Source organism: Erinaceus europaeus, chromosome 1, assembly GCF_950295315.1.
Source record: "Erinaceus europaeus chromosome 1, mEriEur2.1, whole genome shotgun sequence".
NCBI lineage: Eukaryota > Metazoa > Chordata > Mammalia > Eulipotyphla > Erinaceidae > Erinaceus > Erinaceus europaeus.
Genome location: NC_080162.1, coordinates 119754829 through 119821122, shown reverse-complemented (window position 1 = coordinate 119821122; position 66294 = coordinate 119754829). Strand labels below are relative to the sequence as shown.

Genomic DNA, 66294 nt, shown 5'->3' with positions numbered 1-66294 from the left:
ACTCTCTACAGTGAAATCTAATATGTGTCTTTCCTATGATTTTCTTTTCATTGTGAAAAGTAATTCCTGAGGTTGAGGAGGTAGCTCAGCAGTAAAGCCTATGCCTTACATGCTTTAAGTGCTGGGTTCAATCCCTGGCACCCCCAGAAAGTAACAAAGACAAAACACCTGGACCACTGTGGATGGGGGAGATGTTGTTGTTTTTCTTTCTCATAAGGAAAACAAACAAACAAAAAAACAAAGAAACAAACCTGAACCAGGGAGGCAACTCAGTGCTAGTGGAGAAGCTTGGGGGAAAAAAAAAAGATCATTTGAGGGCTGGGCGGTAGTGTACTGTGTTAAGAGCACACAGTACAACATGCAAGGATCTGCGCAAGGATCCTGGCTCCCCACCTGCAGGAGGTTACTTTCACAAGTGGTGAAGTAGGTTTGCAGGTGTCTCTCTTTCTCTCTCCCTCTCTCCCTCTGTATCTTCCCCTCCCCTCTCAATTTCTCTCTGTTCTATCCAATAAAATGGAAAAATGGCTACTAGGAGCAGTGGATTTTTAGTGCTGGCACAGAGCCCCAGCGATAACGCTGGAGGCCAAAACAAACAAACAAACACTTAGTTAAAAAAAAAAATCCATTGATTCATCATGACCTGCTGGTCCACAGATGACTGGGTGCAGGCTTGCTGATGGAGTATGGGCAAGTGGTCACCTGCAGAGCTCATAGAGCTCTGGTTTTCTGTGTCAAGAGAGCTGTGGGAAGATTTTTTGCTACTCTAAAGCTGCAAGGTGGCAAGGGACTGTGTTTTAAGAACGTGGCTAGAGCAGAACCCAGGAATTTCATGATTATCCTCCCAGAAACTGCAGAATGTTTCTTCCTCCAGCATGCTTTTTGAAGAAGGCTGGGCATCCACCCCACTCAGGTAAGAGGAGAAATGCTTAAAGGAATTCTGATATTTAAATACAGCCTATATTGAAAGTGTGTGTGGGACTAAGACAATAACTTGATAATTTATGCTATATATATACATATACACACATATATATACATACATACATACATACACACACACACACACAAACACACACACACACACATACATATTAGTAAAGAGAACCATAGCATCACACTGGCACATGCAATGCCAGGGACTGAACTCAGGTTCCCCCCTGAATGTCTATTATGTGAATGTCTATTACTCTAGCCACTGCACAACCTCTCTGCACTTATGGTTCCCCTTCCTTCCTCCCTCCCTCCCTTTCTTCTTTCCTTCCTTCCTCTCTTTTTCTTTTTTGTTAAGGCTAATAAAGGAGTTTTTTTTTTTTTTTTCCTTTTTCTTCTCTCTAGGGTTATTGCTGAGGCTCAGTGTCTGCACTACGAATCCACTTGTTGTTAAATTTCGGAAGGCTCTTGCCGGGCGGGCTAGCTTCATGGGCGGGTAACAGAGACGCAGAGACAACGGCTGGGCAGGGAAGCTGTATTTCTTTATTCAGGAACAACGATTCATTAACTAAGACAAACTAATCACCAAACAGAACTCTGCTGTCTCTTTGTGGCGGCACAAGCACTCTCTCTTATTCTCGAACTCAGGAACCCTCCAACTCTGGCACTCTGGAACTCTGGCGGGTTTCCTAGGGGCGGGGCCAAGCGGCCGCGAAAACTAACTGGACTGATCTAATTCTCTTGGTGGGGGAGGGCTAGAACAAACCAATGTAAAGCATACAACATCCACTGCTCTGGGAGACTATTTTTTCCCTTTTATTGCCCTTGTTGTTTATCATTGTTGTTGTTGTTATTATTGTTATTGCTGTCATTGTTGTTGGATAGACAGAGAGAAATTGAGGATGGGAAGACAGGGGCTAAGAAAGATAGTCACCTGCAGACCTGCTTCACTGCTTGTAAAGCGACCCCCCTGTGGGTGGGGAGCTGGGGGCTGGAACCGGGATCCTTAAGCCAGTCTTTGTGCTTTGCACCATGTGCACTTAACCTGGTGCATTACTGCCTAGTCCCCCCATAAAGGAGTTTCATTTATTGTCACCAGGGTTGTCACTGGGAGTTGGTGCTTGCATGAAGGAATATCTGCTCCTGGTAGTCATTTTTCTTTCTTCTTTTTAAAATTTTCCTTTCTTTTTTCATCTGATAAAACAGAGGAATTGAGAAGAAAAGAGGATATAGAGAGGGACAGAAAAAGACACCTGCAGCATCATTTTACAGCTTGTGAAGTTTCCCCCTCTGCAGGTGGGGTAAAGAGGGCTTGAATCCATGAATTTTAAAATTTCTTTATTGGGGAATTAATGATTTACAGTCTACAGTAAAATAAAATACAACAGTTTGTACATGTATAACATTTCTGTTTTCCACATAATAATTCAAACCCCATTAGGTCCTTCTGTGTTTTCCAAGACCTGAGGAGGGTTTTTTTAAGAGTCAAGATTGAGTGCTTAGGGGCCAGGTGGTGGCACACCTAGTTGAGTGCACATTGTAATGCACAAGGACCCAGGTTTGAACCCCCCAGTCCTCACTTGCAGGGGGAAAGTTTTGCAAATGATGAAGCAGTGTTGCTAGTATCTCTCTTTCTCTCTCCCTCTCTATCACTCCCTTCCCTCTCGATTTCTGACTGTCTCTATCCAATAAATAAAAAAAAGATAATTAAAAAAAAAAGACTGAGGACTATCTTAAAAAGCTGTGCCAGGAAATTCTAATCAGCTGTGTTCTGCATGTTTTCACATGTATGAGACTGGGAGAATCTTTGTGGATTAGTACCCCAATTTTTGCCCATAGAAAATATAGACAAATCATAAAGTGTAAAGTGAAAGTCCTCTGTATCACTCATTTTATTTTATTATTTATCATAGCACTGCTCATCTCTGGTTTATGGTGGTGTGGGGACTTTGGAGCCTCAGGCATGAGTCTCTTTATGCTATCTACCCCCCCCCCCGAAAGTTCCTATATCACTGCTTTATCCATAAACATTGTTTTAACAATTTGGTGTCTTTCTTTCTTCCTTTCTTTTTTTAAATTGCCACCAGGATTATTGCTAGAGTTAGGTGCTACACTACCAATCCATTGCTCTTGGTGGCTATTTTTTCCCTTTTCTTTTCTATTTTATTGGATAAGACAGAGAGAAACTAAGAGGGGATGGGAAAATAGGGGGAGAGAAAGACACTTGCAGACCTGCTTCATGGTTTGCAAACATCCCCCTGCAGGTGGGGAGAGGGACTCAAAGCCAGGTCCTTGCACATGGTAATGAGCTTGCTTAACAGGGTATGTCACCACCTGGTCCCATCAATTTGGTATCTTTCAGTGCAGACTGGTGTCAAACACATAAATATATGATTAAAGAAAAAGAATACTATAATGGATACCTTTTAAGACTTTTTAAAAACTGACTGAATGAGGAAATCAACATATATCCAATTGGCCAGTATATACAATTTTAATAAAAAATATTACAATAAGGTGAGATTTTGAATGATAACCTCTCTAAAACTACCTCCTGACAGGATCATACTTAGAATTAATCTCCTTCCTCCCTCTTCAAAGACTCTGGTATTTTGATGGAGGTTCTTATCTAGACTGTTGCCCTGATTTCATAGGTGAATAAGGCTGGCTGTATTCTGACCTGCAAAGCCAGGAAAAATGTAGCCACAGATTTAAAGACAAAGTCCAAAAGTTGAACACATTTCTTATGCTTGCATTCCTTTGACTGAAGGACTATCACCTGACCACACCCATGTGTCATGGACAGACCTTAGTCTGGGCACCCAACTAATATTTGAGTATCTCAAGTAAAAGAAGGAGAATAAACACTGAGAAAGAATCATCTTTCTGCCATAATGTGCTTTCTTTATACTTTTTTATTGGGGGATTAATGTTTTACAGTTGACAGTAAATACAATAGTTTGTACATACAACCCCCACTAAATCCTCTGCCATGTTGCAGGACCTGAACCTCCCCTCCCCCCAGGCTTTTTTTTTTAAAACACTTTATTTATTTATGAGAAAGATAGGAAGAGAGAGAAAGAACCAGACATCACTCTGGTACGTGTGCTGCCGGGGATCGAACTCAGGACCTCATGCTTGGGAGTCCAAAGCTTTATCACTGCGCCAACTCCCGGACCACCCCCCTGTAAAAGGCAGTAGCCTTGAAATTCCCTTTTTATGCAGTTGTTTGTTAAGTGCTTTTAGTATGAGTTGCTTGTAGTATGAGGTGGAAAATTCCTTGCCCCTTTTCCCTTTGAAGAACGGGACTAATCAGTGAAGGCTATCAGGTGTTTTGCAGAAGTTCTGTGTGAGGGCTAGCCTTATCAGGACCTTTGCACAGCCCTAGCAGTATACTGGTCGCCAGATGGCCTGGTATGACGGTAGGGGGATGTGAGGACCTAATACCTGGTCAAGTCTTATTGGTTGTCTGGTTTTGCAAGGTTTGAAATTAGCCCGCGCTTTGCTTTGTATGGACTCATGCTTTTTGCTAAGTTTGAAATGATTGGATTTTGTGTTTGCTATAGCCTGTTATTGGATGTAGGTTGATAAGGTGATGTGCTCCCCCTCCCTGAGTGTAGTCTGAATTCCTATAAATTGTGTGGTTTGAGCCCTGTTCGTTGTCGAGCTTGGTAGACTAACACCAGTCACCATCTCGGCCCAGATTGCAATTCGTCAATAAACATCTTTGCTTCCTTGCAGTGGATGGTGGTTTGATTTATGCTCGCTAACACCCCCCAGGCTTTTAGACTTTCTTTTTTTCTTATTTTATTTTTACCAAAGCACTGCTTAGCTTTCACCTTTTAAATTATTTACTACTGGGTAAAGATAGAAATTGAGAAGAAAGAGGGAAATAGAGAGGGAGAGAGATACCTGCAGCCCTACTTCACCACTTGTTATCTTCCTGTAGGTGGGGACCAGGGGCTTGAACCTGTGTCCTTGTGCACTATAATGCATGCATTTAACCAGGTGTGCCACTGCCTGGCCCCATGCATACAACTTTTTTCATAACCATCATGCTATCTCCCTAACTTTTGCTTCTTAACTTTCTAAGTAGGAATTACTTTTTTTTTTTTTAGATTTATTTATTCCCTTTTGTTGCCCTTGTTTTATTGTTGTAGTTATTGATGTCGTTGTTGTTGGACAGGACAGAGAGAAATGGAGAGAGGAGGGGAAGTCAGAGGGGGGAGAGAAAGATAGACACTTGCAGACCTGCTTCACCGTCTGTCCCGCCAGTTGGAAGCCAGGCGGTCCTTGAGCTTTGCGCCATGTGCGCTTAACCCGCTGAGCTAACCTCCTGACTCCAAGGAATTACTTTTTACATTAAATAAACAGATCATATTAAAAACATGATTTCACAATAGAGACGACAAAAAAGGTACTTTGGGCTCAAAGTGCTTAATTAAGCTTTGATGACAGGAATTTCTCCTTTTATATCTAGTTTCTTCTTTCCATCTAGTCTTTCCTTTCTCTAGTTCTTCAGCTGATAATCCCTTCACCAGGGAATGGGGAAGGATCTTAGTTTGCGGTGGGAGAATTATGAAGTGCCTTTCAGAGGGATGAGACACCAAGCCCACCCATCGCGGGGAAGACTCCTAGCCAAGCTCTCGCTGCGCCCTAAGGGAATCTGAGCCTGGGGTTGGAGCGCAGCCTCATCCTAAATCTGAGGGCGGTGCCGCCCCAGGCTCCACCCACCAGCTCGGGTCCCGCCCACCGCTGACGCACACCTTCCTGCGCCGAGGTCAGTCCAGTGGGAATTGGCGCCCTTCGCTCCGCCCAGGCCCCGCCCACCGGAACTCACTTCCGGGCTCAGGACGGAGACCGGGACCGGGAGTGCTCCCCCCTCCGGAACTTGTACATTCTCTTAGCTGGTCGCACGCACCGCCCTGGACCGCCCACCCCGTCTCAGTCTCCACCCCTGGGGACCTGCATCCGCTGGCCGGGGCTCCTCCCCCTCTCTCCCCCCAAAATCCCGCGCCGCTCACGGTTCCCCTGAGACTGGACTTCCTGCCAGGGCCAGCCCGCAATGGAAGGGGATGTCCCGGCCGCCACAGCTGCCTGCTACCAGCCGGCCAGCCTCCCGCGGGACGCCTGTGTCTACAACAGCTGCTACTGGTGAGCGCGGGGTGCTCCGACCTGCCAGGTCACGTGTCGAGGGCCTGGCCTCTGCACTGGGTGCTCAGACCAGGCTGCCTGGTCACGTGTCATGGGCCTCGTCTCTGCTCTAAGGTGCCCCGGTCACGTGTCATGGGAGGCGCCTCACCACTGCCCAAGGTGGTCTGCGGCCTGGGTGCATGGACAATGTGCCATGGGTGGGCTTTCCTTCAGGGAGGCTAGAAGTCTTTACTTTCTTGGTGAAGCACGGACTTGGTGGATGGTATGAGGGAGGGCGAGATTTGTCTGGACTGGTAGGGTCCCTGGTACACTTCTTACTCTTACCTCTTCCTTTCTTTATAGTTTTTTTTTTCCTTTCCCACCAGAATGCTGTTCAACTCTGGCTTACAGTGGTGCTAGGGATAGAACCTGGGACCTCAGAGCCTCAGGCATGACAATCCTTTGCATAACTATTATGCTGTTTTCCTGGCCCAAAATGTTTATATTTATCTTTATATTTATTTTAATCAATGTTTTGTGTTTTGTTGTTAATGTTGAGAGACAGACCAACACCTGTTACGTAATGGTGCCAGAAATCAAACCTGAGTCGCTTCCTCCATCGCAGACTCCCTCTTCTGAGCTGCCACTTAGACACTTCCTTTTTTAAAATTTTATTATTATTATTATTATTATTATTATTATTATTTTTCCAGAGCACTGTTCAGCTCTGGCTTATGGTGGTGTGAGGGATTGAACCTGGGGCTTTGGAGCCTCAGGCATTAGAGTCTCTTTGCATAACTATTATGCTATTTACTCCCACCCCTTTTAAAAAATGTATTTATTTTATTTATTTATTTTTTTCCATTGTTGTAGTTATTGATGTCGTCGTAGTTGGATAGGACAGAGAGAAATGGAGAGAAGAGTTTGGGAAGACAGAGGGGGAGAGAAAGACAGACACCTGCAGACTTGCTTCATAGCTTGGGAAGCAACTCCCCTGCAGGTGAGGAGCCTGGGGTTCAAACCGAGATCCTTCTGCCAGTCCTTGCACTTTGTGCCACGTGCGCTTAACCCGCTGCGCTACTGGCCCGACCCCCATAATTTATTTATTATTGGATAAAGGTAGAGGCAATTGAGAGTGGAGGAGATAGGGAGAGAGACCGAGACACCTGCATCCCTGCTTGTGAAGCTTTCCCCCTGCAGGTGGAGACCAGTGGCTTGAACCTGGGTCCTTGAGCACTGTAATGTGTACACTTAACCAGGTGAGCCACCACCTGACCCCAATATATCTTTTTTTTTTTAAAAGATTTTATTATTTATTTATAGAATAGAAGCAGAGAGAAATCTAAGGGGAAGGGAGATAGGGAAAGAGAAAGAGACATCTACAACCCACTTCATCTCTTGGAGAGCTTTCCCCCTGCAGGGTGGGTAGCAGGGGCTTGAATCAGGATCCTTGTACACAGTAATGTGTGTGCTCAACCAGGTGTACCACCACCACCTGGCCCAAGATTTCTATATTATTCATCTTAATTATTATTTTTTTTCCCCTCCAGGGTTATTGCTGGGGCTTAGTGCCTGCACTACAAATCCACAGCTCCTGGAGGCTTCTTTTTTTTCCCTTTTGTTGCTCTTTTTTTTTAATCGTTGTGATTATTATTATTGTTGTTATTGATGTTGTTGGATAGGACAGAGAGAAATCGAGAGAGGAGGGGAAGACAGAGGGGGGAGAGAAAGACACCTGCAGACCTGCTTCACTGCCTATGAAGTGACCACCCTGCAGGTGTGGAGCCAGGGACTCGAACCAGGATCCTTGGTGCCATGTGCACTTAACCCGCTCTGCTACTGCCTGACTCCCTTAATTAATTTATTTTTATTTACTATATAAGAAGTTAAGAGAAAGAGGAAAGATAAACGGGAAAAGAGAGAAACCTGCAGCACTGCTTCACTGCTCATGAAGCAGCCCCCCTGCAGGTGGGAAGCAAGGACTTGAACATGGGTCCTTATGCATTGCAACTGGTATGCTCAACTGGCCCAAGTTCTATTACTGTTACCTTCATTCTGCTAATGAAAAAACTTACTAGTAGGGACCTGGAGGCATGGTTTAGTGGTGGAGTGTATGCCCTGCATACATGAGACCCTGGGTTTGCTCTCCCACACCACATAAAATAGCAGAGACATGCTCTGTCTTCCTCTCAATAAAAATCAATGAGTACCTGTTTCTTCATCACTAAACAAAACAGACAGCAATAACAAACCAGTAACAGAGGCTTCGTACTTGCCCAGGGTCACATATCTTGCAAGTGATAGTGCTGAGACTGGAGCTGCTGTAACCATGCTCTTAGCTGCTCACAGCATTTCTACCCTGCCTCCACATCAATCCTGTTCTTTCCCCTGGTATCCATTCATTGTTTCATTCACTCATTCAATAAGTATTTATTAGCATTTTCTGTGACACATGGTTTTAGGTACTGGAGACATAACAATGAACAAAAGGAACAAGTTCCATGGTAAGATCTCATAGTTCTTACATTTTGTAAACAAAAATAAGTAAGTCATGTTTGTGTGGAATTACAAGCTGTGAGAAAAAGTAAGTGAGAAATGGTGACTCACAATGCTGTATATTTGGACATTTAAGGAAGGCATTGCTGAGAAGGTGATACATATTTCTTTTTTTTTTTTTTTAGTACATTTTTAAACAATTTTTTAGCATGAGTGTCTTTTTTTAAGTGCTTTTTATTTTTATTGGGGAATTAATGTTTTACATTCAACAGTAAGTACAATAGTTTGTACATGCATAACATTCCTCAGTTTCCCATATAACAATACAACCCCCACTAGGTCCTCTGAATCCTTCCTGGACTTGTATTCTCCCCACACACCCACCCACCCTAGAGTCTTTTACTTTGGTGCGATACGCCAATTCTATTTCAGGTTCTACTTGTGTTTTCTTTTCTGATCTTGTTTTTCAACTTCTGCCTGAGAGTGAGATCATCCCATATTCATCCTTCTGTTTCTGACTTATTTCACTCAACATGATTTTTTCAAGGTTCATCCAAGATTGGCTGAAAACGGTGAAGTCACCATTTTTTTACAGCTGAGTAGTATTCCATTGTGTATATATACCACAACTTGCTCAGCCACTCATCTGTTGTTGGACACCTGGGTTGCTTCCAGGTTTTGGCTATAACAAATTGCGCTGCTAAGTACATATGTGCACACAGATGTTTTTGGATGGATATGTTGGGTTCCTTAGGATGTATCCCCAGGAGAGGAATTGCACGCTCATAGGGTAGGTCCATTTCTAGCCTTCTGAGAGTTCTCCAGACTATTCTCCACAGAGGTTGGACCAATTGACATTCCCACCAGCAGTGTAGGAGGGTTCCTTTGACCCCACAACCTCTCCAGCATTTGCTGCTGTTCCCTTTTCTGATGTATGACATTCTCACAGGAGTGAAGTGGTATCTCGTTGTTGTCTTTATTTGTATTTCTCTGACAATAAGAGACTTGGAACATTTTTTCACGTGTTTCTCAGCCTTTTGGATCTCTTCTGTGGTGAATATTCTGTCCAAGTCCTCCCCCCATTTTTGGATGGGGTTATTTATTGTTTTGTTGTTGAGTTTGGCAAGCTCTTTATATATGTTGGTTATTAAACTCTTGTCTGATGTATGGCATGTAAAGATCTTCTCCCATTTTGTGAGGGGTCTTTTGGTTTGGGTAGTGGTTTCTTTTGCTGTGAAGAAGCTTTTTAATTTGATGTAGTCCCATAGGTTTATACTTGCCTTAGTCTTCTTTGTAATTGGATTCGTTTCATTGAAGATGTCTTTAAAATTTATGCAGAAAAGAGTTCTGCCAATATTTTCCTCTAAGTATCTGATAGTTTGTGGTCTAACATCCAAGTCCTTGATCCACTTGGAGTTTACTTTTGTATTTGGTGAAATACAGTGGTTCAGTTTCATTCTTCTGCATGTTTCAACCCATTGTTTCCAACACCATTTGTTGAAGAAACTCTGCTTTCCCCATTTAATAGTCTGAGCCCCTTTGTCAAAGATTAGATGTCCATAGGTGTGGGGCTCTAAAGTACATTTTTTAAAACATTTTTTATTATATTTATTTTCCTTTTTGTTGCCTTTGTTGTTTTATTGTTGTTGTTATTGATGTAGTCATTGTTAGGACAGAGAGAAATGGAGAGAGGAGGGGAAGACAGAAAGGGGGAGAGAAAGAGAGACACCTGCAGACCTGCTTCAACACTTGTGAATCGACTCCCCTGAAGGTGGGGAGCTGGGGGTTTGAACTGGGATCTTTATGTCAGTCCTTGGGCTTTGTGCCACCTGCAGTGGATTACAAGTGGAGGGACAGAGGTACAGGCGACAGACCACATCCTACTTACAGCAGGCCCTCCAGGATCTGGTTTCTTTGTGTTCCTCCAACCTCAGTTTGAATCTGCTTTCTGTGCTTTATCTCAGAGTTTTGTCAATTTTGATTCTAATAAAATTTCTTTTTTTGCAGAGCCGGGGCTTTTACAAGTGTGATTTTACTACTTTGGGCCATTTTTGTTTGTTTGTTTGTTTTTGTTAAGTTAAACAGAGAAGGAAAGGGCAGGGAGAGGGAGATGAGGAAGGAGAAGAAGTAGGGTGACATACTACAGCTGTGGGGCTTCCGCTGCTTACATAGCACTTCCTGTGTGATCAAACTTGGGCTGAGTGTGACGAGACAGGCTGAGCTTTCTCTCTGACCTTCTTAGGACATTTTGAACCTGCTGGTTCTTTAATATGGGGAGCAGTCCTGTGCTTGGTGGGTTATGTATCAGCCTTCCTAACCTTGACCCATGATGTCTGTAGTACCTCCCCCCAAGTTGTGGCAGTTAAAAATGACTATAGGAGGCTGGCAGAATAGCTCATTTGGATAATGCAAGCCCAACTCCCACTGCCTTGGAGGGAGTTTTTGTGCTGTGGTCTTTTCCCTCTCTAGTTTCATTTCCAGCTTTGAATATACTAGAATGATGTTCTGTTGTCTTATCTCTCTCTCATGAGATAAATAAAATACTGTTTTTAAAAAGAATGTGTGTGGCTGGGGAAGTGGCACAGTGCATAAAATGGGTAAAAATAAAACCACATGCATGAGGTCCTTAGCTTGAGCCCAGGCATTGTATATACCAGAGTGCTGCTCTAGTCTCTTTCCTCCTTTCTTTCTCATAAATAAATGAAGATAATGAGAAAGGAGAGAGTGTATTTCCATAGTAGTGTGACAGTTCTCAATGCCATTTGTACCTTGCTTCATTTTCTGGTAGCATGGTGGAGGTGACTGGGAGCTAAGCTTTGGCAGACAGTTGTATGTGTGAACAGTGTTGGTGTAGCTCACATTGAACAGAGGTGCCCTGTGATTCACTAGGAAAAGACAGAAACCTGGAGGCTCAACTGTGTGGGCTGACAGCAGTGACTGCTTACCTGTGTGTGGAAATGTGATTGTGGCTACCAGCACAGTTCAGTTTAATGTCATGGGCATCATTTTACAGAGCCAATTCTGACATCTGCTTCACATAGCAAATGTCCTGTTATATAGAAGAGAGATTCATCTGAGATAGAGGAAGAGAGAAAGATGAATTTCAGTTTTGTATAAGAAAGAACACTTTCCTTCTCTCCCTTCCCCCTCTCTCCTTCCCTCTCTTCCCTTTCTTCACCACTCTGGGCTTTTTCAGGTAGGAGTGAGTGGCCTGGGAGATGGCAAAGTGAAAAAGCTTTTGATTGTCAAGCATGAGGTCCTAAGTTTGGTCCCTGGGAGTGCATTTTTCAGGGTGATGTTGTGGTGTTCTCGCTTAATCTGTCTTTTTCGAAAACTCCTTATTAATAAATAACCATCCCCCCCCCGTCCCCCCCAAAAAAGAGCAAGACAGAGGCAAAGAGAAACCACAAATCATAGAACTGAAGCTTTATTCAGTGTGATGGTGCTTGGGCTTGAACCTGGGTTGTGCACATAGCAAAGCAGTGTACTACCTAAGTGAACTATTTTGCTAGTTCAAGAGAAAACTTTGTCTTGGTCAGAACCTTCTTCATCTGGAGGAGCTCCCTCTAGAGGAATTGTTAAGACATGCCACATAACTGCCCTGATGGCTCCCAGCTTGGAGCCATCCCACTGAAAATACCATCCTACCCCATTCCTAAGAGGAGTAGGGAAACAGTTATGATTGATTGAATGTTTATTTATTTATTTATTTATATTTTTAAATATATATTTAAAATATTTATTTATTCCCTTTTGTTGCCCTTGTTATTTTATTGTTGTAATTATTATTGTTGTCGTTGTTGGATAGGACAGAGAGAAGTGGAGAGAGAAGGGGAAGACAGAGAGGGGAAGAGAAAGACACCTGCAGACCTGCTTCACCGATTGTGAAGCAACTTCTCTGCAGGTGGGGAGCCGGGCTCTAACCGGGATCCTTAGGCCAGTCCTAGCGCTTTGCGTCTGCGCTACTGCCCAATCCCTGAATGTTTATAACATAGTGTTGTGTCCATTTTTCCCCCCTCCAGGGTTATCTCTGGGGCTTGATGCCTGCTCCACGAGTCCACTGCTCCCAGAGGCCATTTTTTCCCCATTTTGTTGCCCTTGTTGTTGCCTTTATTGTTATTGTTGTGATTGCTGTTGGATAGGACAGAAGGGTAGAGAAAGACATCTGCAGACCTTCAGACCTGCTTCACTGCCTTTGAAGTGTTTCACTGCCTGTGAAGTGACCCCCCTGCAATGGGGATCCTTAAGCCGGTCCTTGAGCTTCGTGCCATGTGCGCTTAATGCACTGCACTACCGCCGGGCTCCCGATTGTGTCCATTTTATAAATAGAGATAAGTGACCACTTAGATAAGAAAAATGTTCAAAACTTCCTCATTGTAAGTGGTGGTAGCTGAATTGGAATTCTGGCTGTAGCTCAAATCTCTGGATCCAAGACTTACGAGTACTGACCGCATTTTATCAGTTGACTGCATTTTATCATTTTATCAGTGAAAATGCTGGGCTGGGGGTAATGCATTGTAGGTTGGGTAAACAGCTTACTGGGGCTGTTTTAGAGGCTTCAGATGTTGATCATTTATTTTACATCAGATTTTTTTTTTTTTTTTTTTGCGTTTAGGGTTATTGCTGGGGCTTGGTGCCTACACTATAAATCCACTGCTCCTGGAGGCCGTTTTTCCCTTTTTTTTTTTTAATTTCTTTATTGGGGAATTAATGTTTTACATTCAACAGTAAATACAATAGTTTGTACATGCATAGCATTCCCCAGTTTCCCATATGACAATACAACCCCCACTAGGTCCTCTGTCATCCTTCTTGGACCTGTATTCTACCCCCCACCCACCCACCCCAGAGTCTTTTACTTTGTTGTGATACGCCAATTCCATTTCAGGTTCTATTTTTTTTTTCTTCTGTTCTTGTTTTTCAACTTCTGCCTGAGAGTGAGATCATCCCATATTCATCCTTCTGTTCCTTTTTTTTTTTTTTTTTGCCCTTGTTGTTACCCTTGTTGTCGTTATTATTGTTGCCATTGCTGCTGTTGTTGCTGGATAGGACAGAGAGAAATCGAGAGAGGTAGGGGAGAGAATGACAGATACTTGCAGACCTGCTTCACCGCCTGTGAAGGGACCTCCCTGCAAGTGGGGAGCTGAGGGCTCAAACCGAGATCCTTGTGCCAGTCCTTGTCTTTGTGCCATGTGCACTTAACCCGCTGTGCTACCGCCCAACCCCCCCCCCCCCGTGGTGTTTTTAAAAACTCCTTGCTTTTTTATGTTATTCCTCTTGTTCAAATTTGAGACACAGTATTTTTATTGCTTAATTATATTAATTAAAAGGTTATTTTATTTTAGTGAAGAAAATATTTGGAAGTTGTGTGAATACATCAAAACCCACGACCAGTATCCTTTAGAAGAATGCTTTGCAGTCTTCATATCTAATGAGAGGAAGATGGTAAGTCTGTGTGTGACTGCCAAGAAAGAAGGGCTGGGTTGACTGCATAGTGAGTATGTAAGAGTTCAGTGAAGTGCCAGAGCAGTGTACAGCTCAGGCTGTGGTGTGGGGAACAGAGCCCGTGGCTTTGAAGTTTCAGGCCTGAAAGTCACTTGCATAACTGTTAATGCTGTCTCCCCCTGCCTTATAACAGTGTTCCTAAAATATACATAAGATACAGGAACATTTTAACACTTGATTTTAGAAGAGTTAGCCTATTACTTATGGGTAAGGAAATTAGAGGTTGTTCTATTTCCAGATTAAATCCCTTTTCTCCTTTTGTCACCAGGTTTTTTTTTTTTTTTTTTTTTTTTTTTTCTTCTACCAGGAAGATAGACTACATGTGCTGAATGAAGCTTTTTCCTCCGCAGTGCCTTGGGCACCAGGAGATGGAACCGAGTTGGTAAAGCAGATGCCTCCTCAGTGAGCTTCACTGGCCTTAAGCCCCCTCCCTGCCTCTTTTTTTTTTTTTTGCCTCCAGGGTTATTGCTGGCGTTCAGTGTCTACTGCTCCTGGAGGCTTTTCCCCCTTTTGTTGCCCTTGTTTTATTGTCATTGTGGTTATTATTGTTATTAATGTTGTTGTTGGATAGGACAGAGAAATGGAGAGAGGAGGGGAAGGCAGAGGGGGAGAGAAAGATAGACACCTGCAGACCTGCTTCATTGATTGTGAAGTGACCCCCACCCCCGCAGGTGGGGAGCCGGGGGCTTGAACTGGGATGCCTAAGCTGGTCCTTGTGCTTCACTCAATGTGCGCTTAACCCGCTGCTCTACACCTGACCCCCATTAAGCCCCTTTTCTTTAGACAGTGAGTTAGGGTTTTCAGAACTGCTTAAGGAGTGAGGGAGATAGCATAATGGTTATGCAAAAATACTTTCATACCTGATACTCCACAAAAGTCCAGGTTCAATCTCTACCATCACCATAAGCCAGAGCTGAGTAGTACTTTGGTAAAAACAAGCAAACAAACAAAACAACTACTTAGATTAGAGCTTCTTGGCAGGCTCAGGTTTGAGGTAAAGGTTTTGTTGTCTCTGGAGTTTAAATAGACTATAGTAAGTTTATATAAAGTATTAATAAAGTAACCCTTCACTTTTTCAAAAGCTCTGTACTTTCAAAAGATCTGTAAGTGATGTTCAAAAGCATCACTTCATTTGATTCTAGTGGGAATGGTTGTGAAGTCGACAAAGTTCAGACAATTGTTTTTATTTTATAGATGAGGAAATTGAGACTCAGGAAGGTCCCATGAATAATTAAATGAAAAAGCAAGACTTGAACTTGCCTACCTTCTCTAAAGATCATCAGTTAATTCATTTTGCTCTTGTGAAGGATAGTTGGGATTTTGGATTTTCTTCTTCTTCTTTTTTTTTTTTTTAAAGATTTTATTTATTTATTCATGAGAAAGATAGGAGGAGAGAGAGAACCAGACATCACTCTGGTACATGTGCTGCTCGGTACTGAACCCAGGACCTCATGTTGAGAGTCCACTGCCTCATCCACTGCACTACCTCCCAGACCATGGAATATATATATATATACACATATATACAGAGAGAGAGAGAGACAGACAGAGAGAGAGAGAGGGAGAGAGAGACACACACACACACAACATATACACACAAAGAGGCAGAGGAGAGGTGGGGAGGGAGGAAAGAAAAAGGGAAGAGACTTAACAGCACCAAAGCTTCCTCTAGTGTGGTGGGAATCAGACTTGTGTATGGGTTGCACTCCTGGCAAAGCAGTACATTATCCACGTAAGCTATTTGCTGGCCCTGTTTCTGTTTTTGATAGAAGCTAGAAGACAGGTTGAGGGAAGAGCAGGGAAGAGAGAGACTGAGGAGAGATACCTGCAGCACTGTTCCACTGTTCATGAAACCTCTTTCTCAGGTAGAGATCAGGGGCTTGAATCTGGTACCGTGCACTTTACTGGGTGTGCCACCACCTGATCTCTGGATTTGTCTTTCACTCTTTTTAACTTTGATTCTTGGTTGCTGTAAAATACTTAAAAGATGTGTGTATATATGAACACTTATTGCTTTAATGCTTTTAATAGTGGTATAGTTGAAGTTATGGCTTATGATATTTATTGCATTTTATAGATACCCATCTGGAAACAACAGGCAAGACTTGGCGATGGACCTGTGGTCTGGGTAAGAGATGCAATACAGAGAGCTTCTGATGTATTATTACTTGTACCTGCTGAGTGATTTTTTTTTAAAGATTTTATTTATTTATTCATGAGAAAGATAGGAAGAGAGAGAGAAAGAACCAGACATCACTCTGGTACATGTGCTGCTGGGGATTGAACTCAAAACCTCACAGTGCTTTATCTAATGCGCCACCTCCCAGACCACTTGAGTGATCTTCAGTTTCTGTAAAGTGGAATTGATAGGGTAATAGAAAAAGGCTGGACAATTATTTATAAATTGACTTTTTGAGGAAAGATGTCCTTTGTTCTAAGCTTGAAGGACTTACAGGCATGTTTTTACTAATTTAGAAATTTATATAGAAATGATTTTAAAAGGTCCAGGAGGCAGCCATGATTACCTAAACTTTTATCCATTTAACTAGTATTGGAAAGAACTTTAGCACTGCCCGCTTATCCATTAGAATTATCTGAAGATGGGAGTTGGGCGGTAGCGCAGCAGGTTAAGTGCATGTAGCACAAAGCGCAAGGACCGGCGTAAGGATCTCAGTTCGAGCCCCTGGCTCCCCACCTGCAGGGGAATCGTTTCACAGGTGGTGAAACACGTCTGCAGGTGTCTATCTTCCTCTCCCTCTCTGTCTTTCCCATCTCTCTCCTTTCTCTCTGTCCTAACAATGACGACATCAACAACAATAACTACAACAACAATGAAAATCAACAAGGGCAACAAAAGGGAAAAATAAGAAAAAAAAATCTAAAAAAAAAAAAAAAAGAATTATCTGAAGACTAGGGCTGGAAAGATAGGTCACCGGGAAGGGTGCATACTTGCCATGTGTGCAATACAGGTTTGAGTACCAGTATCACAATGAGTGGTGTCATGGCATAGCATGAAGTTCCAGTGCTGTGATGTCTCCCTTTTCTCTCCCCCTTCCTTTCCTTTTTTTTTTTTAAGGTTTATTAGTTGGGGGTGGGGGGGCGCAGAGGAGCCTGAGCAGCGCTCTGACACTGATACTCTGTTGCTTATAATCTGGAGGTTAAACATGGGACCTCATGTTACCACTGTGCTACCCCCTAGGTTACACTGACTATCTGAATGAAAAAGTGATTGATCAGTGGACTCAGCTCTGCAGGGAAAGAGAAAAAAAAGTTATCTGGGGGCTGTTAGAGGTAGTTTTCTCGAGGCCAGGCAGTAGTGCATCTGATTAAGTGCACAGTACAGTGAACAAGGACTGAGGTCCGTGGTACCCGTCCCCTCCCCCCTCCAAAGGGGGGAAAACCTCATGAGTAATGAAGCAGAACTGCAGGTGTCTCTGTTTCTTTCCTTAATTATCTTAATTTATTGGTTAGAGACAGTCGGAAATTGAGAGGGAAGAGGTAGATAGAGGAGACAGATATACCTGCAGACCAGGTTCACTTATGAAACTTCCTCCCCCCTGCAGGTGGGGACAGGGGTGTCAAATCTGGGTCTTTTTGCATTGTAACATGTGCTTAACCAGGTGTGACACTACTTGGCCTGCTCTCTGTCTCTTTTTCTATCTCCCTCTCCCCTCTCAATTTCTCTTATTTCTGTCCAACAATAAATAAATAAAAATATTAAAAAAAATGACAGTTTTCTGGTCAGGGATTAGTGCTCTCAGAAAGCTCTTCAAGAACATGACTGCATTTGAAAAAAAAAAAAAGACCTACTGTAGCTTCTTTGTCCTTTCAGCTCAGAAAGTGCAAGGTGAGTAGCTCAAGGTCATTTAGCAGATTACTAATATGACTGGTCTTTTAAATTATATATTTGTGTGTCACTTTAACCTGCCTCTTTGGCGAAGGGAATTCTTTATGCTGCATATGAAAATAAAAGTAAAACTTCAGTTAGTATGATCATGTAAGAAATGTCTAATATCTGGTACATTTTTTTTTTTTTTTTAAACCAACGCACTGCTCAGCTATGGTTTATGATGGTGTGGGGAGATTGAACCTGGGACTTTGGAGCCTCAGGAATGAGAGTCTTTTTTGGGATAACCATTATGCTATCTGCCCTCTAAAATAAGTTATCATTTGAATTGGTATCATTCACTTATCTGTCTTATTTATTGAGTGCCTATTTTATGCTAGACACAGACAAGACTAAAATTCCTGACTTTGCAGTTGTAAAGCTGATATTTTCCCTTCCTCTGAACACCAGTGGATCTAATATAAGCCCTACAGTGTTGGGGATAGGACTTTTGGCTCAGAGTCAGGGACTTTGTTTAAGAGAGATGCAGACAGAGAGAGACACAGAGAGAAATATCAGAGCACTGCTCAGCTCTGGCTTATGGTGGTGTGGGGGATGGAACCTGGGACTTTGGAGCCTCAGGCTTGAGAGTCTGTTTGCATAACCATTATGCTGTCAGGTACTCTGATGTTAAAATCCAGTTTTCCTGTTGATGAACTAGACATGTTATTTATTCTTTCTTTTAAAAAAATTTTTATTTATAAAAAGGAAACACTGTCAAAAACTGTGAGATAAGAGGGGTACAGTTCCACACAATTCCCACCACCAGAACTCCATATCCCATCCCCTCCCTTGATAGCTTTCCTATTCTTTAACCCTCCCTCTGGGAGTATGGACCCAGGGTCATTGTGGGATGTAGAAGGTGGAAGGTCTGGCTTCTGTAATTGCTTCCCTGCTGAACATGGGCATTGACAGGTGGATCCATACTCCCAGCCTGTCTCTCTCTTTCCCTAGTGGGGTGGGGTCCTGGGGAATCAGCTCCAGGACACATTGGTGGGGTTGTCTGTCCAGGGAAGTCTGGTTGGCATCATGCTAGCATCTGGAACCTGGTGGCTGAAAGGAGTTAACATATGGCTGAAAAGAGAGTTAACATATAAAGCCAAGGAAGTTGTTGACTAATCATGAACCTAAAGGCTGGAGTAGTGCAGATGAAGAGTGGGGGGAGGGAAGCTCTCCATTTTGTAGATAGGTAGTAGGCATATTTTAGTTATATTCCAAAGGGCCTGTGGCTATACTAGTTTGTTTTGTTTTGTTTTTCCCTGAGCTTCAAATCTGATATGAAAGTAGATCCTAGTTATTTATTTACTGTCTGGGGAGATGTCATGGCTGGAAAAAGGACCAGAAAGCTGGATCATGGAAGAGAGTAGCTCCCAAATATGGGAAGGTGGTATAAATATTGTTGACTGTAAACCCCACTGATTTGATGTGATCTGAGGCCCATATTCAGCTTAGGAGCCTATGTGACCTTTGCATCCCTGTAGATTTGAGCTCACGTTCTGTGGTCACGAGTAAGAACGTTCCAAGCTGTCCCAATTTCATGACCCGTCTTCCTCAGGTGGAACATAGAGTATGTTGTCCAGCCTCCCTTTGGAGAATGGAACATTCTCTGATGTTGATCCACGTTGATGGCAACGTCCTATGTGGGTCCACAAAGGGGTCTATTGTGTTGTTCCTGATAGAGATGACCGGTAACAATGGAAAGAGGGATTTATTTGAGGTCTAGGCCCAATCTGTCTGTTTGGGAATCTCAGGACTCCCTGACTAGGGCCCCAGCTGATGGGGTGGCCTGATAGTGACTATAGAGTCTTTGTTAAAGTATGCCAATCTCTTGTCCTTATTCAACTTTTGCAGTCCTTACTTTGATAAGGTTATCTTGGAGTGACTGAGGGAAATATAATCGGAAGCAGGTGAGGAGGGTATTTAGGTCTAAGTAGATAATATTTCATTAGGATCTTTGTGATGTCTTTTTAGATCTTTCTACTTGCTTGCTGCATATACTGACTCACTGCAGACTGTTGTGTACTTTTGCTTTCAGGTATATATTTTGCCCTAATTTATGGATATGAACATATGCCCTATCTCATGGGACCTGGTCTATATATAGGTTTTGGGACTTTGATAGAAAGTGCACTACCTGAAATAGAATTAGAGGATCCTGTGAAAGGAAAGGTCTTACCTGAGTAATGGGGCTGAAGGTTTGAGATTCTACGCCTGATGTCCTGGACACAGTCTGAAGTTCATGAAGCATGCTTTGGTGGTACTCGTTGCATTGATTGGGTTGGGATCAGCAGATGCAATATCATTTGATATGAATTGAGAGAAGCATGCAGGAAAGTGAGCCCCACCCTAGAGGTTCCAGGACTGGGGGAAATATGGGCTCTATAGAGGAAGCAGGAGGTTCCTGCTGGCTTAGAGTTTAAGAAGGCAATAGATAGTTATTGCTGTAATCAAATTATTTGGTGATTGAGTTAACTTTGAAAATCCCTTTATCAGGATTTGCTGCATCATATGCAACATCACCATAATTTATGTCCTTTGACATTATTTGTATATAGCTGTGTCTTATAGAGTAATTCCACTATTACCTTCTGTTCTCCCTGGTCTAAGCTTTTAAGAGAGTCAACATTTCAAAGACTCAACCTGTGGTCAGTGCATTAAAAAGTTTGAGACATTCAATCAGTTTTCCCCCTCTCATAAAATAGTGATTTATATGACTAGAAGTTAATAGGAGGGTATATAAACACCATTCCCACCACCAAAAGACTGTCTCATCTTTCACCCCCCTCCCCCCATGAAGCTGAACATCCACCCTCACCCTCAACTTAGAGATTTTTACTTTGGTGCCATACTCCAAACTCAGTCAAATCCTGCTTTGAGTTTCCCTTTCTGTTCTTCTTTCTCAACTTCTGTTTGAGTGAGATAATTACGTATTCGTCTTTGTCTTTCTGACTTAGCTTACTTAATTCCTTCTAGCTCCATTCAAGATGGGTCAGAGAAGGTGAGTTCATTGTTCTTCATAGCTGCGTAGCATTCCATTGTGTATATATATCACAGCTTTCTCAGCCATTCATCTGTTGTGGGGCACCTGGGTTGCTTCCAAGTTTTAGCTATTATGAATTGTGCTGCTGTCAACATAGGTGTATGCATGTCTTTTTGGTTGGGTGTTATGGAATCCTTGGGGTATGTTCCTAGGAGAGAAATGACTGGGTCATATGGAAGATACATGTCTAGTCTTTTGAGAGTTCTCCAGACTGCTCTTCACAGAGGTTGGACCAATTTTCATTCCCACCAGCAGTGCAGAAGGGTTCCTTTGTTCTCACAGCCTCTCCAGCATTTGTTGCTGTCCTTTTTGATGTATGCCATTCTCACAGGGGTGCGGTAGTATCTCAATGTTGCCTTTATTTGCATTTCTCTGACAATCAGCAATCTGGAGCAACTTTTCATGTGTTTGTTAGCCTTTTGGATCTCTTCTGTAGTGAATATTCTGTTCATATCTTCTGCCCATTTTTGGATGGGGTCATTTGCTTTTTTGTTGCTAAGTTTGCTGAGCTCTTTGTATAAATTTGGTTATTAGTCTCTTGTCTGATGTATGGCATGTGAAGATCTCCCATTCTGTGAGGGGTCTCTTTGTGTGATGGTTTCTTTGGTTGTGCAGAAGCTTTTCAATTTGATGTAGTCCTATTGATTTGTTTTTATTTTAGTCTTTCTTGCAATTTGATTTGTATCATCAAAGATGTCCTTGAGGTTTAGGTGGGAAAGTGTTCCACCAATGTTTTCCTCTAAGTATTTGATAGTTTCTGGCCTTTGATAGTTTCTGGTCCTTGCGCTTTGCACCACGTGCGCTTAACCTGCACTATTGCCCCCGACTCCCTAAGGTCCTTTCTTTATCCTTTTTTTTTTTTTTCCCCTCCTGGGTTATTGCCAGGGCTTGGTTCCTGCACCACGAATCCACTGCTCCTTGAGGCCATTTTTTTCCCTTTTGTTACCCTGGTTGTTTTACCATTGTTGTAGTTATTATTATTATTGTTATTGGTGTCGTTGTTGTTGGATAGGACAGAAAGAAATGGAGAGAGGTGGGGAAGACAGAGAGCTGGAGTGAAAGAGAGACACCTGTAGACCTGCTTCACCACCTGTGAAGTGACTCCCCTGCAGTGGGGAGCCGGGGGCTCAAACCGGTATCTTTTCTTTCTTTCTTTCTTTTTTTTCTTTTTTTATTTAAGAAAGGATTAATTAACAAAACCATAGGGTAGGAGGGGTACAACTCCACACAATTCCCACCACCCAATCTCCATATCCCATCCCCTCCCCTGATAGCTTTCCCATTCTCTATCCCTCTGGGAGCATGGACTCAGGGTCATTGTGGGTTGCAGAAGGTGGAAGGTCTGGCTTCTGTAATTGCTTCCCCGCTGAACATGGGCGTTGACTGGTCAGTCCATACTCCCAGCCTGTCTCTCTTTCCCTAGTAGGGTGGGTCTCTGGGGAAGCGGCACTCCAGGACACATTGGTGGGGTCTTCAGTCCAGGGAAGCCTGGCCGGCATCCTGATGACATCTGGAACCTGATGACTGAAAAGAGAGTTAACATACGAAGCCAAACAAATTGCTGAGCCTGGGATCTTTTCAACAGTCCTTGCACTTTGTGCCATGTGTGCTTAACCCACTGCGCTACCGCCTGACCCCCACTTTATCCTTACTTCTTTTCTTTTTTTATTTATTTTATTTTTTACCAGAGCACAGCTCAGCTCTGGTTTATGATGGTGTGGGGACCGAGCCTGGGATTTTGGAGCTTCAGGCATGAAAGCCTCTTTGCATAACCATTATGCTATTGACCCCAGCCCCCTTACTTCTTTTCATTGTAATTATGATGTGTCTTGAGGTCTGGGTTGATTCTGTTTGGGACTCTCTGGGCCTCTTGAATCTTAATGTCCTTTCTGCTATTTAGGTCTGGGAAGTTTTCTTCTAGTATTTTCTCTAGGATGTTTACTTCCCCTTCCTCTCTCTCTTCCTCTGGTAGGCTAATTATAGTAATGTTACTTCTTTTGAGATCATCCTATGTGTCTCTGTTGTTTTCAATGTCTCCCAATCTCTCTCTCTCTCTCTTTTTTTTTTTTTTTAGCTCTTTTACCTCATTCTTTAGCTCATCCTCTGGCTAATTCTGTTTTCTGCTTCTATTAGTCTGCTTTCCCTTTCCTCAGCTTCCTTCTTCAGTTCAGTTATAGTATTAGCTTATTCTGCTAATAGGCCTTTTAGCTCAGCTGCTTTAGCTTTCAGTTCTCTAATTACTTTGAAGTAGCTAGTATTTTCCTTGAGGGTCTCATCTGTTGTTTCCCTATTTCTGATAGCCCTTTCCTCCATAGTTGTCTTCATTTCTGTGATTATAAGGTTTATTATTGCTTGGATACTTTATTGTTATTATTATTATTTACTCCCTTTTGTTGCCCTTGTTTTCTTTATTGTTGTATTTATTATTGATGTCATTTTTGTTGGATAGGACAGAGAGAAATGGAGAGGAGGGAAAGACCAAGAGGGGGAGACAAAGATTGAAACCTGTAGACCTGCTTCACTGCCTGTGAAATGACTCCCCAGCAGGTGGGGAGCAGGGGAATTGAACTGGGATCTTTATGCTGGTCCTTACTCTTTGTGCCACCTGCTCTTAACCCACTGCACTACCAACCGACTCCCATACTTTTCTTATCTATGGTTACTTCTGACTGATTTGGAGTTTCTTCTGGGCTCCTGTCCTGTTTCATTGTGGTAGCAGTTTTATTTGCTCTTGATCTGACCTTTTTTTTTTTTTTAATTGATGTGGTTTGTATTCTTCTGTTCTGTTGTTCTTCAGTTGTGTTTTGAGTACAAGCCACACTATACTAAAGACTTTTTACAAATGCAGTCACAAACCTCAGGAATTACAACAGTAGCAACTGAAGCAAGGATTGATGCAGTTCAACCAATACCAGTTAGCTAAACAACGTCTCCAGTCCAAGAAAGAAAGGAAAAAAAAAATGAAAAGGAAGAGAAAGGGAAAAAGTCAAAGCAAGAATAGACAATTATGCAAACCTACTGTCCACTATAAATTCTAGGGATAGCAAGAGGAGAGAGGGAAGTAGGAAAGAGATACACACACACACACACACACACACACACACACACACACACTCCATTCTGAGTGAGATTTCTTCCACAAAATAATTCACAAACGTGGGGGAGTCGGGCGGTAGCACAGTGGGTTAGGCACAGGTGGCGCCAAGCACAAGGACCGCCATAGGGATCCTGGTTCGGGATCCTGGTTCGAGCCCCTGGCTCCCCACCTGCAGGGGAGTCGCTTCACAAGTGGTGAAGCAGATCTGCAGGTTCTCTCCCCCTCTCTGTCTTCCCCTCCTCTCTCCATTTCTCTCTGTCCTATCCAACAATGACGACATTAATAACAACAATAGTAACTGCAACAATAAAAAAAAACCAAGGGCAACAAAAGGGAAAACATAAATAAATAAATAAATAATTCACAAACGAGTGTCAGAATGTCAGCAAAAGAAGAGAGAGAGAAAAAAACAGTGAAAAGAAATTTTTTTGTTTGTTTTTTAATTAGCTAGTAATGCAAAAGGAAGGTAGACGGAAGAGGGAGAAACAAGTTCCTCCCACAATTTCTAGTACACCCAGCCACCTGTCAATGGAAAAAGCAACAACAGTTAATTTTGGGCAACCTGAGGAGTAGGGAAAAGGGATATGCATATATAATAATAGTAATAATAAAAATAAAATAGAGAAAAAAACTCCTAACAGCTAGTCTGCAGCTTGGACCACTCCAGATTGGCTGCACATAGCCTGGTCTCCTTCTTAAACCAAGCAAAGAAAACCAGTTATAAGAAACATCAAAAACAGGGAGCCGAGCGGTAGTGCAGTGGTTAAGCACATGTGGCACAAAGTGGAAGGACCTGCGGCAGAAGGATCCCTGTTTGAGCCCCAGGCTCCCCATCTGCAGGGAAGTCACTTCACAAGTGGTGAAGCAGGCCTGCAGGTGTCTATCTTTCTTTCCTCCTCTCTGTCTTCCACTCCTCTCTCCATTAATAACAACAATAGTAACTACAACAATAAAACAAGGGCAACAAAAGGGAATAAATAAATAAATACAAAAAAAAAAATTAAAAAAAAGGCTTGGAATGACACCCTTGCTGAGCCAGGAATCTTGGTAAAGAAAATAGCCCTGCAGGAAGCCTGCCAGGAGTAGCTTTATCTCTGCTTTGTAAAAGAAAACTAAGCCCAGTGAGTGCAAGCACAGAGATCTGAATCAGGTGGTCTGACTGCACAGTGCTGTTAGCACTGTACTCTCCTCTGCTCTGTCTTATCCTCATACTATCCCACAGCCATGAGCTTGTATCACCATCTAACATCTCTGGGAATTCCTAAGGGCATGGACTTATCTTTTTTTTTAATATATATTTTTTTAATTGGAGGATTAATGGTTTACAGTCGACTGTAAAATACAGTAGTTTGTACATGTGTAACATTTCTGTTTTCCACATAACAATTCAACCCCCACTAGACCCTCCTCTGCCACCATGTTCCAGGACCTGAACCCTCCTCCCACCTCAGTCTTTTACTTTGGTGCAATTCACCAACTCCAGTCCAAGTTTTGCTTTGTGTTTCCCCTTCTGTTCTTATTTCTCAACTTCTGCCTGTGAGTGAGATCATCCTGTCTTCAGCCTTCTCTTTCTGGTTTATCTCATTTAACATGATTTCTTCAAGTTACATCCAAGATGAGGTGAAGAAGGTGAATTTACTATTTTTAGTAGCTGAGTAGTATTCTACTGTGTATAGACCACAACTTATTCAGCCACTTCATCTGTTGTTGGACACCTGGGTTGTTTCCAGGTTTTTGGCTATTACAAATTTTGTTACTGTGAACATAGGTGTACACAGATCTTTCCACATTATGCTTCCCTATACCTAATAGTGCACACTTAAGAAAAAAACTGTAACATGAGAAGGAAAATGTCAAAAAAGAAACTTTTTGGAGAAGGCAGAGACAGCTTCAGGTATGGGATTAATAGTAGACTTATGGGAGAGAGAGAACTGGAGTCAGAGCTTGAGTGATGGGCAGATGAAGAGAGAGAGGTGGAGAAACATGCTGCAAGTGAAGAGGAATAACACGAACAATCCCAGAGGAAGGTAGTTGTGGGCTGCTACAGAGGGCCAGCTTGTAGTTTATTTATCTGAAGGGTAAATGCACCATGGGCAGTATCGGGAACAGGTATCCATTTCTGATGCTATTTCTGCTGTTCTAAGAAAGAAATAGAGCCAAAGGAAGCACTTTAGACTCTGATGGTAATCACTAGTGTCAATTAACTTCCCTTCCTCGCAGGATGAAATGATAGAATGTTTGAGAAAGTGTTTTGTAAGCTCATGTAACATGGCATTACTAATATTTTAGACTGAACCTTTTATCTTGAAGAGATAAACACTAAGACATTTATCTTCTTTTGAGGAACTCAAAGCACTGCATAGCCTTCTTGTCCCTTATCCTCCCTCACATCCTTTCCAGGCCTCAGCTGATATCGGGCAGTGTCTGTCAGCTGGGAATAAGTGGAAATTCACAGTCACTGAGACTAAATATATGGGAGAAGAGTTTCCTTCCTCAGATGCTACACACTATGAATTAGTTGATTTTTAAAAAATATTTATTCCCTTTTGTTGCCCTTGTTGTTTATTGTTGTAGTTATTATTATTGCTGTTATTGATGTCACTGTTGGATAGGACAGAGAGAAATGGAGAGAGGAGGGGAAGACAGAGACGGGGAGAGAAAGACAGACACCTGCAGACCTGCTTCACCGCCTGTGAAGCAACTCCCCTGCAGGTGGGGAGCCGGGGGCTCGAACCGGGATCCTTACGTCGGTCCTTGTGCTTTGCGCCACCTGCGCTTAACCCGCTGCGCTACCACCTGACTCCCTAATTAGTTGATTTTTTAAAAAAATCATTTTCTTTTTTTCTTTATTGGGGAGATTAATGGTTTACAGTCTGTAGTAAAACACAGTAGTTTGTACATATGTAACATTTCTTAGTTTTCCACACAATTTAACCCCCCTAGTCCTCCTCTGCCATCATGTTCCAGGACCTGAACAATCCCCCCCCCCCACGTGAGTCTTTAATTTAGTGCAATGCACCAAACACACTCCAGGTTCTGCTTTGTGTTTTCTTTCTTTCTCTCTTTCCCCCTTTCTTTCTTTCTTTTTTTCTTTCTTCCCTTCCTTTTTTTTCTTTTCTTTTTATTTTTTACTAGAGTACTACTCAGCTCTGGCTTATGGTAGTGTAGGGAATTGAACCAGGGACGTTGGAGCCTCAGGCATGAGAGTCTTTACATAACCATTATGCTGTCTACTCCTGCCCAACTTTCTGTTTTCTTATTACTTACCTTATTATTATTATTAGTGATTTTTAAAAATTATTATAAGTGATTTAATAATGGTCGACAAGATTGTGGGATAAGAGGGGTACAATTCATACAATACCTACCACCAGAGTGCCATATCCCATCCCCTTCATTGGAAGCATACTTTTTCTTTATCCCTTTGGGAATATGGACTGAAGATTTCTTTGGGGTGCAGAAGGTGGGAGGTCTGGTTTCTGTAATTGCTTCTCCACTGGACATGGGTGTTGGCACCAGCCTATTTCCTTCCTTCCTTCCTTCCTTCCTTCCTTCCTTCCTTCCTTCCTCTATTTCTTTCTTTCTTTCTTTCTTTCTTTCTTTCTTTCTTTCTTTCTTTCTTTCTTTCTTTCTTTCTTTCTTTCTTTATCTAGGACCCAGGACATCATGCATGGAAAGTATGCACTCTACTATTGAGCTATATCTGTAGCCACAAGTAACTATTTTTTTTTTTTTGCCACCAGAATTATTGCTGGCGCTCAGTACCTGCACTATGAATCCACTGCTCCTGGAGGCCATTTTTTCCCATTATTGTTGCCCTTGTTGTTTATCATTGTTGTTGGATAGGACAGAGAGAAATCAAGAGAGGAGGGAAATACAGAGAGGGCGAGAGAAAGACACCTGCAGACCAGCTTCACCACCTGTGAAGTGACCCCCCTGCAAGTGGGGGCTTGAACTGGGATCCTGATGCTGGTCCTTGTCCTTGGCGCCATGTCCACTTAACCTGCTGTGCTACTGCTCAGTCGTTCCCCCCCCCCCCCAGCCTGTTTCTATCTTTCCCTAGTGGGCTGTTTCAACTTCTCCCTATGAGTGAGATCATCCCATATTCATCCTTTTCATTCTGACTTATCTCACTTGACATGATTCCTTTCAAGCTCCATCCAAGATGAGTTGAAGAAAATGAAATCACCATTTTTAATAGCTCAGTAGTTAAATCGTTTTTATTTTAATTGCAAACATAGTAAAAAGAAAGAAAAAAAGCCTAAGAAGTTAAAGTCCTTCTTCCCCTCACCAAGATAGCCATGGGCAGCTCCCTTTGTTAGCAGTTTGGAGTTTATCCTTATAGATATTTTTCTCAGTGTTCACCTGTATGTATATGTGCTTCCCAATGCTTGTGTATTTTTAGATACACATAGATTTTATTGGTTTATTTATGAAGGAGGGGAGAGAAACGGTAAAGTCATTCTGGCACATGCAATGCTAGCCATTGAACTCACGACCTCATTTTTTAGATTTCAGTGCTTTAGGCTTCTATCTGTCTGTCTGTCTTTCTGTCTTTCTTTAAGATTGAGACATGGAGACAGAGGGTAAAAAAGGCCACAGAGCGAACAGTTTCTTTAGTGTGGTGCGGGCAGGCCTTAAACCTGGGTTGCACATGTGGAAAATCAGCACACTATCCAAGTGAGCTATTTCACCAGCCCTGTACACAGCTTTTTGTTTTTAATTTTTAAAATTTATTTATTTTCCCTTTTTTGCCCCTTTTTATTGTTGTTGTTATTGATGTCATTGTTGTTGGATAGGACAGAGAGAAATGGAGAGGGGAAGATGGGGGAAGAGAAAGATAGATACCTACAGACCTTCCTCACTGCCTGTGAGGTGACTCCCTGCAGGTGGGGAGCCGGGGGCTCGAACTGGATCCTTACGCTGGTCCTTGCGCTTAGTGCCATGTGCACTTAACCCGCTGTGCTACCACCTTACTCCCTACACATAGCTTTTTTTTTTAATATTTATTTATTGATTTATTCCCTTTTGCTGCCCTTGTTGTCCTATTGTTGTTGTTATTGATGCTGTTGCTGTTGGATAGGACAGAGAGAAATGGAGAGAGGAGGAGAAGACAGAGAGGGAGAGAGAAAGACACCTGCAGACCTGTTTCACCACTTGTGAAGTGGCTCCCCCTGCAGGTGGGGAGCTGGGGGCTCGAACTGGGACCCTTACTCCGGTCCTTGCGCTTCGCACCACATGCGCTTAACCCGCTGTGCTACCGCCCGACTCCCTAGCTTTTTAAAAATGATATATAAAGCATACATATTCTGCAGTATTTCCTATCCAGCTATATGAAACATGGGCATTTGCCATTTTCTCATACATTCCATTTCTTAAAAAAAAATTTTTTTTGTCTATTCATTGGATAGAGACAACCAGAAATTGAGAGGAAGGGGGAGATAGGGAGAGAGACAGAAAACACCTACATCCCTGCTTCTCCACTTGCAAAACTTCCCCCTTGCAGCTGGGGATTGGGTGCTTGCACATTGTAACATGTGCCCTCAACTAAGTGTGCCACCACCCGGCCTCTCATACATCTATTTCTACCTAATACCTCGTCTGTTTTAGCAGCTGCTTTGTGTCTTACCATATGACTGCATCATGGTCTATTAGCTGTTCCTTTCTTGATGAACTTTTGATTGTTTCTGAATCTTTACTTTACAAACAGTACAGCAGGGAAGTTTCTATAAAGTGTCTTTGCACGCGTATAGTCCTATTTCTGTAGCTTTACCTAGAGATAAAATCGTTGGATCAAAGGGTAAATGCTTTTTATCATTTATTAAATTATTGACTATCACTGGACATTTAGTCTGTCTTCAGAACTCTGATTTTGCTCTGTTTTATCTGCTGTTCTAAGGAGTCTGTGTTAGTATGGTATCCATTTTTGATGACAGTGCATTGTTACTGTAACCTGGGAATTGCTGTCATCAAGTAACTTGACCAAGCACCTTTTCCTTCTAGGATTACCATGTTATTTTGCTTCATGTTTCAAGTGGAGGGCAGAACTTCATTTATGATTTCGACACTATCCTGCCATTTCCCTGTCCCTTTGACACCTATGTGGAAGATGCTTTTAAGTCTGATGAAGACATCCATCCACAGTTTAGAAGGTAGGGAAATTCACGGTGATTCTCCCTACTTTCTGAAGTTAGACCTTGAGGGCTATACAAAGGCATTTTTGTTTCTTTTTCCCAGCCTCCCCTCCTCCTCCCTCCCCCCTCCCTCCCTTCCCCCTCCCTTTCTCCTCCCCCTCCCTCTCTCTATCCCCTCCTTCCCCTCTCTCCATCCCTCCTTCTCCTCTCCCCATCCCTTCTTCCCCCCTCCCCTTCCCCATCCTTCCCTCCTCCTTCCCCACCTCCCTTCCTCTCTGCCTCCCTCCCTCCCTGCCTGCCTCCCTCCCTCCCTCCCTCCCTAGCTGCCTTCTTCCCTCCCTCTCTCCCTGCCTATCTCCCTGCCCCCCTGCCTCCTCCCTGCCTCCCTCCCTGCCTCCCTGCCTCCCTCCCTGTCTCGCAAATGCAAAACCCACTACAGTTGGGCTGGTTTTTCTATTTTTATTTCAAGGGTGTGTTTTTGTGTGGGTGGGTGGGTGGGAGTGATACCACAGCACTGCTGTGCTATCTGTAGAGCTTTCCCTGATGCGGTGGTGCTCCCACATGGTCCTGGGTTTAAGACAATGGCCTCACACATGATAAGGCTTATTCTCTACTGTGTAACCTATTGCCCAATCATTCATTTGTGAAGGTCACATGTCTTGATGTCACCACTTGAGTTTATTTGAGAATGATGGGTGACATAGAGCTGTCAAATTGCTTTAAAGGTATTTCATTGTATAAACGCTTGACAGCCTTTAAATTTTTTGTTTGATAAAGTATAAACATTTCTTTCAGACATGTTGGGAATTTTCTTTTTCTTTTTTTCTTTTCTTTTTTTTAGTGATTTAATAATTTCCAAAGTTAAGGGATAATGGGTATAATTCCATATCGCTCCCTACCACCAGAGTTCTGTGTCCCTATTCCCTCCGTTGGGAACTGCAGTAGCTCTCCTAAAGTCACAGATATAGGTTAACTGTTATTTCTCTGTTTGTTTTTTTTTAAATTATTGACTTAGAAATCATTGACAACTGTGGGATAAGAGGGGTACAATTCATACAATACCCACCACTAGAGTTCTGTATCCCATCCGTTCCTTTGGAAGCTTTCCAATTCTTAATCCCTCTAGCAGTAAGGACCAAAGATCTTTATGGAGTGCAGAAGGTGGAAGGTCTGGCTTCTATAATTGCTTCTCCGCTGGACATGGGCATTGGCAGATGGATCCATACTCCCAGCCTGTTTCTGTTTCCCTAGTGGGACAGGGGTCTAGAGAGGCGGGGTTCTAGGACACATTGGTGAGGTCATCTGCCCTGGGAAGTCAGGTTGGCATCAAGGTAGCATCTGCAACTTGGTGGCTGAAAAGCATTAAGATATAAAGTAGGACAAATTGTTTAATAATAAGGAACCTAAAGGTAAGAATAGAGCAGATGGAATTTGAGGTCTTCATATTGGAAGAATCTAGAAAGTCTATTTTAGTTTTATTTCAAGGGGGCTCATGACTTTAATAATTTCTGTTTTTATATATATTTTCCCATTCTCCCCTATGATCTTGCCTAGGAAATTCTCTCTGATTTTTAGAATATATTTTATTTACTTATTTTAATGGCAGAGATAGGGGAAGAAAGGTATACAGCAGAACACTGCTCAGCTCTGGCTTATGGTGGTGCTGGAGATTGAACCTGGGATCTCAGAGCCTCAGGCGTGAACGTTTTTTGCATAACCATTATGCTGTCTCCTCAATCCCCTCCCCCTAATTCTCATTTTCTGTTGTATGTCAGGCTGGTGGGTGCCTTAAGACTCTAGAATTGAGTAGGCTGTGATGGTATAATCTGAAAATTACATCCTTTGTTCCTGATACACAGTTGACTAAAGGCCACTAGATATGTTTCTATGCTTTTGAGATTTGGGATTTTGAATAATTTTTTCTTTTTTTTTTATTTTTTTTTATTTTTTTTATTTTTTATTTTATTTTTTTTGAATAATTTTTTCTTATGGCTTCTTTGACATTGAAGACATGTCATATATATATATATATATATATATGACATATATTCAATAATATATATAATATCAATAATATATATATTATAATATATTGTGAAAGGTACAGACATGTTTGGGTAGTTTTGTGCAAGTCATAGAAAATGAATCTATATAAAAGTTGACTTTGTGGGAGTCGGGCAGTAGCGCAGCGGTTTAAGCGCAGGACCGGTGGAAGGATCCCGGTTCGAGCCCCCAGCTCCCCACCTACAGGGGAGTTGCTTCACAGGTGGTGAAGAAGGTCTGCAAGTTGGGAGTTGGGCTGTAGCGCGGGTTAAGCACAGGTGGCGCAAAGCATAAGGACCGGCATTAAGGATCCTGGTTCGAGCCCCGGCTCCCCACCTGCAGGGGAGTCGCTTCACAGGTGGTGAAGCAGCTCTGCAGGTGTCTTATCTTTCTCTCCTACTCTCTGTCTTCCCCTCCTCTCTCCATTTCTCTCTGTCCTATGCAACAATGACAACAACAATAATAACTACAACAATAAAACAACAAGGGCAACAAAGGAAATAAATAAATAAAATAAAAATTAAAAAAAGAGTTTACACTCTTTTTTTTTAAAAAAAAAAAAGGTCTGCAGGTGTCTATCTCTTCACCTCTCTGTCTTCCCATCTCTATTTCTCTGTGTCCTATCCAACGACAACGACATCAGTAATAACTACAACAATAAAACAACAAGGACAACAAAAGGGAATAAATAAATAAATAAATATTTACCAAAAAAAAAGTTGACTTGGTGGGGGCTGGGTAGTAGCACAGCGGGTTAAGTGCACATGGCACGAAGCACAAAGACCAGCATAAGGAGGATCCCAGTTTGAGCCTCCAATCCCCCACCTGCAGGGGTCACTTCACAAGTGGTGAAGAAGATCTGCAGGTGTCTATCTTTCTCTCCTCTGTCTTCCTTTCCTCTTTCGATTTCTCTCTGTCATATCCAACAACAATGACAGCAAAAACAACAACGATAAACAACAAGGGCAACAAAAGGGAAAAATAGCCTTCAGGAGGAGTGGAATTGTAGTACAGGCACTGAGCCCCAGCAATAACTCTAGAGGCAAAAAGAAAAAAAAAAGTTGACTTGGTGGTCCAGGAGATGTCACAGTGATAAAGCACTGGACTCTTTTTTTTTTTCTTCCCTCCAGGGTTATTGCTGGGCTCGGTGCCTGCATCATGAATCCACCGCTCCTGGAGGCCATTTTTCCCCCTTTTTGTTGCCCTAGTTGTTGCAGCCTCGTTGCGGTTATTATTGCCAGTGTTGACGTTGCTTTGTTGTTGGACAGGACAGAGAGAAATGGAGAGAGGAGGGGAAGACAGAGAGAGAGGGGGAGAGAAAGATAGACACCTGCAGACCTGCTTCACCGCCCGTGAAGCGACTCCACTGCAGGTGGGGAGCCGGGGGCTCGAACCGGGATCCTTATGCCAGTCCCTGCGCTTTGCGCCACGTGCGCTTAACCCACTGCGCCACCGCCCGACCCCCAGCACTGGACTCTTAAACATGAGGTCTGGAGTTCTGTTCCCGGCAGCACATGTACCAGAGTGATGTCTGGTTCTTTCTCCTATCTTTCTCATTAACAAATAAATAAAAGCTTTAAAATAAAAAAAGTTGACTTCAATTTTAATTGTGATTCCATCCAGGGAAAACATCTGGGTAGCTAATGTTTTATTTATCTGCAGGAAATTTAGAGTGATTCGTGCAGACTCCTACTTGAAAAACTTTGCCTCTGACCGATCTCACATGAAAGATTCCAGTGGAAACTGGAGAGAACCGCCTCCATCCTACCCCTGCATTCAAACTGGAGGTGAGCCAAGGAGGCTTTCTCAGAGAGGCTTCCCAATCACTGTGAGTTAGCATCTTCCCTTGACCAAGGACAAATTGTGTTACTCTTTGCATAGAATTCTTGACATGGTAAAGAGGGAAGAGGGAGTATAGTTCTGTATATTTATTAGATTAGAAATTGAAGGTCAGGGGGCTGGTAAGCTCAATCCCTGGGCTCAAGTCTCCAGTCTCCACCTGCAGAGGGAAGCTTCACTAGTGGTGAAGCAGTGCTGCAGGGATGCCCCCCTCTCTCTCTCTCCCTGCATCCCTCCCCTATACCTCTGTTTCTATCCAATAAATAATAAATAGATAAAATGAAGAAAATTAAAAAAGAAATCAAAGATCAGAGAACTTGACTGAATGGCATAAGAAATCATTTGAGAGGAGTCGGGCGGTAGACAGCGGGTTAAGCGCACGTGGCACAAAGTGCAAGGACCAGGGAAAGGATCCCAGTTCGAGCCCCTAGATCCCCACCTGCAGGGGAGTCGCATCACAGGCGGTGAAGCAGGTCTGCAGGTGTCTGTCTTTCTCTCCCACTCTCTCCATTTTTCTCTTTCTTATCCAACAATGACAACAATAATAATAACTACAACAATAAAACAACAGGGCAACAAAAGGGAATAAATAAATATTAAAAAAAAAGGAACTCATTTGAGAGGAAAGGTATTTAAGAGCACAACCATAATACAAATTGCTACAATAGTGGGTTTTCTTGCTGCACTTATGGAGATCTGTGTGTTTGTGTCATTTAGTAGTGGAACTCGTAACAGCTCCCATGGCCGGGTTACACACTAGTATCATTTAGTAGTGGATTTGTAGCAGCTTCCATGACTGGGTTATACACTGTGGTGGAAGAAATCCCCAAGTGCACCCTTATGGTGCACGAAATGTCATTTCACTGGTTTGTGAATAAAATCGATTGCTGAGAGGAAGTGAGAGCTTGTAGGCTTTATAGTACCACTCACCTTATTTATGTGCTTTTAGGCATCCTCCAATTAATAATTTCCTGAAATTTAAGTATATAAAGAGTTCTTCACTCTTTACTATTGTTTGGCATTTACACAAGTTTGAAACATTATTTCTGATTGTAGGTAACTTACAGTTCTGTCCTTTGTTGATGAGATCATCCTCTCACATGCATAATACAGTCTGTCTGAGACAAAGTGCTCTGCAGGCTGTGAACTTGCCAGAAAAATAGGCCAACAGTATTCCAAGTTCAGCCTGAAACAAGGTAGAAAAGTATATTTGGCACATTTGAAAGGGAGTGTGACCTTTACTAAAGAGGATTCAAACTTTGATTTTGGAGGCTCGTGGTGAAGAACTCTTAACTCTCATAAGCACATCAGGTTGAGAGACACATTACCATGTGCAAGGACCTGGGTTCAAAGTCTCAGTCCCCACCTGTAGGGGGGAAGCTCTACAGTTAGTGAAGCAAGGCTGCAGCTTTCTCTCTTTCTCCCCTCCCTCCCCCTTCCTTCACTCTCTCAGTTTCTGTCTGTTCTATCCAAAACAAACAAATGAATGAATGGCCAGTGGGAGCAGTGCAGGTGCTGAGCCCCAGTGATGACCCTGGTGGCAAAAAAACAAAATCAAAACAAAAAAAAATTCTCATAATTTAAGATTATATTGAAATGACATTTGGTCGCCACCTTTTTTCTTTTTCTTTTTTTTTTTTTTTTGCATCCAGGGTTATCTTGGGCTTGGTGCCAGCAGTATGAATCCACTGCTCCTGGCGACCATTTTTTTCCTTTTTTTTTTTTTTTTGGCGGATAGGACAGAGAGAAGTTGAGAGAGGAGGGGAAGACAGAGAGAGGAGAGAAAGATAGACAGCTGCAGACCTGTTTCACCGCCTGTGACCCCCCCTCTGCAGACCTGCTTCACCACCTGGCCCCTCTCTATCCACTTTTCAACTCAATTTCTCTCTGTCCCGTCAACTTAAATAAATAAAGTAAAACAAACAAAAGGCAGTGTTCTATTTAAAAAAAAGTATTTTGTTTATTTAGGATAGAGAGAAATTGAGAAAGAAGCAGTAGATAGAGATACCTGCAGCACTGTTTCAGCACTTGTGAAGCTTCCCCTCTGCAAATGAGAACTGGGGGCTTGAACACAGGTCCTTGTACATGGTAACATGTACATTCTACCTGGTGTGCTGTTGTTTTGTGTGATGCCAGAGATGGTTTCTCAGGGCTTCATGAAAGCAAAGTAAACAGTAAGCCACCTCCCTGGTCCCTAGTATTTCTCTTTAGTTGTGAATCTTTGACACATAGTCTAAATTTTATATAATTATGAATAATTATCCAAACCAAGAAACTGCTATAATTGATGCAGCAATGTCATTTAATACTATATTGTTCATTTAGACTGTATTTGAATTTGGCATTTTTCTACTAAATTTTTTTTTCTGACTTAAGAATCTAACCCAGGATATTATATGTATTTATCCTCTCCTATCTCTGCTAGTTTGTGGTGACTCCTTTTTTCCTCCCTTTTCTTTCATTTTCGAAAGGTACTTTTGTAGGTATTTTGTAGCATGTCCCTCATTTTGGGTTTGTGAGTTTTACCATGATTAGGTTGACTGTATGCTTTTGAGGTGAGACTACTATGGAAGAGATTATTGAACTTCTTGAATACTTTTCCTGCTGTTAGTCTCCTGGGTTGTTTGATTGCTGTTAAAACATTATTTTATTTTCAGTGGTTATTTCTTTCGTGTACTTTTCTAGATTCCAAAATGAACCTGAATGATTTTATCAGTATGGATCCTGAGGTAGGATGGGGAGCTGTCTACTCACTCTCTGAATTTGTACATCGATTTGGCAGTCTAAACTACTGAACTTGACATTTGAATGTGGAACCAGGGAACTATTCAAAGATGTGAACTGACTGTCCCTTTATTTGGACAGCAAACAGTATGTTGCACTTAACTTACAATTATGTTCTACTCTTAAATATGTAGAGTTGAGACATGAATGAACACACATGTTGACTGAATAAAACCTTTTTTTTTCCTAGTATGTCAAGTTGAAACTTGATACAGTGTATATTTGCTAAGAGAGTCAAGTGGCCTGTTTGTTAAAACATGTGATGACTTACTCCATTAACTGCTCTTTCATGAGATGTGAATTTTGTGTCTTGTTTTGGTTCTTTTATTTTTTTGGCAACTGTTCTGTAAGCTCCTTGAGGGCAGGGGTATGACTAATTGCTCTGAGAACCTCTAATGCCCGCAAAAGGGGCACATAAAATGTCTGCTGGTAATCTACTGCTTGAAAAGAGCTAATATTGTGAGCTGAATCAGCAATTAGTATTAGTCTTTTTGGACTATTATTATGTTCATAAAGAAAAATGTATTTGTTTTGGAGTTGAGTGTTACTTGGCTTGCTTATATATGTTTTGAAATAAAATTCATTTAAAATTAACTTTGTTGTGAAGGGTATTTTTGAAATATTTATTTATTATCATTATTATTTTTACCAGAGCATTGCTCATCTCTGGCTTGTGGTGGTGGGGTGGTGGTGGCGGGGTGGTGGTGGCGGGAATTGAACCTGGGACTTTGGAGCCTCAGGCATGAGAATCTTTTTGCATAGCCTTTTTTTTTTTTTTTTTTTTTTTTTGTGAAGGATGTTTTTTTTTTTTTTTTTTTTCTTCTTCTTTACTGGGGGTGATTAATGGTTTATAGTGGACAGTAAAAATACAATAATTTGTTCATGTATAACATTTGTTTAACCCCCCATTACGTCCTCCTCTGCCATCATGTTCCAGGATCTGAACAGTTCTACCCCCCACTGTCTTTTACTTTGGTGCAATACACTACACAAGTACACTTTTTGATAGTTGCTGTGGTTTCACTGCTCTTGTCTATTTCAGATAGAAACAGGGAGAGAGGGTAAGATGCCACTGCACTGAAGGTGAAACTCGGGTGGCATACATGACAAAGCAGGTGCACTGTCCAGGTGAGCCATCTTTTCAACCCATCCTCTGCTTTTCATGTTTGTATTATAGAGCTGAAAGGGGTAGCTTAGTGATAAGAGTACCTGCCTTACATGTGGGAGGGAAGGCCTGTGCTCAGTTCTGCAGAAGAAAACAACCAAGACTGAGTGAGATAGAACTTCATGCTTGAAAGGTCCCTTTCTTACACTCATAAAGAAATGAAACTTGGGGTCTGCAGTACCACATTGAAAAAAAGGTTTGCATTATGCTCACTTCTTTTTTCTGAAAGACCTATGTTAGTTCTGTTTCACTACCAGCAAGAAATCTGAAGAGGCATTTCACTTCTATTCCAACACTGAAGCAACATTCAGCCAGCTGCTGAATCAGTGAGCACTTAGGGTACCGTAAGTAGCACCACCAAACTGCTTCCTTGGGAACCACTTTGTCCAGGATCTGTGAGTAATGCCACCTCTGCATTTACTACATGCGAATGTTGCTTTATGTTATGTGTTACTTGGTACATTTTTGTAGGCTGATTTTTTTTTTAATTTTTTAAAATTATTTTTATTTATTTATTCTTTTTGTTGCCCTTGTTTTTTTTTTTTACTGTTGTAGTTATTATTGATGTCATTGTTGTTGGATAGGACAGAGAGAAATGGAGAGAGGAGGGGAAGACAGAGAGGGGGAGAGAAAGACAGACACCTGCAGACCTGCTTCACTGCCTGTGAAGTGACTCCCCTGCAGGTGGGGAGCTGGGGGCTCGAACCGGGATCCTTCCGCTGGTCCTTGTGCTTAGTGCCACCTGCGCTTAACCCGCTGCGCTACCGCCTGACTCCCTGTAGGCTGATTTTTAAAAAATATTTATTCCCTTTTTGTTGCCCTTGTTTTTATTATTGTAGTTATTATTGTTGTTATTGATGTCGTTGTTGGACAGGACAGAGAGAAATGGAGAGAGGAGGGGAAGACAGGGCAATAGAAAGATAGACACCTGCAGACCTGCTTCACCACTTTTTTTTTTTTTAAATAATTTATTTCTTTATTGGGGAATTAATGCTTTACATTCAACAGTAAATACAATAGTTTGAACATGCATAACATTCCCCAGATTCCCATTTAACAATACAACCCCCACTATTTCATTCATCATTTTTCATGGACCTGTATTCTCCCCACCCACCCACCCACCCACCCCAGAGTCTTTTACTTTGGTGTAATACTCCAATTCCATTTCAGGTTCAACTTGTGTTTTCTTTTCTGGTCTTGTTTTTCAACTTCGGCCTGAGAGTGAGATCATCCCATATTCATCCTTCTGTTTCTGACTTATTTCACTCAACATGATTTTTTCAAGGTCCATCCTAGATCGGCTGAAAACGGTGAAGTCACCATTTTTTACAGCTGAGTAGTATTCCATTGTGTATATATCCCACAACTTGCTCAGCCACTCATCTGTTGTTGGACACCTGGGTTGCTTCCAGGCTTTGGCTATTACAAATTGTGCCGCCAAGAACATATGTGTACACAGATCTTTTTGGATGGATGTGTTGGGTTCCTTAGGATATATCCCTAGGAGGGGAATTGCAGGGTCATAGGGTAGGTCCATTTCTAGCCTTCTGAGAGTTCTTCAGACTGTTCTCCACAGAGGTTGAACCAATTTACATTCCCACCAGCAGTGCTTCACCACTTGTGAAGTGTCTTCCCTGAAGGTGGGGAGGCAGGGGCTCGAACCAGGACATTGGTACTTGTGCTTTGCGCCACGTGCACTTAATCCACTGCGCTACCGCCTGACTCCCGGCAGGCCAATTTTTGAGTCTGAGAATGCTCAAAAGTTTTTCCATATAAATTCATGATGGTTGCGTCTTTATGCCATTTTGGCTTAAGAATTGTTTTTTTCTTCCAGGGTTATTGCTGGGGCTCAGTGCAGGCACTATAGATCCACTGCACCTGGTGGCCATTTTTTTTTCTTTTTTTTATTGGATAGGACAGAAATTGAGAGAGATGGGGAAGATAGAGAGGGAGAAAGACAGATACCTGCAGACCTGCTTCACTACTTATGAAGCAACTGCCCCTGCAGGTGGGGAGCCAGCAGCTCAGACTGGGATCCTTGTGTGGGTCCTTGCGCTTCATACTATGTGTGCTTAACCCGGTGCCCTACCACCCCACTTCCTGCTTCAGAAATTTTTTTTTTTCTTCACAGGAACACTCTACTTTTGTATAGTGGGTGAAGCTTCTCAAGTCCAGCACACAGTAATCTTGGCTGGTTGGAAGCAATAGAGGACTTTATTTATTTATTTGTTTTGTTTTTACCAGATTACTGCTCAGCTCTGGCTTATAGTGGTGCAGGAGATTGAACAGGGACTTTGGAGACTTAGGCATGATAGTCTCTTTGAATAACTATTATGCTATCTACCCTGCCTGACACTTGAGGTTATAGCTATCTAGCGCTCTTAGAGTTACCTTTGGAGAACTCTTCTTCACACATGTCCTGGTAGCTCATAGACTTGGGTCTATTCCTGAGGAAGTATAGGAAAGTTGTGGTATATATACACAATGGAATACTACTCCACCATTAGAAATGATGAAATGTTTTCCTTTTCCATATCTTGGATGGAACTTGATAGAATCATGTTAGTGAGACAAGCTAGAAGGAGAAGGACAAATACCAGATGATAGGAGGGTCTTGGCAGACGAGAAACAGACTTGAGAGAAAAATGGAACCTGAGTGAAGAAACCATCTGGCTAAATGGGTGATTGATTTGGATGATGAGTCTTGAGGATCAGAGAGATTACTGGTGGAAGGAAGCTTCTTTCTCTCTTCGTCTCTTCCTTCCTTATAAGATAGAGACAGAGAGAAATTGAAAGGGGAAGGGTAGATAGAGAGGGAAAGAGGACAGAGACACCTGCAGCCCTACTTAACCACTTGTGAAGCTTTCCCCCTGTTGGTGGGGACCAGGGGCTTGAACCTAGGACCTTGTACACTATAATGTGAGCACTTAGCCAGGTATGCCACTGCTTGGCCCCTAGTCTCTTCTTTTCTGTAGAACTGCCTCTCTTTTCTTTCTCTTATCCCACCTTGCTTTTTCTCTGCCTGTCCCTCTGTAACTAAGGGATGAAAAATTAGGCCTGGGAAATTGCTCAGTGGTATTATCCATGAGAACCTGAATTTATTCCACAACACACAAAATAAAACTAGACTTGATGTTGGTGAATGTGTGCTTAAATCTGCAAGGTTTAGGATTACTGTAACTATGACAGGTTTGTACTCAGATGATTGGAAGCCTGGGACATACCAGATACATGTGATTTGGAGAAGTGGCAATTTTGGTCATTGCCTTGATTACATTTTGAAGAACAGTTAGAAGTCATAGGGGCACAGGTTTTTCCTTTCTTTTTTCCCCACTCTTCTTTGCATCCGTCTGTCCATCCACTCACCTATCCCATCATCTGTCACATGCATACCATTTGCAGAATTTAGATCCTGATTAATCTGACAGAATTCTTGCCCTAAAAAGGAGAGACTGATGTCTAGTGCTCAGGCTCAAGGCATGTGGCTGTGACATGACTCACATTCTGTAAGTAAAGCAGACAGCCAATGTTTGAGAAACCTATATTGTAGATAGCTTTTGGTAAAGACTTGATACTTAAAGATTGACCTTTGAAGAAATTTAAGAGCTTTTCTGAAATTCCTTAAAAGGCTCTTGAAGGATGAAGTGACTGTTTCAGTAGAGGTACAGATAGAGTCAATTTGGAAATACATGAGTTTTCTTAAGGTCAGAAACCAAAGTCCAGCCTGAATTGGAGAGATTCATTGGGTTCCCCTGGTTAGGGTCTATTTTTATTATTTATTTATTATTTTTATAAATTCATTTTTTCCTTTATTTTTAGTTGTTTATAGTACCATTATGGCACATGGGTACAATTTTTAAAAAATTTTTATTTATAGAAAAGAAACATTGACAAAACCATAGGATAAGAGGGGTATAGCTTTGCACAATTCCCACCACCACCAGATCTCCGTATGTCAACCCCTCCCCTGATAGCTTTCCTACTCTTTTTTTTTTTTTTTCTTTTTTTTCCTCCTCCAGGGTTATTGCTGGGCTCGGTGCCTGCACCATGAATCCACCGCTCCTGGAGGCCTTTTTTTTTTTTCCCCCTTTTGTTGCCCTTGTTGTAGCTTCGCTGTGGTTATTATTATTGCCCTTGTTGACGCAATTCATTGTTGGATAGGACAGAGAGAAATGGAGAGAGGAGCGGAAGACAGAGAAGGGGAGAGAAAGATAGACACCTGCAGACCTGCTTCACCGCCTGTGAAGCGACTCCCCTGCAGGTGGGGAGCCGGGGGCTCGAACCGGGATCCTTATGTCGGTCCCTGCACTTTGCGCCACATGCGCTTAACCCACTGCGCCACCGCCTGACCCCTGCTTTCCTACTCTTTAACCCTCTGGGAGTATGGACCCAAGATCATTGTGGGATACAGAAGGTTAAAGGTCTGGCTTCTGTAATTGCTTCCCCGCTGAACATGGGCGTTGACAGTTCGATCCATACTCCCATCCTGTCTTTCTCTTTCCCTAGTGGGGAAGGGCTCTGGGGAAGCGGAGGTCCAAGGCACATTAGTGGGGTTGTCTGTCTAGGGAAGTTTGGTCGCATCCTGCTAGTATCTGGAACCTGGTGGCTGAAAAGAGAGTTAATATACAAAGCCAAACAAACTGTTGGACAGTTATGGACCTAAAGGGTGGAATAGTGCAGGTGAAGCGTTGGGGGGGGTGTCCTTCATTTTGTAGACAGCTAGTAGGCATATTTTAGTTATATTTCAAAGGGCCTGTAGCTATACTAGTGTTTTTTTTTTTTTTTTGCCTGAGCCTGAAATCTGATATACAGGTGAATCCTAATTATTGTCTGGGGAGATGATGTCATGGGTGGGAAAAGGACCAGAAAACTGGATCAAGGAAGAGAATAGCTCTCAAATAAGGGAAAGGAGTATAAAGATTACTGTAAACCCCATCAATTTGATGTGATCTGGGTCCCATAATTAGCTTAGGAGCCTGTGTGACTTCCACATCCCTGTAGATCTGAGCTCACATTCTGTGGTCATGAGCAGGAACATTCCATGCTGCCCCAGTATGGACCCATCTTCCTCAGGTGTAGCATAGAGTATGTTGTCCATCCTCCCTTCGGAGGATGGAACTTCCTCTACCATTGTTGATCCAGGTTGAGGGCAAGGTCTTATGGGGGCCCACAAAGGGGTCTATTTTGTTGTTCCTGATAGAGATGACTTGAAACAATGGAGAGAGGGACTTATTTGAGGTCTAGGCCCATCAAGTCTGGAAGAGAGGAGGGGAAGACAGAGAGGGGGAGAGAAAGACACCTGCAGACCTGCTTCACCGCCTGTGAAGCGACTCCCCTGCAGGTGGGGAACTGGGGGCTGGAACCCGGATCCTTACGCTTTGCGCCACATGCACTTAACCCACTGCGCCACTGCCCGACTTCCAGAGTGCAACAACTATTAAGCGGGCTTCTGATGCTGAGTATGCATAGCGACTAAGTAGTCCCTCATCTGTACTTAAGTCACTTTCAGTATATGGCACACCACAGATGCTCAGAAAACTTTTGATGAATACATGACTACATTTTTGAGGTTCTCTTCATGTGCTCCTGTTGGTACTGCTAATTATAAGATCAGTGAAATCATCTGTTGTCCAGAAAACACTGCAACTAACTGAGTAGGCTAGATCTGGTTGAAGTAATTTTTCTGTTTGTAAAATAGCTCTGTGGGAAGTCTTTTTTTTTTTCCGTTTTACTCTTGTTCCAGTATGTGCCTTTTCAGTCTTGCATAAGAATTATTGGCTAATGCCATTTTTTAAAATTAATGGTTTAATAATGATCAACAAGACCATATGATAAGAAGGGTACAGTTCCACACAGTTCCCACCACCAGAGTTCCTATCCCATCCCCTCCACTGGAAGCTTTCCTGTTCTTCATCCCTCTGGGAACATGACTCAGGATCATTATAGGGTGCAGAAGGTGGTAGGTCTGGCTTCTGTAATCACTTCTCCACTGGACATGGCCATTGGCAGGTTGATCCATACCCACAGCCTGTTTCTATCATTCCCTAGTGGGATAAAGCTCTTAGGAGGTGGAGTTCCAGGACACATTGGTGAGGTTGTCTGCCCAGGGAATTCAGGTTGATATCATGGTAGCATCTGCAACTTGGTGGCTGAAGGTTAATGCTATTTCTGAGAGCACTTGGAACTGTCCCCAGCTAATTAGGGAGAATACCTCCTTTCCGGTACACCAAGACTGGTAGAGTGCAGAGGGGAGGATGCCTGTGTTTTACCACAGGGTAGGTGAAAAGCAAGGATGCTAACAGTCTGGTTCTTTCCCCACCCCTCACCCCCAATTCAGGCCCTAGAGGTAATATATTAGTGGGTAGGGACGTTGGGAGGTGATTAGATTTAAAGGTAAGGCCAGGTGGTGGTGCACCTGGTAGAGCACACAGGTTACCAAGCATCAAGACCCCAGTTCAAGCCCCAGTCCAGACTTGTAGGAGGGAAGCTTCATAAAGCAGTGCTGGGGAGTCAGGCGGTAGCGTAGTGGGTTAAGCGCACATGGCGCAAAGTGTAAGGACTGGCAGAAGGATCCTGGTTCGAGCCCCCAGCTCCCCACCTGCAAGTGAGTCACTTCATACGCAGTGAATCTGGTCTGCAGGTGTTTCTCTTTCTCTCCTCCTGTCTTCCCCTCCTCTCTCCATTTATCTCTGTCCTATTCAACAATGTATCCAACAACAACGATATCAGTAACAACAGCAATAATAACTACAACAATAAAACAAGGGCAACAAAAGTGAATAAATAAATAAATATTAAAAAACTCTTTTTTAAAAAAAGAAAGACATAAAGCAATGCTGCAGAGATCTATCTATGTACCTATATATCATTTATCTCCCATTCCTCTCAACTTATCTTTACCTTTATTATTGTTTTTTAAAGAGTCACCAAGAGTAGTGGATTTGTTGTGCATGCAGGCACCAAGCCCCAGTGATATTCTTAGTCGTGATTAGGGAAAGAAAAAATTATAAGGGTGAGACCTTATGAATATGATCAGTAGCCTTATGAAAGAGAAAATTCTCTAACCCTTTTTCATTATGAAAGGATACAGCAAAGAATCTGAGACCTGTAACCTGTTATCTTACTCAACCAGGCTGATGGAATTACAGGCTTTAAAACTTGTGAGCAGGACCAGGGAGATAGTGCAGTGGTAGTGCCTGGGACTTATGCCACATGCCTGAGCTGAGCAGTGCACTGATCTGTAAGGAAACAGAACACTGAGAGGCTAGCAAGACAGCTTACTAGGTAGGGTGCCTGGACTGCCATGTGCATGACGCAGGTTTGCATCAAGCCACCATATGGAAGAAGCTATGTAATGGAGGAGGTTTTGGTGCGATGGTATTTCCCTCTTTGTGGGAGCTGGTTCTCCTCTATGTGTCGGCCAGTGACCATGGAGGAGGGGAGACGGGCCACCCCAGGCTCCTGGGGACACTGCTGATGAAGGTGAGCACACAGAGTAAACCACAGCTCCGAGAGAGCTTCAGGGAGACATCTCGTTTTTTGGATGTACAAGCAAGTAGATATACTCAAAGGTTAGGAAAAGGTTAAGGTAATCATTAATCCACACACAATGCAGGGTTAAGTCTTGACCTATCAGGTGTTTGTTCATTACTGGGAAGTTACTGTATAAGGTTTGGTCATGAGCTCACCATGCATAGGCAGGCTTTTCTCTAAAGGTGAATCACGAGCACCTCAAGGTAGGGGGGGGAGGGGGCAGTTAAGCAAAACCAGGATATTTGTGGTGGGTTTCAGTTGGCCATATATGGTAATTTATGGCCTTTGTTAAAAAGGAACGAGGAAGTATGTGCAAGAAAGTCCCCGGTCTGGAAAACTCCATCACCAGCCTTGGGGTCGAGTGGGGACCTGTTTACTGCCCCTCCTGTGGGGAGGGGGCTCGGGGTTGACCCTCTCAGACTCTCATGGAGATAATGGCCTGGATTTCCCAGACAATGTCCCCTTCCCCACACCTCTCTTTCTGACTCTCCCTGTATCTCTCTCTACCTGAATTAGAAAAGCTATCCTTTCCCATATTTAGGAGGTACTCTCTTCCCTAATCCAGCTTTCTAGTCCTATTTCCAACTCTGACACCATCTCCCCAGATAATACCTTTAGCCCACCTGCGTGCTAGCTGTCAGGCTCTGGTAAAATTAGCAAAGCCTGAGAGTTGGGTGGTAGCGCAGTGGGTTAAGTGCACGTGGCACAAAGTGCAAGGACCAGCGTAAGGATCTTGGTTCCAACCCCCGACTCCTCACCTGCAGGGGTGTCGCTTCACAAGCAGTGAAGCAGGTCTGCAGGTGTCTATATCTCTCTCTTCCTCTCTGTCTTCTCCTCCTATTTTTCTCTGTCCTATCCAACAATGACATCAATAACAACAACAATAATAAAACAAGAAAGGCAACAAAAGGGAATAAATAAATTAATTAAAAAAAATAGCTCTCCCGGATCAAATAGGAATACCAAAGGAGACCACCTGGGACTGAAACAAGACAGGACTAGAACGACTACAGGAACCCACCAAAACACCGGTGAGTGCAAACACATGTGGCAGGTGACAGAGGAGCCCAGGAAGAGACTAAGTGGCTGGTAACAGTCCGATGGTTTATCAGTTGAGACACCACCTCCAGTCTGTTTCACCAACAAGGGGACAACTAAGGGAGGAGAGGACTCCTCAGAGACTCACCAAATGCAACCCTGAGTCTCCATTGCTACTGCCCTCAGAATCTGGAGCAGTGGCAGGGAGGGACACCTGGGGACACAGATCTAACCAGGAAATTCAGGAGAAGACCTATACCTCGGTGGCACAGCTGTGGGGCTGTGAAAGTCTCTTTGCATAACCACGGGACTATCTCTGCCACACCCTGCCTTATTTCTTGGTCAGGAGTCAGTGATTAAGTTAAGAAGCCTATTTATAGTTAGAAGCCCTCAGGCTCCCTACAGAGGAGAAAAAAAATAAAAAAAGAGGCTTTTTAAATCACAGCTCCAACTCAGGGATAAAAATACTATTGAAACAACTGTTAACTTCCACCACTGTGAACCCTTTAATTACCTTACTTGTACACAAGTCAATCCAGGAAATAGTGATCAGTAATTTGAAAAGTACTAAGAGAGGGAACTCATAACATAATATATAAAATGGGTAAACCAACAAGAAGAAATATTGGAGAAACTAACCAGGACAACAGTCCAGCTAAAAGTCCCCCAAAGGGTGAAGCACAAAATAACGAGTTCAACATCCAAACATTAGCTCACAGGAGTGAGTAAAGAGTTTGAAAGAATTGTAATCAGAAATACAGGAACAACAAATGAGACTCTGGAAGAAAATGCTAACTATCTCAAGGATCTGTCAATCAAGAGGACTTAACAATTATTAACATCTATGCACACAGTGAGAAGCCATCTAAATACATCTACTGAAAGAGCTACAGCAATATATTAACAGCAACACAATCATAGTAGGGGACTTCAACACCCTACTCTCTCAACTTGACAGATCATCCATGCAGAAAATCAATAAAGACATAAGGGAGCTAAATGAAGAGATAGATAAACTAGAACTACTGGACATTTTCAGAGTCATTCATCCCAAGAAACTGGAATACACATTTTACTCAAATCCACATGGGTCATTCTCAAGGATAGACCATATGTTAGGCCACAAAGACAGCATCAGCAAATCCAAGAGCATTGAAATCATCCCAAGCATCTTCTCAGACCACAATGGAATGAAACTAACACTTAACAATCAACAAAAGATTAGTAATAGTCCCAAAATTTGGAAGCTCAACAGTACACTTCTTAACAACGTCTGGATCAAAGAGGAAATCAAGGAAGAAATCAAAATGTTTCGAGACTTCAATGAGAAGGCACAAGCTATCAAAATATTTGGGACAGGTAAGTCAGTACTGAGAGGGAAGTTCATAGCTATACAAGCACACATTAGGAAACAAGAAAAAGCACAAACAGCCTGATTGCACATCTTAAAGACCTAGAAGAAGAAGAACAAAGGAACCCTAAAGCAACCAGAAGGAGAGAAATGACTAAAGTTAGGGCAGAAATAAGTAACATTGAGAATAAGAAAACCATACAAAAGATCAACGAAAGTAAATGTTGGTTCTTTCAAATAGTGAACAGAATCGACAAACCTTTAGCCAGACTCACAAAACAAAAAAGTGAGACAACCCAAATAAATTGGATAGTAAATGAAAGAGGAGATATCAAAACAGACACCGCAGAAATTCAACATATCATGCGAGGCTTCTATAAACAACTATACACCACCACGCAGGAGAACCTGGAAGAAATGGATGATTTCCTAGATAACTACCAACTTCCAAAACTAAGTAAAGAGGAAGTGGATAACATGAACAGGCCCATCACAGTTAATGAAATTGAAACAGTTATCAAAAATCTCCCCAAAAATAAAAGTCCTGGACCAGATGGTTTTACAAATGAATTCTACAAAACCTTCAAAGAATAATTAATACCTCTACTTTTAAAAGTCTTCCAGAAGATTGAAGACACTGGAATACTCTGCCAGCTTCTATGAAGCCAACATTACCCTGATACCAAAAGCAGACAGGGACACAACCAAATAAAAATACAGACCAATATCTCTGATGAACATAGATGCTAAAATACTGAGCAAAATTCTAGCCAACCACATACAGTAGTATATTAAAAAGATTGTTCATCATGACCAAGTGGGGTTTATCCCAGGCATGCAAGGTTGGTTTAATATATGTAAATCAATCAATGTGATCCACCACATCAACAAAAGCAAGACCAAAAACCACATGGTCATATCAATAGATGCAGAGAAAGCCTTTGACAAAATACAACATCCCTTTATGATCAAAACACTACAAAAAATGGGAATAGATGGAAAATTCCTGAAGATAGTGGAGTCTATATATAGCAAACCTACAGCCAACATCATACTCAATGGTGAAAAACTGGAAGCATTTCCCCTCAGATCAGGTACTAGACAGGGCTGCCCACTATCACCATTACTATTCAACATAGTGTTGGACGTTCTTGCCATATCAATCAGGCAAGAGCAAGAAATTAAAGGGATACAGATTGGAAGAGAAGAAGTCAAACTCTCCTTATTTGCAGATGACATGATAGTATACACAGAAAAACCTAAGGAATCCAGCAAGAAGCTTTTAGAAATCATCAGGAAATACAGTAAGGTGTCAGGCTACAAAATTAACATTCAAAAGTCAGTGGCATTCCTCTATGCAAACACTAAGCTAGAAGAAATTGAAATCCAGAAATCAGTTCCTTTTACTATAGCAACTGAAACAATAAAATATCTAGGAGTAAACCTAACCAAAGAAGTGAAAGACTTGTATACTGAAAATTATGAGTCACTACTCAAGGAAATTGAAAAAGACACAAAGAAGTGGAAAGATATTCCATGTTCATGGGTTGGTAGAATTAACATAATCAAAATGAATATACTACCCAGAGCCATCTACAAATTTTATGCTATCCCCATCAAGATCCCAAGCACATTTTTTAGGAGAATAGAACAAATGCTACAAATGTTTATCTGGAACCAGAAAAGACCTAGAATTGCCAAAACAATCTTGAGAAAAAAGAACAGAACCGGAGGCATCACACTCCCAGATCTCAAACTGTATTATAGGGCCATTGTCATCAAAACTGCTTGGTACTGGAACATGAATACACACACTGACCAGTGGAATAGAACTGAGAGCCCAGAAGTGAGCCCCCACACCTATGGACATCTAATCTTTGACAAAGGGGCTCAGACTATTAAATGGGGAAAGCAGTCTCTTCAACAAATGGTGTTGGAAACAATGGGTTGATACATGCAGAAGAATGAAACTGAATCACTGTATTTCACCAAATACAAAAGTAAATTCCAAGTGGATCAAGGACTTGGATGTTTTACCACAAACTATCAGATACTTAGAAGAAAATATTGGCAGAACTCTCTTCTGCATAAATTTTAAAGACATCTTCAATGAAACGAATCCAATTACAAAGAAGACTAAGGCAAGCATAAACCTATGGGACTACATCAAATTAAAAAGCTTCTTCACAGCAAAAGAAACCACTACCCAAACCAAGAGACCCCTCACAGAATGGGAGAAGATCTTTACATGCCATACATCAGACAAAAGGCTAATAACCAGAATATATAAAGAGCTTGCCAAACTCAACAACAAGACAACAATAACCCCATCCAAAAATGGAGGGAGGACATGGACAGAATATTCACCACAGAAGAGATCCAAAAGGCCAAGAAACACATGAAAAAATGCTCCAAGTCTCTGATTGTCAGAGAAATGCAAATAAAGACAACAACAAGATACCACTTCACTCCTGTGAGAATATCATACATCAGAAAATGTAACAGCAGCAAATGCTGGAGATGGTGTGGGGTCAAAGGAACCCTCCTACACTGCTGGTGGGAATGTCAATTGGTCCAAGCTCTGTGGAGAACAGTCTGGAGAACTCTCAGAAGGCTAGAAATGGACCTACCCTATGATTCTGCAATTCCTCTCCTGGGGATATATCCTAAGGAATCCAACATATCCATCCATAAAGATCTGTGTACACATATGTTCTTGGCAGCACAATTTGTAATAGCCAAAGCCTGGAAGCAACCCAGGTGTCCAACAACAGATGAGTGGCTGAGCAAGTTGTGGGATATATACACAATGGAATATTACTCAGCTGTAAAAAATGGTGACTTCACCATTTTCAGCCGATCTTGGATGGACCTTGAAAAAATCATGTTGAGTGAAATAAGTCAGAAACGGAAGGATGAATATGGGATGATCTCACTCTCAGGCAGAAGTTGATAAACAAGATGAGAAAAGAAGACAGAAATAGAACCTGAAATGGAATTGGTGTATCGCACCAAAGGAAAAGACTATGGGGTGGTTGGATGGGGAGAATACAGGTCCAGGAAAGATTCAGAGGACCTAGTGGGGGTTGTATTGTTATATGGGAATCTGGGGAATGTTATGCATGTACAAAGTATTGTACTTACTGTTGAATGGAAAACATTAATTCCTCAATAAAAAAAAGTGAATAAATAAGTAAATAAATAAATAAATAAAAATAACAAAGCCCTGGGCCCCTTAGAATATATCTAAAATAGACTTCCTAGCTTTTTCCAAAATGGAGACCCAAATGTCATCTGCTGTATTCTTACATTTAGTTTCTTTATTATTAAACAAGTTGTTCTGATTTATAGCTAAATGCTTTTGAGCCACCAAGTTGTCGATGCTACCATAACACTAACCTGAATTCCCTGCGCAGACAACCTCACCCATGTGTCTTGGAACCCCATCTCTAGGAAAAAAAGAAAGGAGGTGGGACAGAGGGAATGGTCAGCAAGGGAGGATGAAAAAAGCAGGAAAGCCCACAGAAGAAAGTGCTTCCAGAAGAACAGCCTGTTAAATGAGATGGCTGTTGGCTTTGGCCATATAGAACTCTTCAGAGCAACATTCTCCACTTTAATGGTTATTTCTAGTATGGTATCTTCCCATTGTTAGGATTTTCTGTATCATACACAATAACACCATAAGTTATGTCCTTTGACATTTTTATATAGCTGTGTCTTATACAGTAATGCTACCAGTTGCTTCTCTTCTCCCTGGTCTAAGCTTTTAAGAGAGTCAACATTTCAAAGACTCAGCCTATGGTCTGTGCATTAAAAAGTTTGAGACATTTATCAATTTTTCCCCTCTCATATCAATTAAGTAATGATTTACATGACTACAAGTTCATATGCTGTAGGGATAAATTAACAAAATATTCCTTGGACATAAGAAACAATTCCTGCTTGAAAGAGTTAGGAATATCAAGTTCCCTCTCTGAAACTGGGTTTTTGGATAATGTTGGGAAAATGCTGCTAAATTCATACTCATTGAATTCTTCCATTTAACTAGATTCCTTCTTTCTTTTAACATTATACTCTCCTCTAGACAAGTTTCTTTTGCAAGTCTCTCCAGCTTCAACTTCAAGCCTACTCTTTCATCTTTGGTTTGGAAAGCACATTACAAATGACTCGTGCAGATAGTGAAGATTATCCAGGGAAAAATTTCTTTTTGCCTCCAGGCCTCTTGACCAGGCTCAGTACTGGCAGTACAAATCCACCAATATGGATGGCCATTTTTCTTCCTCCCTCCCCCTTCATTTTATTAGATAGGACAGAAAGAAATTGAGAGAGGAGGGGAGATAGAGAGGTAGAGAGGTAGAGAGGAGAGAGAGAGAGAGATATTCCTCCAGACCTGCTGTTTTTTAATTTATATTTTATTAGTGATTTAATATTGATTTACAAAAATATAAAATAATAGAGGTATAATCTCATATGGTTCCCACAATCAGAATTCTATGTCCCCATTCCCTCCACTGGAAATTGCAGTAGTTCTCCAAAGGTCACTGATATGGACTGATTCTATATCTATATCTATATCTATATCTATATCTATATCTATATCTATATCTATATCTATATCTATATCTATATCTATATCTATATCTATATCTATATCTATATCTATATCTATATCTATATATCTATATCTATCTATCTATTTTCCCCCATTTTTTCAATGGTCCTACCTTTAATTCCTCTGTAAGTTACCCCTACACTTATTATTACTTCCATTTGTCTTTTCTTTTTTTCTCTTCTCCCTCAGCAAGCAGAACTATGTCTGGCTTCCTCTGGTGTTTTTCAGATTCACTTCCCATCCATTGATGGTATAAAAAGAAGATTCTTGGTGACAAATATTTTGAGTACTGGTAGAATGAAAGTACAGAACCCTCTGGTTTGCTCTCCTCTATCATTTCTCCCCTGCTGGGAGTATGGACCAAAATTCTTTTTGGGGTGGGAGTTCTGGCTTCTGTAATTGTTTTTTTTTTTTTTTTTTTTGCTAGACATGACCATTGGCAGGACAATCCACACCCTCAGCTTGTTTCTATCTTTCCCTAGAGTGTTGGGGCTCTGGAAAGGTGATGTTCCAGGATGCATTGGTGCTTCCTACCAAGGGAAGTCAGGCTAGAATCCTAGTAGCATCTGGAACTTGGTGGCTGGAAGGCAGTAAGATGGAATGTTTACATAACAGGAACCATAAATAGTAATAGAGCAGATGAAAGTAGTGACATTAGGGCGAAAGGAAGCTGGGAAGTCTATTTTAGGTATGTTGCTAGGAGCCTGTGTCTTAGCAATTTTTGCTTGAGCTTGATAGCTAATATGGAGGTAAACTAGAAATATTGTGTGGGAAGATGGAGACAGTTGAGAGTAGAACTAGAAAGCAGGATTAGGGCAGAGAGTTGCTCATAAACTTGAAGATATATAAGTGCAATGAACAGTTTACCATATTGATCTGAGGACTCATATCTATTCATATTTAGCAAAGGAGCCTATACAACCTGAGTCCCTGTCAGACTGAGTTCCCAGTCCATAGTCACTGCTGGCAACATTCTAGGCTGCACTCACTTCAGAACCAGTCTTCCTTGAGTGACAGAGTAGGGTGACCCACCCTACCTTTGGAGAGTGGGACAATCTCTACCATTGCTAGTTCATAGTGAGGGTACAGTCTTGAAGAAGCCCAGAAAAGGGCATATTATATTCCCAACGGATGTGACCAGTGATGGTAAAGAGAGGGATCTACGGGTGCCTGGTGGTGGACCACCCAGGTAAGCATACATAGTATGAAGCATAAAGACCTGTACAAGGATCCAGGTTTGAGCCTCTAGCTCCCCACCTGCAGGGGGTCACTTCACAAGTGGGGAAGCAGGTCTGCAGGTGTCTCTCTCCCTCCCTCACTTCCCCCTCCCCTTTCAATTTCTCTCAGTCCTATCCAATAAAATGGAAAAAATGGCCACCAGAAGCAGTGGATTCATGATGTCAGCATCAAGCTCAGAGAGAACCCTGGAGGAAAAAAAAAAAGTATCTACTAGAGGTCTAGACCCATATTATCTGTGGAGAAATCCAAGGTTTCCTTATCTAGGATCCCAGGTGATGGGGTGACCTGATAGTGGCCAGAAAGGCCATAGTGAAATGATCCAGTCTCTCTCTTTTTTTTTTCCTCCAGGGTTGCTGCTGGGGCTCAGTGCCTGCACCATGAATCCACTGCTCCTGGAGGCTGTTTTTTTCCCTTTTGTTGCCCTTGTTGTTTTACTGTTGTTGTGGTTATTATTATTGCTGTTATTGCTGTTGTTGTTGGATAGGACAGAAATGGAGAGAGAAGGGGAAGACAGAGAGGAGGAGAGAAGGATAGACACCTGCAGACCTGCTTCACCACTTATGAAGCGACCCCCTTACATGTGGAGAGTGGGGGGCTCGAACTGGGAAACTTATGCTGGTCCTTGTGCTTTGCACCGTGTGTACTTAACCCGCTGTGCTACCACCTTACCCCTGTAACAGTCTCCTGCCCTTAACTATTTTTTGTAGTCACTTCTTTATCTGCTGAGCTTAGACTTTGTCCCAGTTGTTAAAGTGTTGAGTGTTCTATGTTGGATCCAAACCAGTATTAGGTTTCTGTGATCTGACCTCATGTTGGAGAGGCAATAGCCTTACGATTCTAGTGGGGTCTTAGCCTCAAGTTTTTCTGCATTCCTTGTTTGGCGATTCTGATAAAGGTTATCACAGGGACAGTAATTGTCCGTTACTTGATATATAGTTTTTACTAGTATATCTCCTGGCCAGTTGTATAGTGTTTCTTCTGAAGCTTATCCAGGGTTACCAATAATACTGATGCTCTGTCAGAAGAGATTAAAAGATGGAGGAATATATGTTACATTTTTCCTTTTGTATAGTTAACTGAGTAGATAGAGTGAATGAGGGAAGTAAAGTAGGTCATAGGAGAGGAGGGTGTCTAGGCCCAAGTAATAAATATTTGATTAGAGAATTTATGATGCCTTCTTTAGACCATTTTAATTGATTGCCAGGCTTACTAGGTCTAAGTCTAATCACAGAGGGCTATTAAGCACTTTTGCTTTAAGGTATATAATTGCCCCTTATTTATGGATACATATATTCATGTACCCAGTATATAGGACTGTTTTTATTTTGAGAGGGAAGGGGAAGATAAGGAGAGGGAGGGAGAAAGATAGACATCTACAAACCTGCTTCACTGCTTGTGAGCCACCCTCCTGCAATTGGGGAGCCAGAGGCTCGAACCAGGATCCTTGAGTGGGTCCTTGTACTTAGTACTATGTGCACTACTGCCCGGCCCTCCTGTAGGGCTATTTTTGAAATCCACTTTGATGAACAATTACATTCTCCTCTCTCAGTACACAAGGGGGAGCATTGAGCTTAGGAATGGGAGTACAATCACTGCAGGGAGTGAAGAAGATTCCTGCTTTTTGCTCTCTCTCACTCATGATTATTATTATTATTTTTACCCTAAACCATTTGAAAGCAAATTGCAGACTCTGAGATGTTACCTCTTCCGGTGTACGCCTGCCTCCTTCCTTAAAAAGAGTCTAGTTATATTGCACTTAGAGTGAAGGACTCTGGGAGGAGGGGCACTTTCAGGCGCATGATGGTGGAGAAGGACCTAGGCTGGGGTGAGAGAGGTTTTCAGAAAACTGAGAAATTTTATACATATACCAACAACTGTATTTACTGTAAACCATTAATCCCAATAAAAAAAAAAATCCCTGTCCTATTACTTAAGGGCCCACCCTACTCTAGTGTGATCTCATCTTAAATTAACTAATTATTTGGGTTGGGGAGACACATTATGGTTATGTAAAAGACTTTCATGATTGAGGCTCTCCCCTTGTCTATCTCTCCTCCTCTCTCAATTTCTCTCAGTCCTGTTAAAGAAAAATAGAATGAAAAAAATGGCTGCCAGGAGAAGTGGATTAGTAGTGCAGGCAGCAAGCCCCAGTGATAACCCTGGTGGCAGAGAGAGAGAAGAGAGAGAGAGAGAGAGAGAGAAAGAGAAAGAGGAGAGAGAGAGGAGAGAGAGAGAATTAAATTTACCATTCTTAATAATTCATGTTTTTCCAGTTGAGGAGAAAGAGGCTGAAAAGGTAAGAGGCAGAATAAGAAGGGAAGGTAGTGTGGTTATGAATTTTAAATAAACTCATGAGAATGTGCTGGATAAAATGTTCCAAAGCATGCATGTAGCCATGAGGGATTTTATAGACTTCTCTTCTGTGACTTCTTAGCATATTACTCATCTAGGGGAGACATTAATTTTTGTTCTTCAATTTTTACTTTGTTGACAAGCCTTCAAGTCTCAGACAAATGGATGAGAAACAGAAATAGTGTAGCACAGATACACAACACTGCCCTTGATTTTAAGTTGCTATTTGACTTCTTTCAAGCAATAATTTACTTTCACCCTCTTTGCTAGGTTTCAGTAAATGATTGCATCATCACTGTGTTCCTTCCTAGCAATATCACCTTGTTCACATCACTTAACTATGGCCTTGAGGTGAGAAAGTTAAAGGAAAGAACAAATACTAGCTCCCTCTATCACTTCTGCTACATTGGATGTGTGCAGGAAGAGAAAAGTTTACCCAAATTGTTGTTGCTGATAATATTATAGAAGTCAACACTATACATTGGCACTGAGTTATAAATACTTGGCTGGTGAATATTTTCCACCCTGCAAGTGGGAGATATTTAAGTAGGTGAGATTCCCATTTTTAAAAAATTATATTAGTGAGTCGGGTGGTAGCGCAGCGGGTTAAGTGCATGTGGCGCAAAGCACAAGGACCAGCGTAAGGATCCTGGTTTGAGCCCCCAGTTCCCCACCTACAGGGGGGGGTCACTTCACAAGTGGTGAAGCAGGTCTGTAGATGTCTATCTTTCTCTCCCCATTTCTGTCTTCCCCATCTCTTTCTATTTCTCTCTGCCCTATCCAACAACAATGACATTAATAATAACTACAACAATAAAACAACAATGGCAACAAAAGGGAATAAATAAATAAATATTTAAAAAAATAAATTAATTTATTTTTATTTCTTTATTGGGGGATTAAAGTTTTACAGTCAAAAGTAAATACAATTTGATTTAATTTAATTTTACCACATCACTGCTGCTCAGCTCTGGTGTATATGGGACCTTGGAGCCTCAGGCATGAAAGTCTTTTTGCAGAACCACTTTGTCATCTCCCAATTATTATTATTATTACTATTACTATTATTATTATTTGCCCAGCAAATAACTAGAGCAAGGACTCTCATGATTTCACTGCTTCTGCACCAGAGTTTTCATTTAGATAGTTGGACAGAGAGACAGACAGACAGTCATATCACTGAATTTTCCCCAGGTGTTGTGGTACTCCCATGTGATGCCAGGTTCAAACCTAGACATGTTAGGGTCCACATGCTACTAGGTGAACTATCTCTCCAGACCTGTGACCATATTCCTTCTTAAGAGAAACTACCATAAGGCTACACAGGAGCAAACAATATTAGATGCTAAGAGACAACTATGTGCTTTTTTTTTTTTTTTTTTTAGAATAAAGGCATCCTCTTTTCATGTCATTAAATTGCACAGAAGGGGCCGGATGGTGGTGGACCTGGTTGAGTGCATGTACTACAATGCTTAAGGACCTGGCTTCGAGCCCCCTGGCCCCACCTGCAGGGGGAAAGCTTTAAAAGTGGTGAAGCAGGGCTGCAGGTGTCTTTCTGCCTCTCTCTATCACCTCTCTCCCTCTTGATTTCTGGCTATCTCTATCCAATAAATAAAGATAATTTAAAAAACAAAATGCACAGAACTTGTGGAAAACCTAACAAAGACAAAAAAAAAAAAAGGTCGTTTCAAAGTAGCAATTTTGTGAATGAAGTTTGAAGGTAGAAACCTACAATCTTTTCTCCACCACAGAATTTCATATTTAAACCTTCTATTTTTAACCTGATAGTGGGATTCATGGCTAATGCTTATGAGACCTGTGTCTAGACAGTTGAGAAAAACAGGAAATGAGTTACATTGTCATAGCTTAAGAAAATTTAACCTTTTGTCTTCCCTCTCCAAGCTCTGTGTCTGCTTTAAAACAAGATTCTTTTTCTCCTGAGACTTTCAGGGCATTTAAGGAACTATAATAATCCAGGGAGAGCTATTTCAGTGGAAAAGGAAATGAGAACATAGATTTTTTCCCCCCTGTGCTAGGCCATAAGATGGAAGCAGCCATTTGGAGGAATAACAAATTTGCTGTCCTATCCTGAATTCCAAGTAGTTGTTCATAGCTGTGTCTAGCTATGTGCTGAGCTCAGCCAGGCTCATTCATTCCCCCTTTGTGCTGGCTTTCAGTGTGAGGTGCAGAACATAAAATCAACCCCAAAAGAGCAAGTTAGGAAGAAGCAGCTGGGTCCTGGGAGGTGCAAGTCTTGCCTGTGTAAGGTCCTAGATTTTAGTGCCATCATCCCATTAACAATCCAAAAATAAGAAAGAGAAAACCAAAATCAGGCTGGGGAGCTATAGCAGTTTATACAATACACTCTTATGCCCAAGACAAAGTGGTTCCAGGTTTAATCTCAGTATCACCATAAGCCAAAGATGAGGAGTGTTCTGGTTTAAAATAAAATACTATTAATAGCTGATCCCCTTTTGGGTCTGGGTGGTGGCACACCTGGTAGAATGCATATGTTACCATGAACTTAGACCTGGGTTCAAGCCACAGATCCCCACCTGCAGGGGGGAAGATTCACAAATGCTGGAGCAGTACTGCAGGTGTGTCACTGTCTCTCCATCCCTTTCTATGTAACTCTGTCTTGATCTAAATAAAAATGAACATAATAAATGGCAGGACAGTGCTTTGCTCCCTCAATCTCTCTCTCCTTTTCACTCATGCGATGCGCCTTCACTCACAATAAGAAAATAAAAAATAAAGAATTTTAAAAAGCACTCATAGACACTGAGCTAAGTTCATCTTATTCCAGAGAATCCCTGCAGCAAGTGTCAAATGTGGCTACCTGCTCCTTACCACTCCTCCAGTAATCTGAATGTGAAGTCATGAGCAAGGTCTGCGTTTTATTCAAGGAAGATTGGCAGATTCAGAGAGTTTGCTTAGGACCGTGAGACACTTGAGGATAGAAATGAGAAACAGAGTTCTGTCTTAGATGTCTCTGTACTCTTGTCTTGGGAAAAGACGAAAGTCAATTTCCAACTGGATAATTTGAAGATGGCTTACTCAATGGAATATTCACAAAGAGATGGGCTGACTAGGAAAAGTAACACAGGGCGCAGTATGCCAAGTTCATCAGCAATGTGGTGAGCAGCACAATGACCCCCAAAGGTGTCTGCATCCTGATGCCTGTACAGTGAATACATGATAAAATAAATTTCACAGTGGTCCGGGAGGTGGCACAGTGCATAAAGTATTGGATCCTCAACCATAAGATCCCAAGTTCAATCCCCAGCAGCACATGTACCAGAGTGATGTCTGGTTCTTTCTCTTTCTCCTTCTATCATTCTCATGAATAAATAAATAAATTCTTAAAAAAAGTCTGAGGTTCTTTCTTTAAAAAAATAGATTTCATATTAAGTACATGTGGCACAAAGCTCAGGGACTGGCGTAAGGATCCCAGTTCGAGCCCCTGGCTCCCCACCTGCAGGGGAGTCGCCTCACAAGTGGTGAAGCAGGTCTGCAGGTGTCTATCTTTCTCTCCCCCTCCCTGTCTTCTCATCCTCCATTTCTCTCTGTCCTATTCAACAACAAACGACATCGACAACAACAATAATAACCACAACAAGGCTACAACAACAAGGGCAATAAAAGGGAGAAAAAATGACCTCCAGGAGCAGTGGATTCATGGTGCAGGTACTGAGCCCAGCAATAACCCTGGAGGCAAAAAAAAAAAAAGATTTCACAGATAAGACTGAGAACCTTAAGATGGGGACTTTATGTAGATGAATACCCTATGATCACAAGGTCCTTATAAGAGGGAGGATGCATAGTCAGACAGAAAAGGAGATGTGGTAATGGAAGCACTGGTCAAGGTGATGTTTGGCAAGGAACCAGGGATTGCAGGCGGACTCTAAAAACGAAAAAAAAAAAAATCAATGGATTATTTCATAGAGCCCTCAGAAGAAATGCAGCATTGCCAGCCATTCTAGCCTTCTGACTTACAGAGCTATGAAATAGTGAATATGTGTTGCTTTAAGCTTCTAGGTCTTTGCTAATTTGTTACAGCAGAAATAGGAAATGGGTTCAGGAAGCTTAAAGAAGGGGCCAGGCATGGCACACATTACAGTGTGCAAGGACCCAGGGTAAAGTCCCTGGTCCCCACCTGCAGGGGGAAATCTTCATGAGTGGTGAAGTAGGGCTGCAGGTGTCTCTGTCTCTTTCCCTGTCTTCCCCCTCAATATCTCTGTCTCTATTCAATAATAAACAAATAAAAAAGTAGATTTAGCTGATAAAATCTCTAGAAATTTGCATAGTTAAAAAAACAAAAACAAAGGCTTAAAGGTAGAGAAGTGTGACTAGGGTCCAGGTGGTGGCACAGCTGGTTGAGTGCACATGCTATAATGTGCAAAGACCCAGGTTAAAGTCTCCAGTCCCTACCTGCAGGGGGAAAGCTTTGTGAGTAATGGAGCAGTGCTGTAGGTGTCTCCCCATTACCCCTTCCCTTTCAATTTCTGGCTGTCTGTATCCAATAAATAAATAAAGATGATTTTTCCCCTGCTGTTGCCCTTGTTTTATTGTTGTTGTTATTGATGTCGTTGTTGGATAGGACAAAGAGAAATGGAGAGAGGAGGGGAAGACGGATGGGGGAGAGAAAGACACCTGCAGACCTGCTTCACCGCCTGTGAAATGACTCTCCTGCAGGTGGGGAGCTGGAGGCTTGAACCTGGATCCTTACGCTGGTCCTTGTGCTTGGTGCCACATACACTTAACCCGCTGTGCTACTGCCCGACCCCCAAATAAAGATAATTTTTAAAAAAGTTAAAAAAACAAAAAAGAGAAGGGTGATTAGAAGCTAAAGCGAAGGCTCCATGGTGAAGGCCAATTGACTGGTTGTCAGGAGGAGGCAGCTCTCTGTGGCTGGGCAGGGAACAGTAAGCCTGTTTTAACCCAGTCCCATTCTGCAGATTGCTCTGTCTTCTCTTAGTCAGATCTAACCGGATGCAACTGGCAAGAGATCTACAGGTGCAGTTCACACAAGTCAGCCTCCTAGGTCTTAGAGAGGCTGGAGAAGGTTGATGAGTGTGTTTGGAACAGCAAATGGGAGAACACAGCCTGGTAGAGGCTGTGAAACCAAATGGCTTGCTCTTTATCTGCAGCTAGAAAGTTTGGAGTGCTGCCCTTGATAATTCTACCCTCTCTTTTGAGAGTTTGTTTTAGCTTTGGTTTTGTCTCATATTCTTCCTTCCTTCCTTCCTTCCTTCCTTCCTTCCTTCCTTCCTTCCTTCCTTCCTTCCTTCCTTTCTTTCTTTCTTTCTTTCTTCCCTTTTGTTGCCCTTGTTGTTTTATTGTAGTTATTATTGTTGTCGTTGTTGGATAGGATAGAGAGAAATGGAGAGAGGAGAGGAAGACAGAGAGGGTGAGAAAAAGATAGACACCTGTAGACCTGCTTCACCACTTGTGAGGCGACTCCCCTGCAGGTGGGGAGCCAGGGGCTTGAACAGGAATCCTTATGCCAGTCCTTCTGCTTTGCGCCATGTGCACTTAACCCGCTGCGCTACTGCCCCGACTCCCTTGTCTCATATTCTTATAGTTCAGAGAAACGATGCCAGGGCATTGTTTTTTTTATACTTTCAAGTGTTATGCAGCAAGTTTTCAAAGTAAATGATATGAATTAAATTTAACTCATGACTGACTCCACCCATCTCCTGCAGATAGGGACTGAGGGCTTGAACCTGGGTTCTTGTAAATGACATGTGCTCTCAACTGGGTGCACCACTGTCAACCCTCTATGTTCTTTTTAACATTGTTCATATTTCCTCCTAAACTGGAGGCTTCCATTCCTCTATCCTTGGACTGTCTACATTAGCATTTCCAGGGATGTTCTAAGATCTTACAGATTTTGGGATTCTAACCTTGGAGATTCTCATTTGGTAAGCCTGGGATGAGACTGCAAATCTGTTTTCTTTTTAAAATGAGTTATCATGTGGGGAAGACAGCATATATGTTATGCAAAAGACTTTTATGCCTGAGGCTCTGCAGTCCAGGGTTCAATGCCCTGCATCACCATAAGCCAGAGCTGAATAGTACTCTGGGGGAAAAAAATTAAAATGATGTTATCATGCCTTAAATTGAGACTTTTTTGGGTTGTTGTTGCTGGGTCTTCACTGCTTTGGGTTGAAATTTTCAGCTACAGTGAGAGAGGGGGGTGGGAGAGAGAGATCACAACATCAAAATTTCCTTCAGTGTGGTTGGTGATGGCTTGACTTGAACCTGTGTCAGACATGTCAAAGCCAGATCACTACCTGGATGAGTTATTTCACTGGCTGTAATCATTCTGTTTAAGGAAAAACTGACTGTAGACTTATTAATTACATACTTTGATAAACATTGTATTAGGCTTGACAGTATCTTTTCAAATGCTGACCCACTTGTACTTTCAGTCAGTTGGATTGTGATTGGAATGAAATTCACTTAGTAAGGATTTTAAGAGCAGAAAAATTCTGGTTGAGGAGATAGCTCAATGTGTTAGTGTACAAGATTTATATGTCTGAGGCCCCAGAAGTCCCAGGTTCAGTATGGACTGACCAGTCAACGCCCATGTTCAGAGGGGAAGCAATTACAGAAGCCAGACCTTCTACCTTCTGCAACCCACGATGACCCTGGGTCCATGCTCCCAGAGGGATAGAGAATGGGAAAGCTATCAGGGGAGGGAGTGGGATATGGAGATTGGGTGGTGGGAATTGTGTGGAGTTGTACCCCTCCTACCCTATGGTTTTGTTAATTAATCCTTTCTTAAATAAAAAAAATTAAAAAAAAAAGAAGTCCCAGGTTCAAGTCCCAGCACTACCACCAGTCAGAACTGAGTAGTGCTCTTACTTCACTTACATAAAAATAAATTCTTATGTAATTTTTTTGGTTATTGCACCAAAGTAATAGACTCTGGGGTTGGGTGAGGAGGAGAGTACAGGTCCTGGAAAAAAGATGACAGAGGATCTAGTGGTGGTTGTATTGTTATGTGGAAAACTGAGAAATGTTATGCATATACAAACTATTATACTTACTGTCAACTATAAAACATTAATTCCCCCAATAAATTAAAACAATTATTAAATTTTCAAAAAGGACATAAAATCCATTGCTCCCAGTGGCCATTTTTTGCCAATTTTTTAAATATTATTTTTAAATATTTATTTATTCCCTTTTGTTGTCCTTGTTGCTTTATTGTTGTAGTTATTATTGATGTTGTTGTTGGATAGGACAGAGCGAAATGGAGAAAGGAGGGGAAGACAGAGAGGGGGAGAGAAAGATAGACACCTGCAGACCTACTTCACCACTTGTGAAGCAACTCCCCTACAGATGGGGAGCCGGGGGCTCGAACAGGGATCTTTACACCGGCCCTTGCTTGAGCCACGTGTGCTTAACCCGCTGTGCTACTGCCCGACTCCCCCAATTTTTAAAAAAATTTTATTCGATAGGATGGAGAGAAATTGAGAACTGAGAGTGAGATATAGAGGGAAAGAGAAAGATACCTGCAGACCTGCTTTGCTGCTCATGAAGTGTCCCCCCTACAAGTGGGGAGCAGGGCCTTGAACCCGGATTTTTGTGCAGGTCCTTGTGCATAGTACTATGTATGGTTAACTGGGTACACCACTGCCTGGCCCCAGAAAAAAATCCATTTTATAAATGTTAGTTATTATAAATGTCATAATTGCTATAGTATGTCATCCACTGAGCTAGATATTAAAAAATAAAAGAGGGGAATCGGGCGGTAGTGCAGTGGATTAAGCGCAGGTGGTGCAAAGTGCAAGGACCGCAGTAAGGATCCTGGGGCCCCACCTGCAGGGGAGTTGCTTCACAAGTGGTGAAGTAGGTCTGCAGGTGTCTATCTTTCTCTCCCCCTCTCTGTCTTTCCCTCCTCTCTCCATTTCTTTTTGTCCTATCCAACAACGGCGACATCAATAACAACAATAATGACTACAACAATAAAACAACAAGGGCAACAAAAAGGAATAAATAAATAAATACAAACGAATTTTAGCATAGAAGAGGATTTTAGCCTACGAGGAGGGACAACTGTGCTAACAGATATTCACAACATAGCAAGTTCAGGGCCATAATGGGACCATGGACACAGTGGCTCAGTATTGAGGGAGTGATGCTCAGAGAAGTCTTTATAGCTGGACCTTGCAGGCAGAGTAGTTTAAGACTACAAAGGTATTCCAGACTATCGAGGGCGTGCAGTAGGCGGCCAGCTGAGGGCACTGAATGTGCTTTGCAGCAGTCAGAGCAGAAGATGAACATGACTTTTGATGAGGCACTGGGGGGAGGTGGGAATTTTATAACCAGGATGCTGCCATGACAGTAAGCTGGAGTATTAGAGCAGTGTTAGTTTTCCCATTTCTCCATATGATTTGAAAAATCATTATAGGAACTGCAATAATAACTCTTGTTAAACTTGCTAACCCAGCATTGCTTATAGCCAGAGTGAAAGCCCCCTTTGTCTGCTTTCTTCAGTGTTCATCAGGAGTGTTGCATCCTCCTACCATCCCCCTGGAGGCACGTACCCATTGTTAATAGACTGGCCTCTCTCATTGATGTGTCACAATTTTGCTACACAAGATTTTTAAATCTACTCCTAGGAACTGAAAAATTCCCTGAAATTCATATGTTGAGGTCCTAATTCCAAATTTAGTCAGGTCTTGAGGAGATAATTGAGATTGAATATGGGCACCAGAGGATGATACACCTGGTAGGTAGAGTGCACACATTACCATGCATGAGGATCCAATTTCAAGCTCCCAGTCCCCACCTGCAGAAGTTTCATGAACGGTGTGCTGCAGGGGACTCTCTCTCCTTACTTCTCTCTTATTTTCTTTCTTAAAATTTTTTTTGATTATCTTTTTAAATTTTTGGATAGAGACAGATAGCAATTGAGAGGGAAGGGGGTGATAGAGAGGAAGAGAGATAGAGACACACCTGTAATACTGCTTCACCACTCACAAAGCTATCCCTCTGCAAGTGAGGACTGGGGACTCAAATTTGGGTCGTTGTGCACTGTAATGTGCACTCACCCAGGAATGCCACCAGCTGACCGACCCCCTTCCCTCTCATTTTCTTCTCTATCAAAAAAGAAAAAGAAATAGAAAAGAAAGAGAAGAAAAAGGAAAAACAAAAGGCAGCTGGGAGAAGTAGATTTGTCATATAGGCAAGTCTCAGCAATGACCTTCATGGCAATGAAAACAAACAAAAAAGATTGAATATGGTTAGGTGTCTGCCATGTGAGGCTATAGTAAAAAATGCAGCCCCTGCAAGCCTGGGAGAGAACACACACAAGAACCACACCCTGCCAGACCTTGATCTTAGACTTAGACTTCCCAGCCTCCACTGTTGTGAAGAAAGAACATTTTTGTTGTTTAATGTCACAAATAGGAAAAAAGACATAGTGACAAGACTTATTTGCCCATTATCCAGATTCAGTTACCTCCAGAATGATTATAAGCAGGGGACTGATTTGATGAGCTATGTGTTCTAGAAAAACTCAGGCAACTAAAATGATGTATTGGAGGAGTTCAGGTTGGAGGTGGGGGAGCCAAGTTAAACACTTACAAACTTTTAGACAATTGTTCCTGAGGGCCTTAGTTTGGGCTAGGCAAGGAAGGAGAGGAAGCACGCATCAGGGAGAAATTTATAAGTAGAACTGATGGGTTAAATGTGTTTTAATAATGTGTCTGTATTTATTTTTATTATATTTTGTGCTTCCATAGTTATTGCTGAGGTTTGGTACCTGCACTACGAATTCACTTCTCCTGGCGGCCACATTTTTTTCCACTGCTGTTGTTGCTGTTGTTGTTGTTGGATAGGACAGAGAGAAATCGAGAAAGAAGGGAAGACAGAGAGGTGGAGAGAAAGATAGACACCTGCAGGCCTGCTTCACTGCTTGTGAAGCAACCCCCTTTCAGGTGGGGAACCGGGGCTCGAACTGGTATCCTAGCGCTTTGCTCTTTGTGCGCTTAACCCAGTGCACCACCGCCTGGCCCCCGTTTCTGTTTATTGAATCTAAGATGTCACAAATTGTGAAATGCAGCCTGGATTCAAACATGCTTCACATGAAAATAATGTT

The 66294-nt window shown here is 42.1% G+C and overlaps 1 protein-coding gene across 1 annotated transcript; it reads left to right on the top strand.

Annotated features, from left to right (window-relative positions):
* Window positions 1–5856: 5856 nt before the first annotated feature.
* Window positions 5857–37481, top strand: NTAQ1 (N-terminal glutamine amidase 1). The gene is made up of 6 exons (XM_016187148.2): window positions 5857–6084; window positions 13905–14004; window positions 16142–16192; window positions 30091–30239; window positions 33927–34051; window positions 36789–37481. The coding sequence occupies exons 1-6, from the start codon at window positions 5996–5998 to the stop codon at window positions 36896–36898; spliced, it is 624 nt and encodes a 207-aa protein (XP_016042634.1). The 5' UTR covers window positions 5857–5995; the 3' UTR covers window positions 36899–37481.
* Window positions 37482–66294: the final 28813 nt, after the last annotated feature.

What these genes read in the sequence shown, in the direction of transcription:
- NTAQ1 (XM_016187148.2), top strand. Translation starts at nt 5,996, where the DNA reads ATGGAAGGGGATGTCCCGGCCGCCACAGCTGCCTGCTACCAGCCGGCC. An exon ending in GTCTACAACAGCTGCTACTG is followed by an intron (nt 6,085 to 13,904) that starts GTGAGCGCGGGG and finishes ATTTTATTTTAG; the next exon opens with TGAAGAAAATATTTGGAAGT. An exon ending in CCCCTGCATTCAAACTGGAG is followed by an intron (nt 34,052 to 36,788) that starts GTGAGCCAAGGA and finishes GTACTTTTCTAG; the next exon opens with ATTCCAAAATGAACCTGAAT.